Source organism: Rutidosis leptorrhynchoides, chromosome 6 (assembly GCF_046630445.1).
Source record: "Rutidosis leptorrhynchoides isolate AG116_Rl617_1_P2 chromosome 6, CSIRO_AGI_Rlap_v1, whole genome shotgun sequence".
Taxonomy (NCBI): domain Eukaryota; kingdom Viridiplantae; phylum Streptophyta; class Magnoliopsida; order Asterales; family Asteraceae; genus Rutidosis; species Rutidosis leptorrhynchoides.
In genome coordinates, this window is record NC_092338.1 from 317,250,252 (window position 1) to 317,322,340 (window position 72,089).

The following is a 72,089-nucleotide window of genomic DNA, read 5'->3' on the forward strand; positions in this document are numbered from 1 at the left end:
GGCTGTCTCCCTACGTTTTGGCTGAGGGGCCGAAGAACTGGATGTCGGGATAGAACTAATAGGAATAGTAGGAATATGGGTGGAAGTGTCTGGTGGAGTTGGTGCCACAACATCCTCACTAAACTCGGGATTTGGATTTTTCAATTCAGTAGCCTTTCGTTTCTTTCCTCGTTCGAACTTGTCTTTCGTAATTTCCTGTATTTCTTCCTCCTCGGGATCACTTTCCGGTTCCTCTTCAATTGATTCATTCGGAAATTGTGAGTCTTCCCCAAAGGTGTCGTTTTCATCATCGGATAGGTTAATGACTGGAACACTATCTGAGAATTCTGGTTCGGAGTCGCTGAATGTGATAACAAGTTCTAAGCCAGACATCTATCACACAACAACTAGCACGTTAGTACCACATATTATTTACATATTAATTTTTAACCAACAAGGATAAGCAATAGTTTTCGAAATCAAACACGGTCAAAGTCCAGACTCACTAATGCATCCTAACAAACTCGATAAGACACACTAATGCAAATTTTCTGGTTCTCTAAGCCCAACGCTCTGATACCACCTGAAGCGTCCCGTTCATATCGAATATAAACGTCACGTACTCATTGGTGTCATTGCGAGGTATTGACCTCTATATGTGACATTTTTCAAAATCTGCATACGTTTTTATAATACAAACCATAACCTTTATTATAATCAAAGGTTCAAACAACATAATAATGATTATCGTTTAGCGATAATCTTATTTTTACAAACTTTACATTTGATAATAACAATACGATTTCCAACATATTTCACATTACAAATCTTCCGATATGCAGTTTTATTTTTGACACAAATATGCATACTCCAAATCCTGCTTAAATTCTGCATAATGCAGCGGAAGCTTTTAATTATCACCTGAGAATAAACATGCTTAAAACGTCAACATAAAGTTGGTGAGATATAGGTTTAATGCTAGCAGCGTTATAAATATAGACCACAAGATTTAATATACATAAACGTTTTAATAAAAATATTCTAAGTGGTTGAGCACTTGATAACCATACTTAACATTTAATCAACGTCGCATATTCCCTTTATTATGAAATCTCACTACACCGTACCAAGTGTAGTCACCAAAAAGAAGTAATGTGCAATCGTTGAATACTGGTCGTCCAGTCCGGTTGGGGTTGTCAGGCCCGATAGATCTATCAACAGGATTTGCATTTACAATACCTCATGTAAATAGTAGTTACCAAGTTACAGGGAAGTATGCCAGTGGTACAACTCAACATAGAATATATATTTTTAATCACTTGTGTCCATAACGTAAATCATAAAATGCATGTATTCTCATCCCGAAATATTTAGAGTTTAAAAGTGGGACTATATACTCACTTTTGCTTTGAAGATATTTAACACGACTTGGTCTCCGATGGATATCACGAACCTAACCATATATATAATATATTAACATATTTTCTTTTCAAATAATCGTTACATATATACTTATAATACTTATAATATCTATTAGTCCGTAATTAGCAGTCCGATGTTAGTGGTCCACAATTAGTTGCTCAATAAAATAAATAATGACCCCATCGTATTCGTATTGATCAGAATTAATCTCGACCCATGGTACCATGTTGTCAAATGACGTGTTGCGTACATAAAGTACTGTGTTGTCAAATGACGTGTTGCATACAATCATGAGGTCTTATAATTAATCTTCTCGTGTTGTTTACGGGTGGTCCTGAAATAAAATCAAATCATAAGTAAATATATATATAAAATATCATATTAATTAGCAAAAATATGATTAGTTTAGTTTTACTCCAATTAATTTCGTAGCTAAACTAGCTTCGGATACCCAATTTTGTTTTAGCCGTAGTTTCTTCAATATAACTCCGTTTTTGTTGGTTCAACTTGCCACTTCCTTAGATCGAGTCATTATTTATGAATATGAAATGTAAATACCTTAGTTTGCATTCGAAATTACAGGTTATAGGTCAAACTTTGGTAAATCTTATGAAAGTGATCATTTCCGTTGTAAAAACAACATCTAGATGATCATTTTTACAAAAATACTTACACTTTGAGTTTGTAACAACCCAACCCGTATTAAAACCGGCCCATAAAATTTTTTTCCTTTTAATACGCATTAAATAACACCTTAGGTCCCAATTGTGTTTCCATAAACATCTTTAATGCAATAGAAGGTTTAATAAACCTTAAAACATTTAATACCTTGATTAATTGTCCAAACGGACATACACGGCCCGACTAGTTTAATTTCCAACCAAAACCGAGCATGGTGATTTGGGACTACGCTACCCAAATTCTAATCGAATACAAAAGTAAGATCTTCTAAGCAACCTAGCCAAGATCTCTAATCCCCAAGCTTACCCGAGCCGCCAAGCATGCGAACCTATAAAAATAGCAACAACGAGAGGGTAAGCTAACGCTTAGTGAATGATAACATACTACATACATATATATGTATAAAATGGACACGCCACACAAAACCAAATACCGCATACCGGAGCATCCAAGCATAAAGGCAAGCTAGTCTAAGCATACCGTAAGATCACTAAGCAACGAGCTAAAGATACATCAACAAAATATAAGTTCACCAACAACGATGTGAACAATGCCAATAAGCTACACCCGGAGGGTTAGCTACATCACACAATATAACATTATATGTATACAATATATACATATACATATATATATATATATATATATATATATATATATATATATATATATATATATATATATATATATATATATATATATATATATATCTCAAATAACATAATTTGCTTACGCTTACAACACAATAACCATGGTTAACCAAGTATAAGGGAATGGTACTTCAAATTTCCCATCGGTGTTCCCAACAACCGTCAGTGTACAACGAAATATATCACTAACCCCTGGGTGGTATCGATCGCCCGAACTTAAAACCCACCCGTCACGTGTAATGTGGTATCGAACGCCCGAACTTTAACCTACACTACACTCCCACACACACACCTATATGACATGGTATCGAACGCCCGAACTTTAAACCCATATCATATATTGACCCGATGTGGTATCGATCGCCCGAACTTAAACCCACATCGAACCTCGTATAAGTAAATACATTATATACACACGTGTATAATCATTCCACTCACTATATTAACCCTTCGTCATTGGGGTTACATAAGTCCACATCGCACGCCCATGTGATAACGTACACAGAAAGTGTGCACCTATCCAAAGTGGTCAACCAAAACGCACAACCGTGCCAATTGGACCTATACACAAGTCCAACAATTCCACCTATACGAGAAGCGAGCTCTACAAGCGAGAACCCCTTCACCCGACCCGCACCCATCCTACACATACATATGCATATAGGATATTAACACTCACCTTGTCGCCTTGAAGAATGCTTCCAAGTAATCCGCAACTCGTCAACGAAAAGTACCTAATCCATTATCACAAATTCAAAAACACACTTAGATTGGATCTACAAACCAACCCAATTCGACACTTAGTGCAAATTCGACACAAATGCACTTCCAAGGACAAACCGCTCCCAAACTAACCAATAATCACTAACACAAGTGATAATGGTCCTAATATGCCAATTAAACCCGAACACAAGTGTTAAACACTTATCGTTCTCAAAATCGCCCATAAACCCTAATTTTGACCCATAAAGTCAAAATCTCACCATTTACAAGTTTTGACACCAAAACATGTTTAACTCAGTTTTATACTTCAACTTAATCCATTTTAAGTTTACAAACCTCATCGAATCGACATTCGGGTCATAATCCTCAACAAACCCTAATTTTGACTCTAGTCAAAATTAGTCAACCACGAAAACCCTAAAAGTCTCCAAAACACCAATAATCACTAATGCTAGTGATTGTACACCATTTACAAGTCTTAAACATGGTAAAATCATTAACCAACCCAAAACCCGCCTTTAACAACAATAAACCCGAATATTGGTGTTAATCTCCAATTAACAACTAAATGGGTTTCACCTATGAATCATACAATCAAAAGCCCCAAATTTGAATGATGAACACGAAAATGAAATTCGGAGTTAGAGCTTACCACTAGTATCACCGTGTAGCTAGGAACGAGGAGAACAACCTAGTCAACTATGCCAAAGATCAAATCCCGCTTCTTCCTTTCCAAAAATCCCTTTGAAATCAAATGGGTGTTTGAGTTTGAGAGGAAAAATGAAAAGAAAAGGGAAATTAAAATGAGAAATGAAATGAATGGATGAGGTTAAATCCTCAAATCTGGCTCAAACGCAAAAAGACTAAATTGCCCTTGAACTTCATTTAAAATTACAAGAATCTGGTACCAGTTTGCCCGTATCGCCGGGCCGCGGCCTCAAATGTCGCGCCGTGACATTTGCCTATTTCTTGGATCATTTTTAATCAAACTTCTGATCTGGATTTCAGTTAAATGCTGCGTCGTGGCCTCCTTTATCGCGCCGCGACGTTCAACGTGGTCTGACACCTTTCCTTGCATACAAGACCTCAACACCCAAACATGTCCCGAACCCTTCATACGCCTATCGTACATACACAATACACCTATAAATCATGTACGGGGAAAAACGGGGTGTTACAACTCTCCCCCACTTAGATTCGATCACGTCCTCGTGATCCGCATCACTTAACCAAACGGACCACACTTCACGGTCCTCAAACATAATTCCCAACCGACTTTTCTAGACAACTCTTCCCAGTGAATCGCCTTAACGACTAAAGTCGTCACTCGTAAATTATCAAATCCACCAATTCGAGCACTAAAACCATGCTCATTCCCTAACATCGGGAAAACTCAACCAATCTCGTACCGAGATATCAACCCCTTAGCGTACCATTACCAAGTACAATGCTAAAAGCAACCAAGTCTCAACCTAAGGTCAACAATCCGAGACGATGAAGACCGAACCAAACGAATCCTGACGGATAACACCAATCACTAAACATCTCTTGTAGTGCACAATACGACCAATACGCAACTACTGTAACATCACAAGCAACAGCTAAAACCGTTAGCTCCCAAAACGACCATGTCAACGCTAACCCAAGGTGTACAAAATCGACTATCGTCACACCCGTAGCAACAGGTGAGCGAAACACGGCTATCGCATCACTAATCATACAACATGGTCCTCACGACCCCACCATTGGCGTATAAAACACCCAATAGATCACACATCAACAACAATACGCAATGTCGACATTCGACCCGATGTTGGTCGACGAAGAGCGGTAGGTCAAATACGTTAACCACTCACCAACCATCGCAACGCGCACGTGACCGACGAGGCCGACGAAAAGTGCCACCGAGACGTTAACACTTACCTCAATCACACATGTGGCCGACGAAGAGCGATAGGTCAAACGTTAATCACTTGCCACATAACCAACTACCTACATGTGAGCGACGAAGAGCGATAAGTCAAGCATTAATCACTCGTCACATGCCTCACACATGGCCAAACCAAAGCGATTCCTAACGGAAAACGCATTCCACATACCAACAAGTAGCCAACGAAAATCGAATCCTAACGGATAACACTTACTACTTATCACATTCCAACCGTGGTCAACGAAAAGTGAATCCTCACCATTGGATAGCACCTGCCACAATACAACAAGTAAACTAAGTATATACGCATACATAGAATCATTCCACTCAACTTGGAATCTCCCGCACACGAACCATAAGTAGGCATAAAACATTGCTAACAAGATCGAGCATGAACCACCTTTCACGCCCATAGGCACAAAACAATAATTCTCTAAAAGAGAATCTGACACACACCTTCCTTAACCGAAGGATTTCACCTTGCTCACCAAACACGTCCATTATCTCTCAACGAGATTTACCACATTACCACCTCGGTGATAATTCAAATCCAAACCATAAGTACAATTTATCCGAAATTGTAATCTACCACAAATTGACCAAAACTAGGTCCCAACAAAATTTTCAGATTTTACTAAAACGTCATCCGAAATCTCACACTAGAACTTCCTCGGGTGGGAGGGTAACTCCCCCACTTGGAACTACGTCTCATAACCGCATCTCGTACAACCGTACCATGCTACCAAAGGTAGACTTTACCAACAATTGGGTTCACACGACCCATCACCATATTTTGCTCCCACCTTGAGCATACGAAGGATTTCAACCAATCCTTAAACACTTCGAACGAAAAGTGTACCACGATTACACAAACCACACCCTCGCAATCATCCAATTGCTCTAGTTTGTCAATTTCCACCTAGTCACTCATGTACCTAAGGGTTTCACTCCGGTACCCTAAGTACAATGTAACCACAACACAATCGGAGTTCAACCCCACGCTAGTAGGTATAAAAGAGGCACCTAATGTCGCGTTACGTAGACTCCTTTACCAACATGCATCGAGATCAACACTCGATTTCTCGGGTTTCATCCCACACGTCGAACCTCACGGTTCATCAACCTCCACCCAAAAGCGAACACGCGCTTAACAACCGAACACCAAAACCCATTTCCATGGCTTGGTAGAAACATTACCCAGATACTAAGGAATGCTTGGTTGCACCAAGTCTTACACCCTTCGCCCGACAATTAAACGTCACCATAGGGTACTTCCATTAGGAACGTCACCCAAAACAACAATATGCACAACACAAGGCATTGAATCAACTCTAATTCAAACGGCACTTAATAAATAATCAAAGGGCATATTTATTAAAATGAAACGTACCTTAACGTCTCCTTGCCGCACCCGTCCCCGCTAACTTGGGACATTCCGACTTACGATCTCCTTCTTCTTGGCAGTTGAAGCACACCATGCCATCACCCTTTGGTACCGAACATTCCCAAGACTTGTGACCCCTCATGCCACAATTGTAACATCTAGATGCACTAGAATCCGGTATACCCATTCGCGTACCACCCGTGCTCACACTCGGACCCTTAGTCCTCTTACTCGGAGCACCATACGAAACAACCCTTCTCTCACTTGAAGGTTCACCAATCTTTGATCGCGTATACGATTCGAAACCTCTAGCCACGGTGAATAATTCTGCAAACGATTTCGCGTGACCCCGGCTAATCTTATTCTTCAAGTCATCATTCAAGGTTCGATAGAAATCTTGCATCAACAAATTATCATTCCCCAAATACTCCCGGCAAAAACGAGCCTTCGCCATAAAGGTCATCTTGAGAGTATTCAAATCCATAGAACCCTGTTGCAAATTTCGCAACTCATTACGCATTTCTGACAAATCGGCTGAAGTCCGGAACTCCTCGAAAAATTCCTTCTTAAACCCGTCCCACGATAACACCATACACGGTTCACCACCGACAAGATCAATCTTACCATCCAACCAATCCTTTGCCCTACCCCGCAACAAACTAGTAGCGAGTCTTGTCCTCTTCTCAGGAGGGCATTCAATAGTACGAAAACACCCTTCGACATCTGAGATCCAAGCTGTGCTTATCAAAGGATCCAGCTTCCCATCATACATCGGGGGTTTAGTCCTCATGAAGCTCTTAAGACAACGCTCCATTTCACTACTACCCCGAAATTTGGAATACTTCCTATCCATTTCTTCTCGAAACGCACTCATTTGCTCCGCAACGGCGGCCGCAACTCTAGAGTTAAACTCCAAATCGTTCGTCTTGATCCCGTTTCCCGTCGCCATTCTAAGGAATGCAAAGGGATTAGATCACGAATGTATAAAACAACACGCATAATACCGCTCCATCTTGCTCAACACTCGTCGTACATCACTTGTTAGACACGATTTGCACCTATAATAATGTTTGCAAGTCCTTATTATGCACACACGTCATCTCAACTCGTTAGTACAATGACCGCCTCGCTCGATGATATAAACAAACACAAACAAAATTCTACGCGATATACACATACGCGAGAATTATTATCACAACACAATTACTATATTAATAATATCCGCATTACCAATATCGACGTTAGTCCACCTACAACAAGGCACTAACTATAACCTATTCCGACCCGTTCACCTACAAGTCCAACAAATAAGCACACACAAAATTCTAAGTCTAGGCACCTATCTCAAGTCGCCTAAATCCCTTAGACTATGCTCTGATACCACTTGTAACAACCCAACCCATATTAAAACCGGCCCATAAAATTTTTTTCCTTTTAATACGCATTAAATAACACCTTAGGTCCCAATTGTGTTTCCATAAACATCTTTAATGCAATAGAAGGTTTAATAAACCTTAAAACATTTAATACATTGATTAATTGTCCAAACGGACATACACGGCCCGACTAGTTTAGTTTCCAACCAAAACCGAGCATGGTGATTTGGGACTACGCTACCCAAATCCTAATCGAATACAAAATCAAGCATGCGAACCTATAAAAATAGCAACAACGAGAGGGTAAGCTAACGCTTAGTGAATGATAACATACTACATACATATATATGTATAAAATGGACACGCCACACAAAACCAAATACCGCATACCGGAGCATCCAAGCATAAAGGCAAGCTAGTCTAAGCATACCGTAAGATCACTAAGCAACGAGCTAAAGATACATCAATAAAATATAAGTTCAACAACAACGATGTGAACAATGCCAATAAGCTACACCCGGAGGGTTAGCTACATCACGACAATACAACATTATATGTATACAATATATACATATATACATATATATATATATATATATATATATATATATATATATATATATATATATATATATACATATATATATATATACATATATATATATATATATATATATATATATATATATATATATATATATATATATATATATATATATATATATATATATATATATATATCTCAAATAACATAATTTGCTTACGCTTACAACACAATAACCATGGTTAACCAAGTACACGGGAATGGTACTTCGAATTTCCCATCGGTGTTCCCAACAACCGTCAGTGTACAACGAAATATATCACTAACCCCTGGGTGATATCGATCGCCCGAACTTAAAACCCACCCGTCACGTGTAATGTGGTATCGAACGCCCGAACTTTAACCCACACTACACGCCCACACACATACCTATATGACATGGTATCGAACGCCCGAACTTTAAACTCATATCATATATTGACCCGATGTGGTATCGATTGCCCGAACTTAAACCCACATCGAACCTCGTACAAGTAAATACATTATATACACACATGTATAATCATTCCACTCACTATATTAACCCTTCGTCATTGGGGTTACATAAGTCCACATCGCACGCCCATGTGATAACGTACACAAAAAGTGTGCACCTCGCCAAAGTGGTCAACCAAAACATACAACCATGCCAATTGGACCTATACACAAGTCCAACAATTCCACCTATACGAGAAGAGAGCTCTACAAGCGAGAACCCCTTCACCCGACCCGCACCCATCCTACACATACATATGCATATAGGATATTAACACTCACCTTGTCGCCTTGATGAATGCTTCCAAGTAATCCACAACTCGTCAACGGAAAGTACCTAATCCATTATTACAAATTCAACAACACACTTAGATTGGATCTACAAACCAACCCAATTCGACACTTAGTGCAAATTCGACCCAAATGCACTTCCAAGGACAAACCGCGCCCAAACTAACCAATAATCACTAACACAAGTGATAATGGTCCTAATATGCCAATTAAACCCGAACACAAGTGTTAAACACTTATCGTTCTCAAAATCGCCCATAAACCCTAATTTTGACCCATAAAGTCAAAATCTCACCATTTACAAGTTTTGACACCAAAACATGTTTAACTCAGTTTTATACTTCAACTTAATCCATTTTAAGTTTACAAACCTCATCGAATCAACATTCGGGTCATAATCCTCAACAAACCCTAATTTTGACTCTAGTCAAAATTAGTCAACCACGAAAACCCTAAAAGTCTCCAAAACACCAATAATCACTAATGCTAGTGATTGTACACCATTTACAAGTCTTAAACATGGTTAAATCATTAACCAACCCAAAACCCGCCTTTAACAACAATAAACTCGAATATTGGTGTTAATCTCCAATTAACAACTAAATGGGTTTCACCTATGAATCATACAATCAAAAGCCCCAAATTTGAATGATGAACACGAAAATGAAATTCGGAGTTAGAGCTTACCACTAGTATCACCGTGTAGCTAGGAACGAGGAGAACAACCTAGTCAACTACGCCAAAGATCAAATCCCGCTTCTTCCTTTCCAAAAATCCCTTTGAAATCAAATGGGTGTTTGAGTTTGAGAGGAAAAATGAAAAGAAAAGGGAAATTAAAATAAGAAATGAAATGAATGGATGAGGTTAAATCCTCAAATCTGGCTCAAATGCGAAAAGACTAAATTGCCCTTGAACTTCATTTAAAATTACAAGAATCTGGTACTAGTTTTCCCGTATCGCCGTGCCGCGGCCTCAAATGTCGCCCCGCGACATTTGCCTATTTCTGGGATCATTTTTAATTAAGCTTCTGATCTGGATTTCAGTTAAATGCCGCGCCGCAGCCTCCTTTGTCGCGCCGCGACGTTCAACGTGGTCTGACACCTTTCCTTGCATACAAGACCTCAGCACCCAAACATGTCCCGAACCCTTCATACGCCTATCGTACATACACAATACACCTATAAATCATGTACGGGGAAAAACGGGGTGTTACAGAGTTACACCGTGAGATTTTTATATATTAACATATTCATAAAAATATCATTTTTCCAGAATATAAACTTCCAATTCATAGTTTAAGATGGTTTTTAATTATCCAACCCAAAACAGCCCCCGGTTGCACTCCAACGATGTAGATTCAGTTTTAAGGTGTTCTTTGTAAAATCAAGTTGTATCTTGTTAAGTTAGCATATCATTATGATATATTACAGGTCTTGACGTGTTTTAAAAGTCAATTTAGAAGGATCTATTTAGTTTGCGAACAAGTTTGAAATCATTCAAACTATGTTCTTGTTGTTATAATTTGTATATTCTTAGAAAGATAGTTATAATTGAACATGATGATGAACAAAGGTTATACCTCAAGTATGATGAAGAAAGTTACTGAATAAACAAGATATGAACTTGTTCTTGATGACTTGGAAGATTAAGAAGTGAAATCATGAAAGAAACAAAGGTTGTAAGTAAGTTTATATCTTGATTTAAGATAATTAACTTACATGAATTGAATCAAAGTTTAAATATAGTTTTACCTTGATTGTGAAGCTAGAAACTTATGAAGACCTTGAAGAACACTTGAAGGTTGAAGATGAGAGAGTTTAGAAGATCATTTATCTTAAAATAAAGTTGATATGGAAGTATATGTATGTATATAAAAAACGTGTATATGTATGTATATATATAGATTTTAAGTTTTGATTTTTAGCTCATAAGTCTTCCTAATTGATCCCACATGTTGTTGACTAACAATGGCTAATAAGAGCAGATAATTGAGGTCTAATAATTGGTATTTATCAATAGTAAATACATCTAGAATTTGCATATAATACGAGTACATATACCCTAGGTATACGTGTAGAAATCTTGAGAAAAAGGAACGCGAATTCAAATATAACTATCTTTTGTGAATATACTTATATTGTTTTATGTATTTAAGTCCTTTAAAGTAATTAAGTACGTATTTATACGATACTTGTATAAGCATTATAGATTATAGGTATATATGTCAAAGAACGTTACGTATAGTTACCGTTTTGAAAACTTAAGTTAGTAGTCTCAAAGTATACTTATAACTCATTGTTATTAGTACACAATGATATGTTAAACCATCCTTAGATCATGTAAATATGTATAAATACCTATATGTACACAATCGTATAATTATCGTATGTTATATAGTTCGTGATATCATCGGTCAAATTGGACGGTCAAACGTTGTGTAAAACTCTTTTCAAAAACACAAGACTCAACAATTTGGATTGCTTATCATGTTGGTAATGTTTAATTTATGTAAATATTAATCTCATATGTATAAAACGGTCGGAAAAATCTGGGTCGTTACATAACATAACAATTTAACATCTCATTTAAGTGTAATAACAATGGATCAATTACATTTAACAAGATCGTTAACTAAAAGGTTCCGAAACAACACTTACATATAACGACTAAAGATGACTTAACGACTCAGTTAAATGTATATACATGTAGTGTATTAAGATGTATTAATACACTTTTGGAAGACTTCATGACATATATCAAAGTACTTCTACTTAACAAAAATGATTAAAATTACATCCTCATTCATTTTCATCAACAATTCTACTCGTATGCACCTGTATTCGTACTCGTACAATACACAGCTTCTAAGATGTATATACTATTGGTATATACACTCAATCATCAGCTCCTTAGCAGCCCATGTGAGTCATTAAACATGTGGGAACCATCATTTGGCAACTAGCATGAAATATCTCACAAAATTACAAAAAATATTATAAATCATTCATGAATTATTTTCATGAAAACAAACTTACACATCCTTTATATCTAACCCATATACCAATGCCCAAAAACACCTACAAACACTTTCATTCTTCAGTTTTCTTCATCTAATTGATCTCTCTCAAGTTCTATCTTCAAGTTCTAAGTGTTCTTCATAAATTCTATCAGTTTTAGTTTCATAAAATCAAGAATACTATCAAGTTTGCAAGATTACTTCCAAGCTTTCTAATCCAATCCAATTAATCATCTAAGCTCAAGAAATCTTTCTTATTTATAGTAAGATATCTTTCTAATACAAGGTAATACTCATATTCAAACTTTGATTCAATTTCTATAACTATATATATCTTATTTCGAGTGGAAATCTTACTTGAACTTGTTTTCGTGTCATGATTCTACTCCAAGAACTTTCAAGCCATCCAAGAATCCTTTGAAGCTAGATCAATTTTTGTCACTTCTAGTAGGTTTACCTACTAAACTTGAGGTAGTAATGATGTTCATAACATCATTCGATTTATATATATATAACTATCTTATTCGATGATTTGAACATTTAATCACTAGAACATAGTTTAGTGAATTCTAAACTTGTTCGCAAACAAAGTAAATCCTTCTAACTTGACTTTTAAAATCAACTAAACACATATTCTATATCTATATGATATGCTAACTTAATGATTTAAAACCTGGAAACACGAAGAACACCGTAAAACCGGACATACGCCGTCATAGTGAAATCGGGGGCTGTTTTGGGTTTAAAAAAAAAGTATCTTAATCTTTGAATTGGAAGTTTGTTTTCTGGAAAAATGATATTACATATGAACATGATACTATATCTAAAAATCATGGTTAAACACAAAGTGAAAGTATGTTTTTCAAAATGGTCATCAAGATGTCGTTTTTCGACGGAAATGACTACCTCTTTAAAAAATGACTTGTAACATGTATTTCTGACTATAAACTTATACTTTTTCTGTTTAGATTCTTAAACTTAAGTTCAATATGAAACCATAGCAACTTGAATCACTCAAAACGGATTTGAAACGAAGAAATGACGCGTAAAACAAAATTGGATAAATTTGCTAGTTTTAGCTACGAAAATTTTGTAAAAAATCTATACTAAACATATCCTAACTAATTTATATTGTATTATACATATTATGAAATCTTGGGATACCCTAGACACGTATACAATGTTTTGACATATCATATCGACCCATCTATATATATATTTCAGAACAACCATAGACACTCTATATGCAGTAATATTTGAGTTAGCTATATAGGGTTGAGGTTGATTTCAAAATAATATATATACTTTGAGTTGTAATCTAGCCTGAGATGTGTATGCACTGGTTCGTGGATTGATTCAAGATATATATATTGATTTATTTCTGTACATCTAACTGTGGATAACTAGTTGTAGGTTACTAACGAGGACTGCTAACTTAACAAACTTAAATCATAAAAACGTAATAAAAAATATTGTGAATATATTCCGATCATAAATTGATATATATGTACATATTTGTTATAGGTTCGTGAATCGATCAGTGGCCAAGTCTTACTTCCCGACGAAGTAAAAAATCTGTGAAAGTGAGTTATAGTCCAACTTTTTAAATCTAACATTTTTGGGATGAGAATACATACAGTTTTATAAATGTTTTACAAAATAGACACAAGTACGTGAAACTACATTCTATGATTGAATTATTAAACCGAATATGCCCTTTTTAGTCTGGTAATCTAAGAATTAGGGAACATACACCCTAATTGACGCGAATCCTAAAGATAGATCTATTGGGCCCAACAAACCCCATCCAAAGTATCGGATGCTTTAGTACTTCGAATTCATCATGTCCGAAGGGAGTCCCGGAATGATAGGGGATATTCTATATGCATCTTGTTAAGTTCGGTTACCAGGTGTTCACCATATGAATGATTTTTATCTCTATGCAGTTTGCGAAATGCTTGATACGAGATGTGTATTTATGAGAAATGAAATCTTGTGGTCTATTATTATAATTTGATAAATATATAGGTTAAACCCATAACTTACCAACATTTTTTGTTGACGTTTTAAGCATGTTTAATCTCAGGTGATTGTTAAGAGCTTCCGCTGTTGCATACTAAATTAAGGACAAGATTTGGAGACCATGCTTATATAATATTGTTTAAAAACTGCATTCGAAGGCATATATTAATGTGTAATATTATTGTAAACTATTATGTAATGGTCGTGTGAAAACGCTATATTTTAGATTATCATTATTTGATAATCTTCGTAATATTTTAAAAGTTATGGTTTGTTTTAAAATCGAATGCAGCCTTTGAAAAACGTCTCATATAGAGGTTAAAACCTCGCAACGAAATCAATTAATATGGAACGTTTATAATCAATATGAATGGGACATTTCAATTTACATATGCATATATAATACTAAAATCCCATAAGTTACGGAGGAATCAACGGAATATGTCAGGCAAAGTTTACAGTAACCGATAAGCTAAGGTATGAAATAGCAGATACGCTAAGATATGAATTTTTGTCTATACACTATTCATGCAATCAATGCAGTAAGATGTGTCTAGACTAAGGATGGTAAGCAGATAATTTTTGACAAGAATGATAAGAAAAACTTTTGACATGCAGACACGGTCGAAGTGTGATGACCCGGGAATTTCCGACCAAATTTAAACCTAATCTAATTATGTTTCCGACACGATAAGCAAAAATCTGTAATGTTGAGTCTCGAAAGTTTTGAAATCTATATTCATGTAATCAGTTACCCTTTAATCGTGCTCGACGATTCACGAACAATTAATTTTAAATAGAAATGTATATATAAATACTTATACATGTAAATAACTATAAATAATAAATTAAACTATCATGTGATTTAGTTGTTATGAAAGATAACTTAAGATAATTTGAAACAGGTTACTTCAACTATTAATTAGTTAATTGAGAGCATATTTAATGTAAATAATTTTTAACATAACTGGTCAACGTTACCAAAATATTAAATGTGTACTTTGAGTTATTTATATATAATTAATATAGTTATTTACTTAATATCTAAAACATAAATGTCTAGTAGTTAAGATATATATATATATATATATATATATATATATATATATATATATATATATATATATATATATATATATATATAATTAGATATGTATATGTTGTTATATTAATATTATTATTAATATCATTAATAATAACTAATATTAATAGCGGTATCATTAATAATATTATTATTATTTTCATTATTGTTATGATCATTAATAATAATAATATTATTATTTTCATTATTGTTATGATCATTGATAATAATAATATTATTATTTTCATTATTTTTATGATCATTAATAATAATAATATTATTATTTTCATTATTGTTATGATTATTATTAATGATTGTTATTAATATTAAATAAAGGTTTCAAACAAAAATGTTAAGAATTATTAAAATTATAAACTAGTTGTATTAGTTATTATAATTAATACTAGTATTATTAATATTATTACTTCTATGATTTTAATATAATTATTATTATTATTATTAGTATTTTTTTATATTATTAATATTATTAAGTACTTTTATTATTCTTAATAATATTAAAAGTTTTATTATTATTAATTAATATTATTAATTATTATTATTTAATTTAAATACAACTACTGGATTTAACCGAATCAAAACTCCCTTTAACTTTATTCTTCTTTATTTTACTTTGCTGTACGAACGAGCTGTTTAATCCCTTGTTTTTATTCCAAATTTGTTACAAGTCTTAGTCTAAACCTGTACACAAGATTCGATTTTTAGCAGATAAGGTTAAATCAATTGAAGGTCCCTTTCTGTTTTATATTTTTTTATTTTTTTTTACTGAACGGGAATTCCTGTCTAATACTGGTTGATCACATTTTCATATAAATCGATACATTACAGCTGTTAAAGAGAGCATTCAACTTTTCCATTATCAATTATCAATTATATTAACAATTAAATCGATTTAATTTAAACAGAAAAGAGAAGTGACCGTCGGTTCTCTGTTCTTAAAACCAAAACTTCAAAAGCTCTTTATCAAACGAAATTTCAAAATGTAAAACTGCTATTGTGTTAGGAATCGTTCATTAAATCTTTCTGCAAAATACCAAGTCCCAATTCCTCTTATTGATTTCTAATTTTCGAGTCAAAGACAAATCCTAAAAAGTCAAATATATGAACAACGATTAAATTCGAGTTCAGGTTTACGTTTTAAGTCAAATTGATGCATCAGAAAGTTTCAAGGAATTAGTTAGAGTATATTTTATGTTATAAATTTTGTCTGAAACGATCTAGAAATGGAAAAGTGATTTCTAGTTCATCTTGTTCAAAGAAAACGGGTCTGCTACTGTTTTAATTTTTTTTTTTTATTTCTGTTCTGCTATTTAATCATTTTCAGTTGATGTCGATTTCATATAAAGGCTTAAACGAAACCAGTAAATTGTTGTCTTGATTGATATGAGATCTCTGGTCGTTTGAAACTATGAAGAAGATGATGAATATTAAAATTGGGTTAAATAAATTCGGGTGGGAACTAAATCAGGAAAGACAGAGGCAGAAGGGTGGTTGTGGGTGCTGTCGGGTATACGAGAGGTCATGGGTTCGAGCCCGTTCCAGGGCATTTATTTTTAGATCAGCTTTCAAAAGGGTATACCTACTTATATTTTTCATTTTCATTATTATCAATATTATTATTGTGATTATTATTGTTATTATTAGTTATAATGATTAAGTTTGTAATTGTTTTAACTATTGTTAATGTTTGCATTAATATTATGAATATTATTATTATAAATAAAAAATGAGTAAAATTATTATTATCATGATTATAAGTATTATTAAAGTATTTATTATTGTAAAGATTGTCACTTAAGTATTATTATTATTATAATTACCTTTAACAAGGTTAATAAAAGTAATATTATTTAGTATTATTATTATTATCATTAATATTAATATCATTAAACCTTCCTAGCACTAGTTTTATCATTGAATATTATTATTAGCATGATTATTATCAATATAAGTATTACTATTACTATTATGATTAGGATTACAAATCAATGTTATACAAGCTTTAATTATTGATTTAGAAATTTAACATAAAGATTTTGATTATGATTAACATAAGTATTGTTATTAATATTATCACAAGTAATGAAATTGCTATAGTAATTATTATTATTAAGTATTATGAAATGATATCAAAACTATTAATTTTATTGCCATTATTATTAAATTATCAATCTTATTAAAACTACTAATGTTATCATTATATTTAATATTAGTATTATCATTATATTACTTCAAATATTATCTTAGTATTATTAAAATACTGTCTTAACAAACAAATGATTTACATATATATATAAATATAATTAATATATACAACATAACAAACTTAATATCTTATTTAATTAATTTATATATATATAATAAATACATAGAACATATAGATTATTAACATAAAAATGATATAACTAAGAAAGTTATATATATTTATTCGATTACGATTATGTGTATTAATATATATACACAAATGATATAGGTTCGTGAATCCGAGACCAACCCTATACTTGTTCAATGTCGTCATATGTATTTTTACTATAAAATACATTATGTGAGTTTCATTACTCCCTTTTTAAATGCTTTTGCAATATATAATTTTGGGACTGAGAATGCATGCGCTTTTATAAATGTTTTACGAAATAGACACAAGTAATCGAAACAACATTATATGGTTAAATGATTGAAATCGAATATGCCCCTTTTTATTAAGTCTGGTAATCTAAGAATTAGGGAACAGACACCCTAATTGACGCGAACTCTAAAGATAGATCTATCGAGCCCAACAAGCCAAAGTACCGGATGCTTTAGTACTTCGAAATTTATATCATGTCCGAAGGAGGATCCCGGAATGATGGGGATATTCTTATATACATATTGTGAATGTCGGTTACCAGGTGTTCAATCCATATGAATGATATTTTGTCTCTAGGCATGGGACGTATGTTTATGGGAAATGGAAATATGAAATCTTGTGGTCTATTAAAATTATGAAATGATTATTTACGTTAAACTAATGAACTCACCAACCTTTTGGTTGACACTTGAAAGCATGTTTATTCTCAGGTATGAAAGAAATCTTCCGCTGTGCATTTGCTCATTTTAGAGATATTACTTAGAATCATTCATGACATATTTCAAAAGACGTTGCATTCAAGTCGTCGCGTTCATCAAGATTATTATTAAGTAAATTATAGTTAGATATATTATGAAATTGGTATGCATGCCGTCAACTTTCGATGTAATGAAAGATTGTCTTTTCAAAAACGAATGCAATGTTTGTAAAATGTATCATATAGAGGTCAAGTACCTCGCGATGTAATCAACTGTTGTGAATCATTTAAAATTGATATGGACTTCATCCGGATGGATTAGGACGGGTCTTCACAGTTGGTATCAGAGCGGTGGTCTTAGAGAACCAGGTCTTGCATTAGTGTGTCTAACTAATAGTTGTTTAGATGTATTAGTTAGTCTGGACTTTGACCGTGTCTGCATGTCAAAAGTTTTGCTTATCATTTTTGTCAGAAATCACCTACTTATCATCCTTAGGAAATTACCTACTCATTATTCTTAGTCTAGACACGTTTTACTGCATTGACTGCATGAATAGTGTATAGACAAAATTCATATCTTAGCGTATCTGACAATTCATATCTTAGCGTATCTGACAATTCATATCTTGGCGTATCTGTTACTGTAGACCTTGCCTGATATCTCTCGTAAATTTCTCCTTAATTTAAGGGATCCTGGTACTATATATATCTATGTAAATTATGCATTGAGAATACCATCCAACTATCAATTACTGTCACTAAACTCTTCATATCAAAAATCTTTCCTGAGATCGCGTAAGGTGGCTTCTACGAATCGACCAAGTTCCTCTGACTCCGAAGACAGCGTGACAGGAGCACATCAATCAATCAATTATCGTGATTACTGGAGAAAATGGGGGTGGGTTCGTGACATACTCACCCTATGGAGAAGGGAAGAAGGTACTCCATATCATGAATCGAATCTACCACCAAACCTTGGAGTACTCGACCCGCTCACCGGTGAACCTGTTCGCAACACCGTTTATACCCTTTTTGCCAGAATCTTTTGCCTTGAGACTACCATTAACGGAACTAGAGAAGATATCCAATCTCTACCTCACACTGATAACCAACCAGGGTTAGTAGAAGAAGTTAAAGAACTCCGAGCTCGAGTGTTAACTTTAGAGAGCACGGTACACAGTTTGCAAGCACCAGCAGCATCACCAACACCAGTCACATCACCAACCTTCGCACCAAAAGCACTAGTACCACCAACAACAACATTCGCATCACCAGCTTTGACATCTCATTCTGTACCTCGAGTATAATCATCGTTCTACGTATCGTTCTATCTATTTTATTTTCATTTGACATGGCGATTATGTAATCTCTAATGTTTTAGAGATTATATATTCTTGTTCTAATGGTAAATCAAATGAGATTAATATCACATTAACTCATTAAATTCATGATTACATCTGAAGAAAATATATACGTATATATGTTTTCATAAAGATTGTAATTAAAAATTCTTTTGTACAAACTGTTAATGGTGAAAATATTTTAACGGGTAGGTAATACCCGAGGAGTATTTAGATTTCACATTAATAAGTTACACTGTACATTCTTCGGATTTGATTCAACGATCATTTACTATTCTATTTACAACCACCGATTTACGTATCTGTTCACCAAAGAATAACTATTTTCATTCAAATTCAATTTCATATTTGGATTTTGATCTAGCAGAATCCAACAAGTGGCATAATAAAGAAATATTGGACACAATAAAAATTAATTAGAAACAGACTAATTAACAATATGAAATTTTGTTAAGAATCCACGCTAACAAAATCCTAGCTAACTGTTCCTAGCTAACTGTTAATTATGTATTACATTTTAATTATCGCAATTTATATATCGCAATTTATATTCTCGAAATTTTATTTATCGTCATTTAATTTGTGTTATTTACTTTACGCATTTAATTTATCATCATTTAATTTCTGTTATTTATTTTACGCACTTTAAATATCGGGACACGTATACAAGGTTTTAACATATCATATCGACACATCTATATATATTATTTGGAATCACCATAGACACTCTATATGCAGTAATGATCGAGTTCTCTATACAGGGTTGAGGTTGATTCTATAATAATATATATACTTTGAGTTGTGATCGAGTCTGAGACATGTACATGGGTCACGATACGTATTAATTAATTCGAATATTATATAGTAAACTATATATGAATTATTATTTATACACTGCTAACTGTGGACTATCAACTGAGGACTATCAACATTGGACAATTAAAATGAATTAAAATATTGATTATAACATATGAAACTAAACAATTCTTCAAGTTTGCCACTTGATTTCATTCTAAACTTCATTAGTATCTTGACGATTACAATCTGCGTTCAAACCTTTCATGATTCTTGAAAACACCTTAATCGATAGGATGAATCAACCGCACTTCATTTACGGAAGAAAAGATTGATGCATATAGTTATGCACTTGAAAACATTCGGAACCTGAGTAAACGTTTAACACGTATCTGTGCTAGCTCCTTTGGCATGTTATCACTGAAAATAACTTTGCAATTCCTTTCCAAATTAGCCAATTTTGTCACAGCTTCAGCAATTCAACTTCAACTTTTCATTCGAAGTAACCTTACTATAAATCCTGATATATACGATTACCCTTTTAATACTAGAGAATTCTTTTATATTCCACCATATTACCAGCAGAAGTACCAGCAACCTCGTTGCTTCTTGACTTAAATCTCTCTGACAAATTATTATATTTATTCATTGAAACCCTATCATATACTCATCCACATCTTGTAACGAGAACTGCCATACCAATTACCGAGAATCAGCAATCAGTACTTTGAAAACTCACAGCATATCTACATCAACATTTATACGTATGACATTTATAGCTTAGAATTATGATCTCTCATTTTGAAATTCTGAAAAGCACTCAGTCACAAATCAATACTCTGAATGTTGAAAAAGCTGAATGAAGCAGCAGAAACCATAGACAACTATAAACGCCCTTAATCATCGGAAGTTTGATGATAAAGAATAGTATGTTGAAAAAGCTCAGAAAGGTTGGAACTGGAAAACGGATTGAGCTAACCACGAAGGAGACCAAGGACAAATACAAGGACCATACCATATATTCAAAGAATTCAGATAATTCTGGATCCGATGAAACCTTCAATGAATATTTTGCTCCGTACTCATGTTAAAATCTTGCGGAAAAATTTTTCTCATCAACCATCGAACTTAGAAATTCGAAAATATCATCATCAATATCTTCGATATTTCTGAGGATATTTTCAAAAATATTCTCGTCCAAAATTATATACCTCTTCGTGCTTCCTGTGTATTATATATTGGAAACATTCAATAGAAAAATTTAGTATCGAAAAGCAGATTATGCGAAACTATGAAGAAAGCCGTGGACAAATCACAAAGGATAAGTTTGACTTCAAAGAATCCAAATAATTCAATGCCTAATGAAGTATTTAGCGAATATCTCGCTCCTTACTCTAAACCCTTGAGGACAATAGTCTCCATCATCCTCTGATCTTAGATATTCAAAGATATTATCGTATCTTTCATTATAAATATCCTCCATATTTCTGAAGATATTTTCATAACTATTCTTATCTGAAATCATTAATCTCTTCGTGCTATCAGTGTTACATCATATAGAAACTGTTAGTTTCTATATTCTGTAAACTTTCGAGCTTAAAATATGAATGTTATTGAAGTAGTGTTGGTAACTAATGCATGAGTTAGTATAATATAATGACACTTGATCAACGTGATTATATTACAGTAAGTCATGCTGAGTTCTAATGGGACATGATGGTTCACAGTAGATCATACCACCATCATGTGTCATGTTACATAACTCTCTCATTCTAATTAACTTCTGAACATATCAAGAAAGTATATTCTTGATAGCTCTATCCTCAATGATTCTGGTAATTTGACGAATGAAATCATGCTATTACGTTCTTTCTTGATTATAACATTAAATTCATTCGAAACTCCATACTTACAAATTCTAGACCATTACTCGTTTTACTAGAGATCGAGAGGAGATTAAAAAGATGAAGAGCTTCAAAACATAAAGGAAGATATAAAACTCGACAACAACACTGAAATTACAATAATTAAAAATTAAAACATCACGACAATTAAAAATTAAAAGATTACAATCAAACTACTCGTCGTCGTCAATTGTCATCTGCAAAGTAGCGTTCACCAGTCATTTCACCATCCGTGAGGTACTCTAGAAACATCGGTATTTCTCTTGATGTCTCAAATGCTGCTTCAGCTGATTCATCGAGGTAACAATAACCCAACGTCTCTTCATCTTCAAGAACCGCATATAAAGAAATGCGTTTACCGCGATCTTCAATGGTATCTTTTATAAAGTACCATTGATCATCGGTACACAGAAAACTTGCCCTACAATCCGCATCATAATCGTCTTTATAAAAGAACACAGACGTGAATTCACACGGAACTTTTTCCTTCAGAAAGGATAGCAAGTCTTGTAAATCAACATCACGAATGTCGATATCTTCAAACGAAATACTGTCGCCCCACTTATATTCCTTCATTTGATTACGAAAATCATCTCTGTAATGAACATCGAATGAAACAATCATTGGGGGAAGTGTTAACATTTTGCAGTTTGGGAGTGTTTGACTTTGATTTTGAGAAAAGTGGAAATATAAAAGAAATATATGTTTGAGTGTATAAAATGAAGTATATGGTTGGTGTTTTTATAGTGTAAAAGTGACCGTTGGGATAGCCGTTGAAATTTTTTTATTTTATTTTACTAACTGCTAAAAATTTGGCCAAGTTTTTGGGCGAAGGTGGACGATGCCCGTTGGGATCTCTCTCATGATAGTTTCATTCGTGCTCTTCGAATAATCGAATTATTTTATCTGTATTATTCTGTAATGATGAAAACTCTATTTATCAGCTCATATTCGTCAAGAAAAACATATTTAGTGTTAGCCATGACAACCTCGCTCAAATTTCAGGACGAAATTTCTTTAACGCGTAGGTACTGTGATGACCCGGGAATTTCCGACCAAATTTAAACCTAATCTAATTATGTTTCTGACACGATAAGCAAAAATCTGTAATGTTGAGTCTCGAAAGTTTTGAAATCTATATTCATGTAATCAGTTACCCTTTAACCGTGCTCGACGATTCACGAACAATTAATTTTAAATAGAAATGTATATATAAATACTTATACATGTAAATAACTATAAATAATAAATTAAACTATCATGTGATTTAGTTGTTATGAAAGATAACTTAAGATAATTTGAAACAGGTTACTTCAACTATTAATTAGTTAATTGAGAGCATATTTAATGTAAATAATTTTTAACATAACTGGTCAACGTTACCAAAATATTAAATGTGTACTTTGAGTTATTTATATATAATTAATATAGTTATTTACTTAATATCTAAAACATAAATATCTAGTAGTTAAGATATATATATATATATATATATATATATATATATATATATATATATATATATATATATATATATATATATATATATATATATATATATATATATATATATATATATATATATATAATTGGATATGTATATGTTGTTATATTAATATTATTATTAATATCATTAATAATAACTAATATTAATAGAGGTATCGTTAATAATATTATTATTATTTTCATTATTGTTATGATCATTAATAATAATAATATTATTATTTTCATTATTGTTATGATCATTAATAATAATAATATTATTATTTTCATTATTGTTATGATCATAAATAATAATAATATTATTATTTTCATTATTGTTATGATTATTATTAATGATTGTTATTAATATTAAATAAAGGTTTCAAATAAAAATGTTAAGAATTATTAAAATTATAAACTAGTTGTATTAGTTATTATAATTAATACTAGTATTATTAATATTATTACTTCTATGATTTTAATATAATTATTATTATTATTATTAGTATTTTTTTTATATTATTAATATTATTAAGTACTTTTATTATTCTTAATAATATTAAAAGTTTTATTATTATTAATTAATATTATTAATTATTATTATTTAGTTTAAATACAACTACTGGATTTAACCAAATCAAAACTCCCTTTAACTTTATTCTTCTTTATTTTGCTTTGTTGTACGAACGAGCTGTTTAATCCCTTGTTTTTATTCCAAATTTGTTACAAGTCTTAGTCTAAACCTGTACACAAGATTCGATTTTTAGCAAATAAGGTTAAATCAATTGAAGGTCCCTTTCTGTTTTATATTTTTTTATTTTTTTTACTGAACGGGAATTCCTGTCTAATACTGGTTGATCACATTTTCATATAAATCGATACATTACAGCTGTTAAAGAGAGCATTCAACTTTTCCATTATCAATTATCAATTATATTAACAATTAAATCGATTTAATTTAAACAGAAAAGATAAGAGACCGTCGGTTCTCTGTTCTTAAAACCAAAACTTCAAAAGCTCTTTATCAAACGAAATTTCAAAATGTAAAACTGCTATTGTGTTAGGAATCGTTCATTAAATCTTTCTGTAAAATACCAAGTCCCAATTCCTCTTATTGATTTCTAATTTTCGAGTCAAAGATAAATCCTAAAAAGTCAAATATATGAACAACGATTAAATTCGAGTTCAGGTTTACTTTTCAAGTCAAATTGATGCATCAGAAAGTTTCAAGGAATTAGTTAGAGTATATTTTATGTTATAAATTTTGTCTGAAACGATCTAGAAATGGAAAAGTGATTTCTAGTTCATCTTGTTCAAAGAAAACAGGTCTGCTACTGTTTCAATTTTTTTTTTATTATTTCTGTTCTGCTATTTAATCATTTTTAGTTGATGTCGATTTCATATAAAGGCTTAAACCAAACCAGAAAATTCTTGTCTTGATTGATATGAGATCTCTGGTCGTTTGAAACTATGAAGAAGATGATGAATATTTAAATTGGGTTAAATAAATTCGGGTGGGAACTAAATCATGAAAGACAGAGGCAGAAGGGTGGTTGTGGGTGTTGTCGGGTATACGAGAGGTCATGGGTTCGAGCCCGTTCTAGGGCATTTGTTTTTAGATCAGCTTTCAAAAGGGTATACCTACTTATATTTTTCATTTTCATTATTATCAATAATATTATTGTGATTATTATTGTTATTATTAGTTATTATGATTAAGTTTGTAATTGTTTTAACTATTGTTAATGTTAGCATTAATATTATGAATATTATTATTATAAATAAAAAATGAGTAAAATTATTATTATCATGATTATAAGTATTATTAAAGTATTTATTATTGTAAAGATTGTCACTTAAGTATTATTATTTTTATAATTACCTTTAACAAGGTTAATAAAAGTAATATTATTTAGTATTATTATTATTATCATTAATATTAATATCATTAAACCTTCCTAGCACTAGTTTTATCATTGAATATTATTATTAGCATGATTATTATCAATATAAGTATTACTATTACTATTATGATTAGGATTAGGATTACAAATCAATGTTATACAAGCTTTAATTATTGATTTAGAAATTTAACGTAAAGATTTTGATTATGATTAACATAAGTATTGTTATTAATATTATCACAAGTAATGAAATTGCTATAGTAATTATTATTATTAAGTATTATGAAATGATATCAAAACTATTAATTTTATTGCCATTATTATTAAATTATCAATCTTATTAAAACTACTAATGTTATCATTATATTTAATATTAGTATTATCATTATATTACTTCAAATATTATCTTAGTATTATTAAAATACTGTCTTAACAAACAAATGATTTACATATATATATAAATATATAAATATAATTAATATATACAACATAACAAACTTAATATCTTATTTAATTAATTTATATATATAATAAATACATAGAACATATAGATTATTAACATAAAAATGATATAACTAAGAAAGTTATATATATTTATTCGATTACGATTATGTGTATTAATATATATACACAAATGATATAGGTTCGTGAATCCGAGGCCAACCCTATACTTGTTCAATGTCATCATATGTATTTTTACTATAAAATACATTATGTGAGTTTCATTACTCCCTTTTTAAATGCTTTTGCAATATATAATTTTGGGACTGAGAATGCATGCGCTTTTATAAATGCTTTACGAAATAGACACAAGTAATTGAAACTACATTATATGGTTGAATGATCGAAATCGAATATGCCCCTTTTTATTAAGTCTGGTAATCTAAGAATTAGGGAACAGACACCCTAATTGACGCGAACTCTAAAGATAGATCTATCGGGCCCAACAAGCCCCATCCAAAGTACCGGATGATTTAGTACTTCGAAATTTATATCATGTCCGAAGGAGGATCCCGGAATGATGGGGATATTCTTATATACATATTGTGAATGTCAGTTACCAGGTGTTCAATCCATATGAATGATATTTTGTCTCTAGGCATGGGACGTATGTTTATGGGAAATGGAAATATGAAATCTTGTGGTCTATTAAAATTATGAAATGATTATTTACGTTAAACTAATGAACTCACCAACCTTTTGGTTGACACTTGAAAGCATGTTTATTCTCAGGTATGAAAGAAATCTTTCGCTGTGCATTTGCTCATTTTAGAGATATTACTTGGAATCATTTATGACATATTTCAAAAGACGTTGCATTCAAGTCGTTGCGTTCATCAAGATAATTATTAAGTAAATTATAGTTAGATATATTATGAAATTGGTATGCATGCCGTCAACTTTCGATGTAATGAAAGATTGTCTTTTCAAAAACGAATGCAATGTTTGTAAAATGTATCATATAGAGGTCAAGTACCTCGCGATGTAATCAACTGTTGTGAATCATTTATAATCGATATGGACTTCGTCCGGATGGATTAGGACGGGTCTTCACACGAAGTCCAGACTCACTAATGTATCTTAACAACTATCAGGTAGACACACTAATGCAAGACCTGGTTCGCTAAGACCACTGCTCTGATACCAACTCTAATGACCCATACTAATCCATCTGGATGAATACATTACATTTGGTTACATCGCGAGGTACTTGACCTCTATATGATACATTTTACAAATATTGCATTCGTTTTTCGAAAGACAAACTTTCTTTACATCGAAAGTTGACGATAAGCATGCCATTTCATAATACATCCAACTATAATTGACTTAATAATAATCTTGATGAACTCGATGACTCGAATGCAACGTCTTTTAAAATATGTCATGAATGACTCCAAGTAATATCTCTGAAATGAGAAAATGCACAGCGGAAGATTTCTTTCATACCTGAGAATAAACATGCTTTAAAGTGTCAACTAAAAGGTTGGTGAGTTCATTAGTTTATCATAATCGATCATTTTCATCATTTTAATAGACCACAAGATTTTCATTTCCATTCCTCATAAATATACGTCCCATGCATAGAGACAAAAATAATCATTCATATAGATTGAACACCTGGTAACCAACATTAACAAGATGCATATAAGAATATCCCCTATCATTCCGGGACATCCATCGGACATGATAAAACAATTTCGAAATACTAAAGCATCCGGTACTTTGGATGGGTTTTGTTAGGCCCAATAGATCTATCTTTAGGATTCGGTCAATTAGTAGATCGGTTTACTAATTCTTAGGCTACCAAGCAAAAGAGGCATATTCGGCTTCGATCATTCAACCATATAATATAGTTTCGATTACTTGTGTCTATTTCGTAAAATATTTATAAAAGCGCATGTATTCTCAGTCCCAAAATATATATATTGCAAAAGCATTTAAAAAGGGAGTAATGAAACTCACTATAGAATATTTTGTAGTAAAAATATTCATACGACGATACTGAACAATGCAGGGTTGGCCTCGGATTCACGAACCTATATCAGATATATATATTTTAATAACATAATGAACTTATAATAGTAATAAAACAACTTTTAATTGTATAATATTCTTATTAGTACTATATATATATATATATATATATATATATATATATATATATATATATATATATATATATATATAGCAGTTGAAATATATATATATATATATATATATATATATATATATATATATATATTTCAACTGCTATATATATATATATATATATATATATATATATATATATATATATATATATATATATATATATACTTTCATATCAGTTTTAATATTTTAATAATTTATATGTTCTGTTAGTAATTAAATAGATTTATATTATCAATTTTAAATCATACATATTTATTATCATAGTAATTTATTAATGTTAATTTCTTATTAAAAATATTTTAATCAATAGTTAATATTAATATGTTTAATTATTTATAATTATTAGTATATTAGTAAGAATTGAATTAGATTTAATCATAATTAAACAAAATGTATTATAATAAGTTTTTAGCAATATTCATATATCTTTAATATTTTAATGGTAAAAAAAATTAATTATATATGTTAAACACTAATTAATATATATTTAAGCTTATATAAGTTTAATTAGTATTTAAAAACAAAAATGGTTTTATGATTATTAATTTTTATATAACTTATAAATATAACTTATTAATAAGAATTACTTATAATTATTTTCATAATATACTTTTCATATTTTCTATCTTTCCTTATTATGTGTATAATGATGATAATAATAATAATAATAATAATAATAATAATAATAATAATAATAATAATAAGAATAATTAATAATAATAATAATAATAATAATAATAATAATAATAATAATAATAATAATAATAATAATAAAGTAAATAAAAAGTTATAAAATAAAGAAAGAAGATATACGGAGCATCCATCCATCTGACCTAAATCGTTTGCTCGTTCGTTCAAGGTTTTTCACAGGAAATGGAGACAAATCTTAGGTACGTTCCTTCAATTCATTCTAATCAAACAACACCGGATTAAAATACTAAAAAGATTTCGGTTTCTTTGACTCAATTGAAAATTCGTTAGTTGATCGAAAGAGGTTTAATTTATTATTCATTGTATGTACGAAATGATTGAGTGTTTGTATCAGAAAAGAAAAATTGTGGTGTGTTGGAGCAATGGTTAAATCAATAATAGTAGTTGTGCGAAGGAGTAGCAGAAGTGGCACTCGATTTGTTCTTGTTGGGTTTCGATTGTTTAAGTGGATTTGTGGATGATGGGGTTCGAGTGCTGATTAAAACAGAAAAGTTCAAGCATCCGGTGGTGTTTAGTTAATATAGCAGCAACAAGAGGTGTTCACGAAGGAGATGGTTATTTGATCTCTGTAATAGAAACTAGAAACAGTCCAGTAATAGTAACGAATGGTATTGGATTGCCGGTGAAATTAGGGTTTTGAATTTGATACAATTCGAATTAAATAGTAATAAGGTATGAGTTTATAAATTTGTTCATAATTTAAATTTGTAGTTCTTGATTTGATTTCATTGAAATTGTTGACTCATATTATTAAGTTCTAGGTTTTAATATCTTCATAGTTACAATGAGGAAATCAGGTAAATAAATGATCATATACATAGGTTTAGAATTTTACCAGCTTTCTCTTGGTCTCCATTCTTGAACAGGTCATTTTCAATGACAGAAGTGTACTCGTGTTATTGTGAAGGAAAAATTCGCAGAGCTGGATCAGCAAGTTTTGCACTCTTCGGTGTAATGTTCTTCTCAATCTCTTTAATTAAGTTTGTAAATATTTTGCTCTTATTGACATGTGTTTTCTTTGATTGATTGTGAATATTCTTGATCTGGGTTTTGATGGTCATGGGTGGTGGTAATTAAATCGGTTTTTTTTTTATGATGAAAATCGAAAACAAATTAGGAAGTGGGTTGGTAATGGGTGGTGGTGGTTTTGTGACTGCTCATAGCAGCAGCAGTTTATCACACTGATTTTAGAGCTAAAAAAAATAGTCGTGCAGCAGGTATGATGTAAAACTGAAACAAGCAGCAGTAGAAACAATTGTAATAATAGAAATCGAACATGTAGGTACATCAGCAGTTGTAGTGACTGAAGAGAAGAGAACAAGAATGGGAGAAGGGTGATTCACAATTGTTTATGGTGGTTTAGCTTCGTTGAGCAGTAGTAAAGTAACGGGAATTGTGGCTGCAGAAACACTAGAGAGATGGGGTGGTGGTAATAAAGAAACAAGAACATATAAATGAGTTAGTAGGGAAGGTGATGGTGGTTGTGGAGTGGTGAATCAAAGGTGGTACGATAGTGGCTAGGGTGGTGTTGGTGTCGATGGTTGGGATACTATGGTGGTGGTCTCTTGTTGAAGAAAGAAACCGTGTATTAGCCAAAGTGATCGATGTCGTTTTCATTGGGTGATGGTTTAATCGTGGTGACGGTTAATCATAATGGTTGTTAGTGGTCTTTGTGCTTGACAAAAGAAGAAAGAAAGAGTTAACGGTGATGAAATTGGTTATGGCTTAGGTGTGATAATTCAATCTTCATGTAAATTCACATATATACAAATATAGATATAAAGGATTCTGTAAAAAAAAAAATTATAGAAAGGAGAGTATAGTGGGTGGTGATAGTTGCTATAAACATCTAACTATCTGCATATATATATATATATATATATATATATATATATATATATACAATATATATATTGAAACTTATTTACGATAAATTTAAATATTAAAGGATGTAAATGATCACACTTTTAGAATTGAATGATTGATTAGTTGTAATACAAGTGGGGCTTGATTAAGTGAGAAAAGGAAAGAAAACAGAATATAAATTCGAGTGGATTTGTTGGGATGGATAGATATCTATCCATATCACTCGTATGCATATAAATATGTATATGTTAGATGAGAAACAAAAGAAACAAACAAAGTTTACTTAATTATATTTCAATTAGGTATAGTAGTAAGTACAATAATCAGCATAGTATTCTAATAGTAATCCAGCCACATTTCTTAAATTTATGTGCCGACAGTTTTCGCGGACTGCTAAATCGTACTCCGTTGTTAAATCAGTGGCGGATAAAAAGGTCTCAAAAAAATCCCAAACTTTTAAATTAATTATATTTATTTATTTTGGTCATTATGGTATAAAATTCGATCATTACCTTATTAAATAAAAATTACATCAACTGTCCCTCTCAATTCTGAGTAAAATATAAAAAGTTCTAAAATTTAACAAACAGCTCCTAAATACATTTTTAATAAGTCTATAATTTATAGAACTCATTTTTGGATCACCGTTTATTTTAAAATCATATAAGTTTGGATTTAGTTTGTTTAATATCAATCGGAACATCAAACGAGTATTACAATCATTTAATATTTATTTTTACTATACTTTATTTTTATATATAGTTATGTTGTAAATAATAATTATTATAATATTCTATTTTTATTTTATTTTACATAATTCATTTTAATAACAACAACATATAATGTTTCGAATTATATTTCCAATTATATATATATATATATATATATATATATATATATATATATATATATATATATATATGTATTCACACATAACTATTTACAGATAGTGGTTCGTGAATCGTCGGGAATGGTCGAAGATCAATTGAATATATGAAACAGTTCAAAATTTTTGAGACTCAACCTTATAGACTTTGCTTATCGTGTCGGAAACATATAAAGATTAAGTTTAAATTTGGTCGAAAATTTCCGGGTCGTCACAGCTTTGCTGTTGTAGTTGGTGGCTGTGATGACGGTGGTTGACGGTGAAGTGGTGCTCCAGTTGTGGCAGCCGGTGGTGTGGGTGGTGTTGGAGCTCGATGGTTTAGCGGTGAGGTGATCGATTCATATATCATGTATGAATATGTAAATGCCTATGTATATGTATATATATATATATATATATATATATATATATATATATATATATATATACTATGATAATTAAAATAAACAAAAGTGGTGATTGATTGTAGTTGAAAAATAAACGGAAATAGATAGATAGTGGGTTTGTTAGTAGACTAAAAGTAGAAATAGATTAAAGAAATAAATATTTAGCAAGTGGTGGTGATGATTGTGGTTTAATGATTAAACAAATTGATCGAGCATGTGATATAGATAGGCATTTCATGTAGATGTGTATATATATTTGAGATTGTGGGAAAACAAACAAAAGAAGCAACAGTAATTAATAATTTAAAAATCACATGTTGATGAATTAAAAGGAAACAGGAAAGCCATCGAAAGATTTGGGTTATATTACCGATAGTTTTAATTACAGATATTATATCGTGATCTATTGTTAATCAGTGGCGGATAAAAGTCTTCGAAAAAATTCCATATTTTTAAAACTAAATCCATATATTTATTTTAGTCATTAATTGTGTAGGACGTGATCAAAAAGGTCCGTCTGTTATTAGAGATCAATCCCAACTAAAATGTACGAGGTATTAAAATTTAACAAATAGCTTCTAAATATATTTTATAAAACTATAGCTTATATAACTAAATTTCGGGTCAACGTTTATTTTTAAACTCACATAAGTTCGTATTTAACTTGATTAATATCCATCGAGATGACAAATGGTTATTACAATCATTCAATATTTATATTCTATATATATATTTAAATATATATATATATATATATATATATATATATATATATATATATATATATATATATATATATATATATATATATATATATATATATATATATATATATATATATATATATATATATATATATATATATATATATATATATATATATATATTAGTAAATTTTATTATATTTTATATTATTTTACATATTTAGTTCTAAAAATTAAATCGTATATTATTTTCAATTATATTTAAACTTATTATATATATATCTATATATTTAAATATATTTGTATCTATTTACAAATAGTTGTTCGTGAATCGTCGAGAATAGTCAAAGGTTAAATTAGAATTATGAAAACCGTTCAAAAATTTTGACACTCAACATTACAGACTTTGTTTATCGTGTCGGAATTATTAAATCATTTAAAGATTTTGGTTTAAAATAAGTCAAAAAATTTTGGGTCGTTACAGTACCTACCCGTTAAAGAAATTTCGTCCTGAAATTTGATAGAGGTCGTCATGGTTGACAACAAGAATATTTTCATGAAGAATATGAGTTGAAAAATAGAGTTTTATCTCTATTGAGTAATATGGATAAAACAATTCGATTACAGGAAGGGTATGAGTGAAGCTATCGCAAAAGAATGAAATGAAGAAAATAGAGGTTCGTCTTAACTATTGATGTAGTCATGATTGATTTCCGGGATTCAAGGGATTTAAAGAAAATCTTCATAGTCTGTATAAGATTTGATTCTTCGATAATTAAGGAAATTTTGATCCTCTTTCATTAAATGCGGTAATCTGCCTCGAGTGCCCCGTCTGATATTTCACTATAAATTTGCCTCTTCCGTTCCATTATTTTCACCACTCATATAATTTCTTCCTCAATTACTACTTCTAAAAGATCCGTTAAGATGATCAATCCTATATTGATCTTTGCTATTATATTGACCATATATACAGTCATTCTTCTTTTCAATCTTCCACCAGAAGAATATTTTTATTTCTACTATGCTCTAGGGATTATCGTATTTATCATTCTCCTGTGTCTTTATATTGCTATAAGCATTGATATACACTATTAGGACTCCGAAGTATGTATAGTGTTAATGTGAAATAAGCCTAAAGGAATGTTCCTTAGAAGAGGGCCATATAAGGAACCTAAGTAGTCCTAATTAGATAGGCATTGCATTGTAACTGAGTTCTAGAAGCTGTAGAAAGTATTTTTACCGATTCTCTCTAATACTGAATCTGTTCTTCACTTACCGAGTCTCACTCTAACTCATCACATCTTCTAATCTCACCATGATTTGACCTATCATTTGGTATCAGCGCTTCCAGGGAGTGATTCTACATCACTATATAGATCCAGAGATTGAAGATTACAGAATCTATACACTCTCGGTAAGATTGAATCAGATTCGGTATACTCAAATTTGATAATCTGACATTCAGATTCATGTGATAAGTTCAGCGAAGGTTTATTAGATTGATTAGAAAGAGTTTCGATCATCATTACAGCTTTTTAACAACAATTATGAAGAATCAAGTTGATTTTTAGAGTTCGTGGCTAAAACTCTCGGTATTGATCAATTACAGCTTGATTCTATGTTTTAGTGAAAGTTTGTGGATTCAGTTGTGTTCGTGAGGTGCTTAATCAAGTCTTTGATAGTTCCATTTCATCAATTCTTTAACTTTTGAAGATTCGATCAACACTCGATATTGTAACTGCCATACTGAGTCTGCTTCAAAGTTGATAATTCTTATTAAGTGTTGCAGATTGTAGTGTGTTAGTGATTCAATCACATTTGTCTTGATCATACGCAGCTAATTGGTGTGGTTTGAGAAAGGATTCGATTGAATTTCTAAGATTCTATACTTAGACACGGTTTGTCAACTGCTACAGTTGACATTCGGTATCCTTCACATTCGGTATCTTTGATATTCTGTAAATTTGATGTGTGCGAGGTGTAGTCCAAAATAGTTATATTTTTGTTACGAAATACTATTAAATACGATACAATTTTACACAAGTTATTTATTTATTTATAGAGTGGATATACCTAAACCTTGCTACAATACTATAGGCAGTGTACCTAATCGTAAAGTAGTGTAGTTTTTAGTAAGTCCGGTTCGTTCCGCAGGGAGCTAGCCAAGTTTAAAGCTATATTTTTTAAAAACTATATTTGTATATATATATATATATATATATATATATATATATATATATATATATATATATATATATATATATATATATATATATAAGTATTATTATTATTATTATTATTATTATAAAAAGGGAGGTTTTTACCATTTAGTGACCGGTTTGTCGATTTTATGTCTTAAGTCACAATTAAAACCTAATGTAAAATATTAAATATAAATACAGCTTAATTTAAAGCGTAAAGTAAATAACGATAAATAAAAGTGCGATAATTAAAAGTATGAAAATTAAAAGTGCAATAAATAAAATGACAGTAAATAAAAGTACGATGAGATATAAAATAAAGGAATTATGCTTATTTAAACTTTCGTAATCATGATGTTTGACGTGTTGATTTTAATTTATTACCATGGGTTAATTGTCCTTTGTCCTAGATTATTCGATATGTCCATACGGTTTTGTCCATAATAGTCCATCGGTCATAATTATAAAGTGCGAGGATCTTCGTCAAATTAACCTTATATCCGAAGTCAAATATTCCAACTAATTGGGGATTCGAACTGTAACAAGGTCTTAATACTTTGTTTAATGAATACACCAGGTTATCGACTGCGTGTAATCCAAGGTTTTACTACTTTGTTAACAATTACACCAATTACCCTTGAATGTAATCCACCCCTGTTTTAATGAGTCCATTAACTATTAATCCATCCCCGTGTCCGGTCAAATGAACAATAATTTGTATTTATAAATATCCCGCCCACCGTACCCGATTAAGCGTATGTGGTTGTATATAGATACGTCAAATTGTAACCTTTATATTAAATTAACAAGGTATCGTTTAGTTAATATAAAGCCCTTTAATAGCCCATAGTCTAATTTCCACAAGTGTCGTTCTTTTGTCCAAACCCCAATTATGGTCCAAAACCCAATTACCTAATCTTAATATTTAGCCCAACATCACGATTACTTAGGCTTAAATAAGCATAATAATAACTTAGCTACGAGACATTAATTTAAAAAGGTTGAACATAACTTACAATGAGTATTAATAGCGTAGCGTTACACGGACAGAGTTTCGACTTACAAACTTAAAACATTTGCTAACATAACCTTATTATTATTAAACTTAAATTAAAATTATAATTAAAATATAAATATAAATATATATTTGAGAGATATAGAGTAGATGCATATATATTGGTATATTAAATTCGTTCGAAATCGTGGTATTTATAGAACCTGACCAGCTACAGTGAGCCATGCGATCGCATGGGTGTAAGGCTACCAGGCCATGCGATCACATGGCAGCCATCTCCTGGTCACATTGCATTTTAAACGTGGGCTGCTCGTATTTATTTAATATATAATTTTATATAATTATATATATATTATATTATATTCTTGTACATCGTTGACTTGTAATTTTAGGCCCATTGCGTCGCGCGTTGATAGTTTGTTCATGTCTCGGTTCCGGATTTTCGAACGTCCTTGCGTACTATTTAATATCTTGTACTTTGCATTTTGCGGCTTGTACTCTTGTAATTTTGAGACGTTTCTCATCAATAAATTGAACATCTTGGATTGTACTTTGTACTTTTTAGCATTTTGGTCATTTGCGTCTTCAATTCGTCGAATCTATCTTTTGTCTTCACCTTTTATTATTTAAACAAATATCACTTGTAAATAGAACAATTGCAAATAAAAGTTTGTCTTTTTTGAAGGATAATGCTATGAAATATATGTTCGTTTTTAGCATTATCAAATATTCCCACACTTGAGCGTTGCTTGTCCTCAAGCAATATAGAACTTGAATATAACTTTACTAGAATCACTTCTTTATTCTTCACACTTTGTACATCAGTGATTTTAATACGGCGGTATGAACAATGGTAGTAACGAGTGGTTTACAGTCCCACATGACTATAAAAATTTAGATCCTTTAGGAAATTGGATCTTTATGAAAATATTTGATCTTTTGAAAATTCAATCTAGCTTTTACCCTAGATAAGTTTTCCGGAATAACCCTTCACCGGTGTTTGCAAAATGTTTTTGTAGGTTTTGTGGGTTTCAGATTTGAAAATTTTAGCTCAAAACTTATGGTTTTGTGTCACCCACTTGCTAACCTTGTATTAGGAAAGCAACACACCCAGTATACTTGCTCCGTATATTACCTTTTGGTAAACTACCATCCGGTTGTAAAGGAAAGCGTTGAACAAGCAACTGTTAAGGCAATGTCCCGTGACATGCTTTTGATTATGGTCTATATCGTATCGGATGCAATTACTATCCTTTGTAGGAGCAATAGTAAAGATCACCCTATAGTTTTTCGGTCTGGCACAAGGTCCTGTCTTCGACCATGCTATGCAGCCACCGTTCTTACGGTTGACACCCGATTTGGTTCAGGTGACCTAATGAATTCCAGGTGAATTCCTAGGATTTTACGTTCAATGGTAATGAACGCATTGAAAATAGGGTTTCAGAAAACAAATCGGTTTTTAATTTGATCAAAATATTTTCTCGTTCAAGCTCGAGTTTAGATATCATCGAATTCCATTAGTTTGTAATTCTCAATCTTTAAGGTCAATCCCAAGGATTGAGTCATATCAGGCTTAAAAGCTATTTTTTGATCTTTAAGGAGATTATCTATGACGACCCGAAAATTTCCAACCAAATTTAAACTTAATCTTTATATGATTTAGACACGATAAGCAATGTCTGTTAAACCGGGTCTCATAATTTTCGAACCGCTTACATGGATTCAGTTAACTTCGGCTATTTCTGACGATTCACGAACTATTATTTGTAAATAAATAAGTATATATAAATAAGAAAGTATAAATAATTATATATATAAGAATATTAATAACCTGATGTATACAATAATATATATATATATATATATATATATATATATATATATATATATATATATATATATATATATATATATATATATATATATACACACACACATATGGATATTACTTGTAAATATATAATGATATTAAATTTATTGGTTTAAAAATATACTTAATGTATTCAACTAAGTAACAAAGCTTGATATACTTATAGATATTGTAATATCATTAAATATTACAAATTATAAATTGTAATATAAATAAATGTAATAACAAGTTAAAATATAGTTATTATGATCATTACCATCATTAGGATTAAAAATAAATATTAATATTAATATTAATATCAGTATTATTAATATTATTATATGACATATAAATATAAAGTTTGATGCATGTAATTTATTATATAATTATTAGTGTCATTGTTATTAGTAAAATTATAATTTTAATTAATATGATTATCAAAAATATTATCACTAACTTGATTACTAAAATTATTTTTTTTCTAAAGTTATTATTTTCATCATTTTTATTAGTATTATTATGATATAAATATCATTATTAATTCTATTATAATTATTATTAGTTTCATTATTCTTATTAATATAAATATTAAGTATTTATGTTTGTATTATTAATATAGGTATAGTTAGTTACATATATACATACAAATATATTATACTAATAATACAGTTATATGAAAATCAAAATGAAGATTTATATAATAATACATATATAAATACAATATAATAATATATTATATACAAATATGATTTCAGAAAATCTACACGCGTAATTTTGTTTTCTTTTTACATCTGATATATATTTTTTTTTATTTCCTTTGACTGCTTTCCATTTTTTTCTTCTGATCGACAATTGGTAGCCAACAAATGCATATCCGTGATTTAACAGTGCACCTACTTCAATTATCAATTCAATTCAATTTATATATTACATTACAATTACAGAAATTAAACCAAAAATATGAGAAGCCTACTGCTCCCTCTGTTCGTGACCCAATTTTTAACAAAAACTCGATTTTCTAATCTTTCTTCAAAATCTTGGCTTTCAATTCCAAGTATTCAATTCGAATTTCTAAGTCAAAGATTTTGACCAAAAAAAGTCAACAAGTGTTCTTCAAGCGAATTCAAAAATTCTGTTATGTTTTCAGTCAAATTGGTTATACGGAAAGTTTCAAATCAAGATTTAAAACCTTTCCCATGTTGGATTCATGAGCTAAAACGTTCCCAAATTCATAATCAATTTTTTTTAAACCGTGACGAACAGCAGCTTTTTAATTTTTTTTTTTTTTTTTTTTTGTTTTCTAGATATTACAAAAACTAAATATTAATGTTTTCTAGTTTGTTTGATGAACCAAAAATCGTTTTGAAACTGATTCGTTGATATGATGAATCTTGGTCGATTGAATTATTTTGGAAGAAGATGAAGGAGAAAATAGAATAGAAGAGGGTTTAATAAGATTTAAATGGGTTGTAAATCAGTAAAATTAAAATGGACGAGTGGTGTGGAGTGTTGAAGGGTATTCAAGAGGTCTCTGGTTCGAGCCCCGTCGTGGGCAGTTTTTTTTTAGAAAAGCTTTCAGAAGGGTATACATTTTTAAATTTTCATTTTTATTATTATTATTATTACTATTATTATTAATGTTATTATTATGTATTAATATTATTATTATTGTTGTTAGTACGATTATTGTTAATTATTAAGAATGTTATGATTATTAATATTAGTATCAAGTATTATTATTTGTACTATTATTATTATTATTAATTATTATTATTATTATTATTATTATTATTATTATTATTGTTAAGAATTAGTAATATTTTTATTGTCGTTATTATTATTATTAAGTATTATAAGTATTATGATTATCATTATTAATATCTATATTATTATTATTTTCATAAATATTATTATTACCATCGTTTTATAATTTATAGTATTATTATCATCATTAACATAGACATTGTTATTAGTATTATCATTACTAATATTATAAAGTATCATTAACAGATTTATCATTTAAATATTAGTATTAGTGTTATTGTATGTTTATTGAAATTTCTATTAAAACTATTAAAAGTTACCCTCATTATTAAAAGTATTATTTTACTAAAACTATCATTATTAATAATATTATCATCATTACTAGTATTATTATTTAAGTAATATTATTATTAATATTATCATAGGTATTATTATAAGTAATACTGATATTATTAATATTACCATTTTAGTACTTTATTATCATTTTACAATTTATTAATACTTTCATAACTATTAATATTATTATCATTTTATAAATAGTAAAATTATTATTATTAACATAAGTATATTATTAATATTATTATCATTATTTTTATTAATATTAATATTAATTGAGTATAACTAGGATTATTGTTTTGATAAACAAATGAGATATATATATATATATATATATATATATATATATATATATATATATATATATATATATATATATATATATATATATATATATATATATATAATACACATAACCTAACAAAATTTATATTTTTATATATAAAATGAATATATAATGATAATAAGATATATAAGTTACTAATATAAAAGTTATATCACTAATAATAATGTATACATAATTGTTCGATTACAAGTATATGTATTAATGTATATACAAATGATATAGGTTCGTGAATCCAAAGCCAACCCTACATTTGTTCCATGACGTCATATGTATTTTTACTACAAAATACAGTACTGTGAGTTTCATTTGCTCCCTTTTTAAATGCTTTTGTAATATATATTTTTGGGACTGAGAATACATGCACTGCTTTTATAAATGTTTTACGAAATAGACACAAGTAATCAAAACTACATTCTATGGTTGGATTATCGAATATGCCCCTTGTTAGCTTGGTAGCCTAAGAATTAGGGAAATGGCCCATAATTGACGCGAATCCTAAAGATAGATCTATGGACCTTGACACGTCTCATTCGGGTTACGAATGCTTTAGTACTTCGATTATCATGTCCGATGAGAGTCCCGGAATGATGGGGATATTCTATATGCATCCTGTTAGTTCGGTTATCAAGTGTTCACCATATGAATGATTTTTATCTCTATGCCGTGCGAAATTCCTGATATGAGATTATGTTTATGAGAAATGGAAATGAAAATATTGTGGTCTATTATACTATTGAAAAATGAATGATTATGATAAACTAATGAACTCACCAACCTTTTGGTTGACACTTTAAAGCATGTTTATTCTCATGTTTGAAAGATATCTTCCACTGTGCATTTGCTCATATTAGAGATATTACTTGGAGTCATTCATGACATATTTCAAAAGACGTTGCATTCGAGTCATCGAGTTCATCAAGATTATTATTAAGTCAATTATAGTTGGATGTATTATGAAATGGCATGCTTATCGTCAACTTTCGATGTAAAGAAAGTTTGTCTTTCGAAAAACGAATGCAATATTTGTAAAATGTATCATATAGAGGTCATGAACCTCACGATGTAATAAACTATTGTGAATCATTTATAATTGATATGGACTTCATCCAGATGGATTAGGACGGGTTATGAAATTATCCTTTCTGGAGATCTGATTCATTAGTCTTATAAGCTAATTTGCGCGGTGCCCCCCATTGTACGAGACAGATCCTCTCATGGTTAGGATAAGTCTGACCACTTGGCGACCCTGTTTGATGCTGAGGTCCGTAGATTTCTAGCAGATTTTCGAGAAAACTTTTTAAGGTTTTTCGTAGACTCTACAACTGGTCTGGAAGACAACTTCCTGACCTAAATCAAGAAATGCGTGTCTTTTTCTCGGAAGACTTTACTTCCTTATATTACAATAAACTGGGTAAAACTGATTAATATCGTCCAAAACAAAAGTATCTTCAATTATTTGTACAAAAACATGTGATATATGTTCTAAATAACTTGGTAAATTTTTCCCACACTTGGCTTTTATTTTCCTTTCTTTGCCTTTTTATTCTCCTCTATTCCATTTTAAATGAATTCAAGCATTTTAGGTTGTTTCTCAATTTATGTCCTTTCCGAGGTAACAATAATTTCGGTATTAACACCTAGTTTTATCATTCATAAATGTGTATAAACATGATTTTGAGTTCATTTAGTTGAAAATTTTTTAAAAATTTTACTAGAAATGGGTAGTCAGTATATAAGACTAGGGCTGTTCTTTATTATCAGAGAGCACTAGATTCTAATACAACTACTGCGTTACTAGTATTTTTAATGGTAACCATGTGTTTAAATTAAAATTTTAAAAATCCGAAAGAATTTAACCCCTATCCACACTTAAGATCTTGCAATGCCCTCATTTGCAAGAAATCAATAGCAATTAAAATTATTGAGGGTGATTAGCGTAGAAAAATGATTAAATTTTACCAAAGTTTCCAAACATATTGTTGTTTGTGTTGAATGATAAATGGTGCACATCATTTGTTCATTCATGCAGTTGATATTTCACATTTATTTTGCATCTTGTCGTTAAAATTAGTTGCTTTTGCTGAACTTAATGCCAGTCTTTGAAAATGCGCTATTTTTCTCTGTTGTGTACATGAGATAAAATACATACAATACAAATATAAACATGCATGATAATTTGAAATGGGACTTAATATCCCACTTTCAAATTACAAAAATGAAATATTAGTACAAAATAATAAAAATATTAAACATTACATTAAAGTATCAAAATGTTAAATGTTTAGCATAAATAGATAATAATAAAAGAGAAGACATCACCAATGGAACACTATTGATTTGGATAAGGGTTCCAGTTCATATCATCGTTCGGGTTCCATGGTTGGTGATAGGTGTTCTGGTAGGCTTGATTGGGCTCATACAGGTTAAAGGGTAGTCGAATGTCGGGCTGATGTGGTAGATAGTAAGCAGGTCGAGTCGGGATGTAGTTTTTTGGTACCTGATATGATAGCTAGCTCATGATTTGGTGCTGATGAACTTGCCAGCTATCGTGTTACCGTCGCCTAGAGTGCTCATACTCATCCGCGGCTCTCCACTGCTCATACCGATGATGCCTAGCCTCGTTAGTCATTTCTACCTCATCTATACGCTGGAAAACGTCAGTAGCACTATCCCTAATGACATCCCTAATGTCATCCGCTTGCTCCATCTCCTCATCCGAACCCCTCTCTACCTGTGGATGACGGCCCTGATATTGTATTGCATGATTGCGTCTCATAGTCAATACCTTTACACCTTGATAGACTTGCAAACCTAAAGTATCGTCCTGTTCCCTACATTCCATCATCGGACCCCCTTGTTCCCTATCTAAACCTAAATACTCTCCAATGAAAGTAACAAAAATACCTCCTCCTATTATTCCCCCTTCCTGTATACCTTCCACCATTTTGGACAGATAAAAACCAACACAGTAGGGGATATTAACAAAGCCTCTAGTGTCTCGAATGCACTTAAGGTAAAATAAATCGTGTAAGGTCATTTTCTCCTTGTTGTTACCTCTTTGTGTAATCGAGTTTACTAAGAATCTATGTATTATACGAAGCTCGACTCTATTAATATCTAAATAGGAGTGTCTTCCTCCCCGCGTAAAAACATTATAATTTAACATACGCCTCCAGATGGCATTAGCGTCAAAATTTCTATCTACCCTCTCACCATGATAAATCAAATTTGTACAATCAGGTGATAGTAATTCAGCGGGAGTGTAAATCTGTAAAGCCCTTGCCATGTCCAGCATTGACATCCTGTACATCCTACGGCCAAGTAAAAATCTAAGAAAACTCTTATCGTCTAACCAATCTACATCCTTATTAAAAGCTATAGTACTCATTAGTTCAACACACCACTCCTTATATACAGGCCTACGAGTGGTAAATAAACGTTCCCAATCGGAAAAAGAAGAGCTGTCATACCTTTGGATTAGATGCTGCCTAACTGGGTTAGTTAGGTGGACCCTTTCCAAAGGCTCCCAATCTATTATCCTTGGTACTTCTACATTTTTGGTCCAAAGCTTAAATTTGTTACTTTGGTACGTCGGGTAATCTCTCCAACTTCTATCAAATCTTAAATTGGGATGCAACTGTTCTTCATGAATTGTTAGGTGTTCTATTATATGGTGAACGGGAAATACTACATAGGTAATAAAATATTGTGGCTCCGGCTCATAGTATGGTACTTGTTGATCATAATGTTATTGTTGTTCAGGTTGTTGTTCCGGTTCGTGATATTGCATCTCTGGCTGTGGTTCCGGATCAGGTTGCCTAGACGATGATGCACCGTCCGTATCTGTATTTCTCTGCAAAACACATTAAACACAAAATTTGTGCATCCAAATATGCATTAGTGTTAGCAAAATACAAATTAAAACAATTACAATAACATGTTTAATCCATATTAAACTTATACTCATTTTTCTATTTTTATCAATACTACACATTTTCAAATAATCATATATGAAAATGTTTACAAAGTTCATAAGCTTTTATCTCAAATAACATGTCAAAATAATCATTACTAGCAATTAAACAAGTTTCAAATGGCATTTATATCAAATTAATCAAGTTCATGAATTTTAGACTTAAAAAGTCTAATTTAATTCGCAAAAATCATGTTTAGGATCAAAGTTTGGATCACTTAGCTACCTAAACATGTTACTTTACTTAATTTCGCAATAATTCATGAAAAAAATCGGCCATAACCTGTTTATATCAAAAAGCCCCAAATTGCTCAAGAACACAAACCCTAGATTTCTAAAAAATTTTAAGTTTTTGGCTTCAAATCATGTTAAATAGCATCAATCTAGGTTATACATGCATAATATACTAACAATTTAACTCTAATTACACTAGAAATTAACAAAATTAAATTAGGTAAAATAGTTGTAATTATCACTAAAACTGAGAAATTTAAGAGTTTATGGGTGAAATTTTTACCTTTTTGCTTTCCCATCTGAAGAAAGGCATGATTATAGCTAACTATAGTGACAAATTTCGATGATTTTGGTGAAAAATGAAGATTTAGAGAGTGTTTTGTGTGTGTTTTCGTGTTTGAGTGTGTGTGAAAGTGGAGACAGAACAAGCGACTGGAAATTTTGTACCTGCCCAGCATTCTGCTTCCATGCGATCGCATGGTATTGAAGCACAAACCTCATGCGATCGCATGGGGTGTATTTTCCCTTTTTTTTTTATAAAACCTTTTACTTATAAAACAATTAATTAATTTTAAAAATTTGTTTTCTTTTAGAATGAGGGCACTTCGGTACGTTCACCTAGTTCGTCCCTCGACAAAATTTTAAAAATTTGTCATTTTAAAGCGTTGTTTTAAAAGCAAAGATTTTTTAATTTTTTTTAATGTTTTTGGCATACTTTAATTCAATAAGATTAAAAATAAAGATAATAAAATTTCTCGTCCGGCCCTCGGGTAAAGCAATTTCGGTTCCATAACCTAGTTTTTAACTCACGACGAATTTTAAATATCAAATTTTTAACTTAATGAAATAAAGTAAATTTTGTTTTTAAATTCACACCAAACTTAAACTTAAAATGCATAAGATTTCATATAAATATTATTAATATTTATATATATTAGTTTAACAAACTTATATTAAAAATATTACTTTTTAAAATATTTACAAACTTAAATATATTGATTTAAAAATTTACAATAATAATTTAATATTAATATATTAATTTTAAAAACAATGTAGAAATAAAATTAAAAATATTTTTGGTCTTTTATCCCACTTTAATAAATCAAATATTATCAAAAATATACGCCCCTCTTTTGGGTAAAGTAATTTCGGCTATTTTACCTAGTTTTACTCCTGACGAATTTTTGAAATATTTTGGATTGATTGATTAAAGATATTTATACCTTATGAATAAACGGTAAATTTCGCAGTGATGCATTAAATTTTTGTATGATATCAATAATTTCGGTTTCGCATACCTAATTTTATTGAATATCAATTTAATACTTTATAGCGAACAATTCAGCGTTTATTATCAAAAGGTTAAAAGAATAAAAATAAAATAAAAACTGTACATACTTACCTGTGAGATAGAATTCTCAGAGACCTGCTTTAGCCGACTCATAGGAGAGTCGTGTGATTTGGTTTTCCATAGCTACATAAACGTAACCTCGATTCTTCAATAACTTTTCTTCTAAACATATGAACGGTCCTTCTCTGCATAGAGTAACAAATTCGGTATTTGAATATGTTTGATTGTTTGAACATTTACCTTCGTGTGACCATTTTCCACATTTATGACATCTTTCAAGGTGTCGTGCTCTTCGTTTTGTTGCGGATTTTGATTTTCCTTTACCAAAATGTGTTTTATGATGATCTTTCCTGAGTTCTTTCCTTACTTCGTCCATTTTTCCTCTTATGAATGATACCAGTTCACTCGGGAAGATGTTATTATTACATTTAGTAATCATAGCGTGTAGTAGTAGACCATGGTTCAGATCAAAGGAATTCTTCATCTCGTAAAACCTAAAAGAAATAAAAATTCAGAATAGGGGGAAAAGACTAGTTCTTTAGGGTCTGCTAGGAAAAGACCATTCGGATTCCATTTTCGAAAACTACACGAAAACAGAAAATCTAACTCTGACATAAATATATATTATCCTTAAAAAGACTTGATTCTCCCCACACTTAGTTAGCTGTGGTGTCGAAATTGTGATTAACTTCATCTTTAACTTCCATTAGACCATGTATGTAATGTTTAACTCTGTGACCATTAACCTTAAATTCAATCCCATTTGAATTTATTAACTCCATTGTTCCGTATGGGAAAACTCTTTTGACTATGAATGGTCCAGACCATCTTGATTTCAATTTTCCAGGAAATAGCTTGAATTGTGAATTAAAAAGAAGAACTCTATCTCCTTCCTTAAATTCTTTTGAACTTCTAATTCTTTTATCATGCCATTTCTTTGTTCTTTCCTTATAGATTAATGAATTTTCGTATGCTTCATGTCTTAATTCTTCTAATTCGTCTAGTTGACTTAACCGTAGACGCCCAGCTTCATGCAAATCAAGATTACATGTCTTCAAAGCCCAAAATGCTTTGTTCTCAATTTCTACTGGAAGATGACATGCTTTTCCGTAAACGAGTTTAAAAGGTGTGGTTCCAATTGGAGTTTTGTAGGCTGTTCTAAAAGCCCAGAGTGCATCCTCCAATTTCATGGACCATTCCTTCGGATTTGATCCTACGGTTTTCTCTAGAATACGTTTTAAAGCTCGGTTGGTATTTTCAACTTGTCCACTTGTTTGTGGATGATAAGCGGTTGAGATTTTATGAGTTACTCCATATCTTTTGAGAACTTTCTGAAGTTGATTATTACAAAAATGAGTACCCCGATCACTTATTAAAGCTTTCGGTGTTCCGAACCTTGCAAAAAGACGTTTTAAGAAATTGACTACAACTCGTGCATCATTAGTCGGGAGAGATTGTGCTTCCGCCCATTTAGATACATAATCAATGGCAACGAGAATGTAGAGATTATTATGAGATTTTGGAAATGGACCCATAAAGTCAATACCCTAAACGTCAAATACTTCACATACTTGAATGACATTTTGTGGCATTTCATCACGTTGACTTATTTTTCCGGCCCTTTGACAAGCATCACAGGATTTATAGAGAATGTGTGTGTCTTTGAAAATTGTTGGCCAATAGAATCAGCGTCGTAAACTTTTCTTGCTGTGAGTTGAGGCCCATAATGCCCTCCTGTTGATCCTGTGTGACAATGGTTTAAGATTTGACTAGCTTCATCCCCGAATACACATCGGCGTATTATTACATCAGGACAACTTTTAAACAAATGTGGATCTTCCCAGAAATAGTGTTTTATATCACTAAAGAATTTCTTTCATTTTTGGTACGAATATCCTTTTTCAAGGAATCCACATACTAAGTAGTTTGCATAGTCTGCAAATTGTGGAATTTCATTATAATCTATCTTCAATAGATATTCATCAGGAAAGTTATCTTTTATAGCCGATTCATTTAGAACTTCTAATTCAGAATTTTCAAGACGAGAAAGATGATCAGCGGCGAGATTTTATGCTCCCTTTTTATCTCAGATTTCAATATCGAACTCTTGTAAGAGTAAGATCCAACGGATTAATCGTGGTTTGGCATCTTGTTTTGAAAATAGGTATCTAAGAGCAGAATGGTCAGTATAGACCACCGTTTTTGATAGAACGAGATATGAACGAAATTTGTCAAAAGCAAAGACAATAGCAAGGAGTTCTTTTTCAATAGTTGTGTAATTCGTTTGTGCTCTTTGTAACGTCTTACTAGCGTAATAAATAGGTTGAAATCGTTTTTCAATCCTTTGTCCTAAAACGGCTCCCATTACAAAATTACTTGCATCGCACATGAGTTCAAATGGTAGATTCCAATTTGGAATTATCATGATCGGTGCATTAGTGAGTTTTCCTTTAAGAATATTAAAGGATTTGATGCATTCATCTGAAAATATAAATGGAGCATCCTTTTCTAGAAGTTTATTCATAGGAGTGGCAATTTTAGAAAAATCTTTTATGAAACGTCAGTAAAAACCGGCATGCCCTAGAAAACTCCTAACTCCTCTAACTTTGGTGGGATGTGGAAGTTTAGCAATTACATCTACTTTAGCTCTATCCACTTCAATTCCTTCCTTTGAAATTTTATGACCAAGAACGATGCCTTCTTTAACCATGAAATGGCATTTCTCCCAATTAAGAACTAGATTTGATTGTTCGCATCTAATAAGCATTCGTTCAAGATTAACTAGACATGATTCAAATGTATCACCGAAGACTGAAAAGTCATCCATGAAAACTTCCATGCATTCTTCTATCATATCGTGAAAAATCGCCATCATACACCTTTGAAAGGTTGCAGGGGCGTTGCAAAGTCCAAATGGCATGCGTTTGTAAGCAAAAGTACCATAAGGGCACGTAAACGTGGTTTTCTCTTGATCCTCGGGTGCTATTGGAATTTGAAAATATCTGAAAAACCCGTCAAGAAAACAATAGTAACTATTCTCGGCTAATCTTTCCAACATTTGATCAATGAAAGGTAAGGGAAAGTGATCTTTTCTGGTGGCTTCATTTAATTTTTTATAATCAATACAGACACGCCATCCTGTTACAGTCCTAGTAGGAATAAGCTCATTTTTTTCATTTGTGATGACAGTCATGCCACCCTTCTTAGGTATGCATTGAACTGGGCTTACCCATGGACTATCAGAGATTGGATAAATTAAACCTGTATCAAGCAGTTTAATAATTTCTTTCTTAACAACATCTTGCATATTAGGATTTAGTCTTCGTTGGCGTTGTACATAGGTTTTATGGCCTTCTTCCATAAGGATTTTATGTGTGCAATACGAAGGACTTATTCCTTTAATATCATGAATCTTCCATGCAATAGCTGATTTATGAGCTTTTAGCACAGAAATAAGTTGAGATTTTTCATTTTTCGTAAGAGAAGACGATATTATTACAGGTAATTCAGATTCACCATGTAAATAAGCGTATTTCAAATGGTTTAGAAGTGGCTTTAACTCTAATGTCGGTGGTTCTTCTATCGATGATTTGTATCAATATATGTCTTCTTCTTTTAGCATTTGAAGTTCTTCTGTTGTTGGTTCGTAATCATTAGCCATGAGTGTGGCTAACATTTCAGCTTCATCAATTGGTTCAGTTCCTTCTCCTAAAGAACATTCTCCTGTTCCTTGTAATTCTGGAAATTCTTCTAACAATTCTGCATGTGAATCTATAGTTTGAATATAATAACATGTATCATCTGCAGATTGCGGTTGTTGCATGGCTTTATCAACAGAAAAGGTAACACTCTCGTCCTCTATACTTAGGGTCAATTTCTTACCAAACACGTCTATTATTGCTTTAGCCGTGTTTAAGAATGGTCTTCCTAATATGAGAGGAACTCAAGAATCTTCTTCCATGTCCAGAATAACAAAATCTACTGGAAATACTAAAGTACCAACTTTAACTAGCATGTTTTCCATTATCCCTCTAGGATATTTTACTGATCGATCGGCTAGTTGTATGCTTATTCGTGTTGGTTTCAATTCTCCGAGGTCTAGTTTAGCGTATAGTGAATACGGCATTAAATTTATACTAGCACCTAAATCTGCCAATGCTTCTATTGAACTAAGACTACCCAAAAAACATGGAATTGTGAAATTTCCTGGATCTGATAATTTTTCTGGTATCTTATTCAACAACACTACAGAACAATTAGCATTCATAGTAACAGTCGAAAGTTCTTCCATTTTCTTTCTATTATTAGATCTTTCAAAAATTTAGCATATCTTGGCATTCCTGATATCACATCAATGAAAGGAAGATTGACATTTATTTGTTTAAACATATCCAAGAATTTGGATTGCTCGGCTTCAAGTCTTTCTTTTCTCATTTTACTCGGGTAAGGAAGCGGTGGTTAGTATGGTTTAACTTAAGGCTTTGCATTAACTTTGTTATCTTCATTAACCTTTTCAACTACCGGTTCTGTTTCCTTATCTTGCTCAGATTGTGGTTCCTGTAGAGTAGGAATAGAGTCATCAGAAATTACAGGCATTTCAGGTAGTTTAAGTGTAATACCACTTCTCGTGGTAATGGCTTTAGCTATTTCATTTCGGGGGTTAGCATTTATATCGCTAGGTAGACTTCCTGGTTTTCTTTCACCTATCAACTTTGCTAGGTTGCTTACTTCTTGTTCCGGATTTTGAATAGAAGCTTGTTGATTTCTAAATGCTTGAGCATTTTGTTCATTAGTTTTTTTCTGAGATGTGAAAAATTGAGTTTGAGATTCAACTAGCTTCGACATCATGTCTTCTAAATTTGTCTTTTTATCATCATTTTTTGATGGTTTATTTGAAAAAATACGTCTTTGCTGATTGTAAGTATTGTTAGATACTTGTTGATTGCTACGACCTTGTTGGTTGTTGTATGGAACATTTCCGTTATAATTCTGATTGTAGTTTGATCTTGGCGGTTGATAATTATTCTGATAATTATTTCCAGGCCTTTGGTTAATGTATGAAACATTCTCTCTTTGTTCCATTGTTTGTTCAATACTGAGACAATCTTTTGTCAAATGTGGTCCTCCACACTTCTCACAACTAATGCGTATTGCATGAATATCTTTAGTCATCTTTTCCATTCGTCTCTCGAAAGCATCTATCTTTGCAGAAATGGAATCAAAGTCATGGCTAGAATCAGCTCTAGCTGCTTTAGATGATCTAAAGACTTTTTTTTACTTGATGCCACTCATGTGAGTGGGAAGCAGTGTTATCAATAATTTTGTAAGCTTCAGTTGCAGTTTTCTTCATAATGGAACCACCAGCTGCTATGTCGATGTCTTTTCGTGTAGTAATGTCGCATCCTTGGTAGAATATTTGTACTATTTGATAAGTGTCTAAACCATGTTGAGGACATCCTCTCAACAACTTTCCGAATCTTGTCCACGCCTCATATAGAGTTTCATTTGGCTTTTGTGTGAACGTAACTATTTCTCCTTGAAGTCTCACGGCTTTAGATGCCGGAAAGAATTGTTTAAGAAAATTTTCAACTAAGACATCCCATGTATCAATCGCCCCTTCAGGTAATTATTCTAACCAATCTTTGGCTTCTCCCTTTAAAGTTCAGGGAAATAACATGAGATAGATTTGTTCATCCTCAACTTCTCAGATTTTATATAGAGTACAAATCCTATTAAAAGTTCAAAGATGTTCGTTTGGATCTTCCTTCGGCGCACCACTAAATTGGCATTGATTAGTTACCATGTGTAGGATTTGTCCTTTGATTTCATAATCTGGCGCATTAATGTCTGGTTGAGTAATTGCATGACCTTGGTCAGTGCGTTTAGCCCTCATTCGGTCTTCCATACTTAGAGGTTTCAGATTCTCCATGATTGAATTTGTTGAATCTGAATCACTAGAGGATTCTGATTTAATGGTTTCTTCCTCAACAATCTCTGGATGAGTGATTCGTGGTTCAGGAGGAATGATTAGTGGTTCAGGATCTCTGAATTGTCCCTGAATATCCTCCGGATTCTCAATTGTGAGGTCGGGTTCAAAAAATGGATTATCCAAAATTTGAATTGGAGTACTTGGTCGACTAGATGACGATTCTAATGAAAAATCAACGGCGACAATATTGGCTATATGTCTTGATCGAGTTACAGGTGGTGATCGTATGAATGGTAGTGAACGTTTTGCTCGGTGCATTCACTGAATATCCTATTAGTTATAAAAATAAAAATTATATAAAGCTATCAAATTAATAGACTTTTCTGATTTTGCCCACGTTTCGAATAGCCAATAGATGCAGCAGGTAGCCAGGACCCTTTAAATCGGAAGCCTACAACTCACCACTAACAAATCCAACTATTACTACGAACCAGAAAATTTTGAATGTCTATCAATTTAACCGCTTAAAATAATTTTTCGTCGAAATTTAAAGAAAATAAAGAAAATTCTATGTCCTAAAAACTAGAGCGTCGAGAAATAAGAAAGAAAAAGAATGCGTCGAAAAACGTCGAAAAATAAAAGGTCGAAAAATAATAAAAAGAAAGAAAAACGTCGAAACTTAAAAGTCTAAAAACTAAAAATTAAAACTTACGTCTAAAGGTATTAAAGCTTAAAAAGAATTCTATATCCAAAACGGCAATTACTTAATAGGTACTAAAATCTATTAAATTTTAAAGCGATAAGCGACGTCGTAAAATTCTAAAGCACCTAAATCTTAATCTAAATAAAAAGTACTTAAGGGATTTTACGGCAAAGCCTAAAAATCTAGAGCTACTATGGCAAAATAATAAGTTTAAAACTAGTTACGAACGAAAAAAAATATAAATATTATGAATAAACGATTAAAAATATACGAAATATAGAAATAAAACTTAAAGTTATGAAAATAAAATTTTTATAAAAATATTATTTTTATATTATTTATATTATAAAAATATTAAGTTTATGTATTTAATAAAACTAGTTAAAACTTAAAATAGAAAATTAATTTAAAACTAAAAGTAATTATTATTTAAATAAACCCTAATAATAATAATTATTATAAAATCTAACCCTAAACTTAATTATAATTAATATTAATTACTAACCCTAATTCGACCAGACTAAGGTTTCAGGCCTGTCAAGTCATATCATGCAACCGCATGAAATTCCTTTGTGTGGGTCATGCGACCGCATGGATCCGAAAACCAGGCCAGAAGTTGGGCTACTACAGTACCTTGGCCCGATTACTTTGTATTATATTTTTTTCTGATTTTTAATAAAATATAAATAAAATAACTTAAATAAAACTTATAAATTAAAAAAATATAATTTACTTATTAGTTTTTATAACTTTTAACAATAAAAATATAAACTTTTTAATTTAAATACTTAAAAATATAGAAATATATTTTTCTTCTTTTTTTATGTTTTTATATTTTTATGTTTAAAACTTATATAAATATATTTTTACAAAACTAAATTTTTTTATAGCGTTTTGCTTCAGCGTTGTTGAAGATCCCCGGCAGCGGCGCCAAAAATACTTGATGTGTGCGAGGTGTAGTACGAAATAGTTATATTTTTGTTACGAAATACTATTAAATACGATACAATTTTACACAAGTTATTTATTTATTTATAGAGTGTATATACCTAAACCTTGCTACAACACTATAGGCAGTGTACCTAATCGTAAAGTAGTGTAGTTTTTAGTAAGTCATGTTCGTTCCGTATGGAGCTAGCCAAGTTTAATGCTATATTTTTTTAAAAACTATATTTGTATATATATATATATATATATATATATATATACGTATATATATATATATATATGTATATATATACGTATATATATACATATATATATGTATATATATATATGTATATATATATACATATATATATATATATATGTATATGTATATATATATATAAGTATTATTATTATTATTATTATTATTATTATTATTATTATTATTATTATTATTATTATAAAAAGGGGGTTTTTACCATTTAGTGACCGGTTTGTCGATTTTATGTCTTAAGTCACAATTAAAACCTAATGTAAAGTATTAAATATAAATACAGCTTAATTTAAAGCGTAAAGTAAATAACGATAAATAAAAGTGCGATAATTAAAAGTGCAATAAATAAAATGACAGTAAATAAAAGTGCGATGAGATATAAAATAAAGGAATTATGCTTATTTAAACTTCCGTAATCATGATGTTTGACGTGTTGATTTTATTTTATTACCATGGGTTAATTGTCCTTTGTCCTGGATTATTCGATATGTCCATACGGTTTTGTCCATAATAGTTCATCGGTCATAATTATAAAGTGCGAGGATCTTCGTCAAATTAACCTTATATCTGAAGTCAAATATTCCAACTAATTGGGGATTTGAACTTTAACAAGGTCTTAATACTTTGTTTAATGAATACACCAAGTTATCGACTGCGTGTAATCCAAGGTTTTACTACTTGGTTAACAATTACACTAATTACCCTTGAATGTAATCCATCCCTGTTTTAATGAGTCCATTAAATATTAATCCATCCCCGTGTCCTGTCAAATGAACAATAATTTGTATTTATAAATATCCCGCCCACCGTACCCGATTAAGCGTATGTGGTTATATATAGATACGTCAAATTGTAACCTTTATATTAAATTAACGAGGTATCGTTTAGTTAATATAAAGCCCATTAATAGCCCATAGTCTAATTTCCACAAGTGTCGTTCTTTTGTCCAAACCCCAATTATGGTCCAAAACCCAATTACCCAATCTTAATATTTAGCCTAACATCACGATTACTTCGGCTTAAATAAGCATAATAATAACTTAGCTACTAGACATTAATTTAAAAAGGTTGAACATAACTTACAATGAGTATTAATAGCTTAGCGTTACACGGACAGAGTTTCGACTTACAAACTTAAAACATTTGCTAACATAACCTTATTATTATTAAACTTAAATTAAAATTATAATTAAAATATAAATATAAATATATATTTGAGAGATAGAGAGTAGATGGATATATATTGGTATATTAAACTCGTCTGAAATCATGGTATTTATAGAATCTGACCAGCTACAGTGAGCCATGCGATCGCATGGGTTTAAGGCTACCAGGCCATGCAATCGCATGGCAGCCATCTCCTGGTCACATTGCATTTAAAACGTGGGCTGCTCGTATTTATTTAATATATAATATAATATATATAATTTTATATAATTATATATATTATATTATATTCTTGTGCATCGTTGACTTATAATTTTAGGCCCGTTGCGTCGCGCATTGATAGTTGGTTCATGTCTCGGTTCCAGATTTTCGAACGTCCTTGCGTACTATTTAATATCTTGTACTTTGCATTTTGCGGCTTGTACTCTTGTAATTTTTAGACGTTTCTCATCAATAAATTGAACCTCTTGGATTGTACTTTGTACTTTTTAGCGTTTTGGTCATTTGCATCTTCAATTCGTCGAATCTGTCTTTTGTCTTCACCTTTTATTATTTAAACGAATATCACTTGTAAATAGAACAATTGCAACTAAAAGCTTGTCTTTCTTGAAGGATAATGCTATGAAATATATGTTCGTTTTTAGCATTATCAATATTACTAACTTGTTTCCTTGTGCAGCAAGGTTACCGAATCTAATTCAAAGGAATTGGAGTGTGTTTGAGTTCAAAGTTTTACAGAATACCGAACTAGAGTCTCGGTATCACTAAATACATTGATTTTAAGTGTTCTAAGGCTTCAAGTCTTATGGTTACCGAATCTGGGTGTGTTACATGTGTTACTGATTAGTTTCTGATACAGAATCTGGTTTACCGAATCTGCTACAATACCGAACCAAATACCGAATCTGACATTTTTGTTAGATTTTTGTGAACCCTCATCTTAGATTTGTGTAATATCGAATATTTACCGAATCTACATCAACTTCAAGATGTCTACCCAAGATACTTTGATCATTGGATCAGATTCCCGACCTCCAGTGTTGTTTGATGGCAAGCACACTCAGTGGCTCCATCATATCACTTAGTACATAGACTACAAGGGTGAGAAAGCAAAATACATATGGGCTTCTCTGAGAGATGGTCCAATTGTTGAGTATCATCCAGATACTGGTATGCCAATTCCAGTCTATGAACTTTCTACAAATAGACGAGAGAGAGCTCAGGGTGACATAGAGGCAAAGAACATTGTTATGCAAGCCATCCCGTATGAGTTGTTTGAAAATGTTGATAGCAACACCACAGCAAAAGATATATGGGATGAGATCAAACAAAATTAAGAAGGTTATGACATGTCCAATGTTACTAAACTGAATAAGACTCTGGGATTTTATGAAGATTTCAAGAAGGAACCAGAAGAACCACTCAAGGATACCTATCGTCATTTCAATGGTGTTCTCAATGAGTTGAATAGGTGCAAGATAACAAAAGTACATGCTGAAATCAACATGAAGTTCCTCAAAAAGCTCAATGTTGATTGGCTTCCTTATGGAACTATTGTTCGATCTACCAAAGAGATTGACAAGATGACTCTTCATGAGCTTGTTGGAGTTCTTATACATTATCAACCAGCGGTGTCTAAACTTCAAGAAGGAAGGAAAGAGTCTTCTCTGGGCGATCCACTTGCCCTAATTGCCAAAAAGAAGAGCAAATCATTTACTACTTCCAAAAGCTTATCCAAGAAAGTGCTTGTTGAAGAATCAACTGATTCTGAAGAGTTGAATCTTTCTGATGTTGATGATTCTCACCTTAAATTAGTTAAGATGGCAGCTATGTTCACCAAAGCCTTGAACAAACACAAATTCAAAGGCAAATCAAGCAATCAACGCAAGAACTCATCTTCTTCCTCCTACTACAAGAAACCTAAACAATCAAAAAATTAACGTGATGATGATACTTGGTTCAGCTTACTACAAGGAGAAAAATTAACGTCATTACTCTCGTGAGTGCAAGATGCCTAAGAAGAAGGACGCAGCTTACTACAAGAAGAAAATGTTGATGGCAAAGATTGTGGAAACTGGAGGAGAGCTAAAACCGGTTGATGATACTTGGTTCAACTGGACTGATGATTCAGATTCAGAGGTGGAACATGCAAATGTTTGCAAGGTGACTAAGCTCATCAAAGCAAAGGAAGCAATGGAGAATTCTGACTCAGCATCTGATGATGATGAGGTACAATCAACTAAAATCCCAAGTAATTTTATCAAAATGCAAAATGGCCTGATGAAGAACTTGGTCTCAATGTCAAAAGAAGTTAAAGGTTTAAAATCTGAAAACAAAGTTTTGAAAGATAAAATCAAACTAAATGAGACCAAACCTTCATCATCCAAAACACAATCGGAGATGAATAGATTAAAAGTCCAACTCAGCTTTACGAAAACTGAGTTGGAAGCACTTAAAAAGTCAATTCATCCGATTAAAGTCGAAAGAACTAATTATCGTCTAAAATCGGAACGTCTTGAGGAAAAATTTCAATTCTTAGAAAATGATCTTTCTGATTTGAAAAACCAATATGGACCCACACTTACAAAGCTAATTCAATTAGAAAACACCATAATTGAAAAGAACACTGAAATTTCTACATTAACAAAAGAGTCTTTTCAAATGAAAGCTTAACTTGCTCGATATGAGGATAAACTCTATCGAACAGAGCAATCTAAAGCTATCATTAATATGAAACTTTCAAAACAAACAATTTTCATGAATAGACCAAAAACGATTCATGGTGATAAGTAGGGGTTGGGTTATGAAGATCTTAAGATCTTAGACGATGCTTCCAAAAAGATTCTAGGATTATATCATTCTGATTACTTTCAAGCTGGTTTACCTTCTCACTTTGTGCATGCATCTGATGCTGATTTTGATGAGTTATTGTTAATCGCAAATTTAAAAAATATCACCAAATTAGCTTAATGTATGAAAAAGTCAATGCTAAAATGGGTAAATCAAATCCTGATTTCTTGAAGGAACTTGTTGAAACTGAAAAAAATATGCAACATGATAATTATGTGCCTAAGCGTAGACTGGTTTATATTCCTACACTCATGCTAGAGAATTACATTTCAATGCTTGAGAATGCAGTGTTTAACAAACCTAGTTCTAGCATTATTGCCATAGATGAGGTGTGTGATGAACCAATATTTTGATGTAAAACCAATGCTACCGGCCTTACCTGCATGTTCTGTTTCTGATGATTCTATCTGTGAAGATCTAGCACATGAACTTACTATCTTGTTTGACTCAGTATCACTAGGTCAAACAGCTTATGATGTTAAGGTAGAACCAAAAGTTGAACCTAATGTAGAACCTAAAGAGGAAAAGCCTGCAGAATTAGATTTGTTTCATCTAGTTGACAAACTTGAAAAAGAGAACATAGAATTGCAACTTAGATGCAAACACTTGAAACAAATGCTTGAATTAAGTGAACAATTGCCTAAACTTCCTAAGAAAGAATGTTCTTATGATTTTAAAGAAGGTGAAGTTTTAGTATCTGCTGAAGATTTATGTCTTGAGATTAAATGCTTAAATCGAAAGATAGTTCAACTAAAACAGGCAACAACACAACAGATTGCTATGCAAACACATACATCACAAATGATTACTAACTGTATGAATACTATTTCTGAGTGTGCTGGCGGGATTGATAAGACGGTTTAGGGTAAATCACAATCAAATGTTTCTAAAGTTTCAACACCCATTACCATTCTTAAAAATCCTTTACAATCTCAATTTGAGAAAAGAGTTTCAAAGGTTACACCTTCACCACCATTCATTGTGAAGAAGGTACATCATCCAGATGGTTCATGTTCAAGTGAAAAACTTCCTCTGATGTTAATGCCAAAACATTCAAAGGAAAGTCTTTTAGCAAAACCAAAGAAGTCTTCAAAACAAACAACGAGTCCAAAACATGATTTGAGTGAGTATGATGCAAAGGAACGTAAAATAAAATTGGAAATTTTGCAAAATTAAAATACTCAAGTGTCAACTGAAAAGTTTGGATGTCTAACTAACAAAGGTGTTTTTCGTGTCACATGTTATAATCCTAACTTGAATTACAAGTCTGTATGGGTTCCTAAGTCCATGACTAAGAAAGTAGAAAACCAAACCAAGAAATTTGCTAGTCGACCTAGGAAGTCATTGCATGTTTTTCAATTCTCTTGTGTGAACAAAACATCTACTTGCAATAAATTGTGTGTAAAGACATCTGATAATGATGTAAAACTTGATATCACTTATGATGCTTCATGTGATGTGGTTTTAAATGATACTTTAATGTCTAAATTGCATGCTGCATTACGTGATACATTGATTTGTGATCCAAAGTTTTTTTTTGGTACTATTCGTAGAGGACCCAAGAAACTTTGGGTACCTAAACTATAGGAAAATTAACTTTGACAGGGTTTCGACATATGTGTGTGGTACATCGTCTCCAGTTGTTCTCGACACATGACGGGCGATAAATCCTTGCTTGTCAATTTTGTTGACCAATTCCTAGGAACGGTTATATTTGGAAATGACGAGATTGCAGCGATAACGGGTTATGGAGATTATGTGAAAAATGGCATAACAATTAAACGGGTCTCATATGTTGAGGGTTTGGGGTACATTTTGTTTAGTGTCAGCCAATTTTGTGACGGAGATCTCAAAGTTCTATTTAAACGTCGTCAATGCTCGGTGCAATCCACCGATGGAAATGATCTCCTTGTTGGTAATTGTTGTGCTTCACTATACACTATTGACCTCAATGATGCATCATCACATGGGAACATGTGTTTGGCTACCCATTCTACAAAAGAAAATTCGTGGTTATGGCATCACCGGATGTCACACCTGAATTACAAGGGTATCAATCAACTAGTCTTTCAAGACTTAATTGATGGTATACCTAGCTTCCAGTATGATAAGCATCATGTGTGTCCATCATGTGCGATGGGTAAGCTGAAATGGACTAATCATCCACTTAAGCAAAACCCTAGTACTTCATCGTCTTTGCAATTATTGCATATGGACTTATGTGGACCCATGAGGGTTTCTAGCCTCGGTGGCCGGAAACATGTGCTTGTCATTGTAGATGATTATACACGATTTACATGGATTTTTCTTTTGAGGAATAAATCTGAAACCCCCGCAATTATCATTGAGTTCATCAAAAAAGACTCAACGCTCTTTTAACAAACATGTTAAGAGCATCCGAACTGATAATGGGACGGAATTTAAGAATGACCTGCTTAATAGTTATTTGAAAGACCAAGGCATTGAACATCAGTTCTCTCCTGCACGAACCCCTCAACCGAATGGAATAGTTGAACAACGTATTCGTACATTGTGCGAGATAGCTTGAACGATGCTTGCTTACTCCAAACTACCTCCAAAAATATGGGGGAGGCCATTTCAACTGCATGTTATACCCAGAATCATTGTATCATTAATAAACATTTTGACAAAGCTCCTTATGAGTTATTATATGGTAGACGCTCGAATGTCAAATATTTCCGTGTCTTTAGTTGTATATGCTATGTGCTTAACGATTTTGACAGCCTCGGAAAGTGTGATCCTCATGGCGATCAGGCCATATTTCTAGGTTATTCTTCGAACAAAGTTGCTTATCGTGTCTATCACAAATGGACAAAGACGATCAAGGAAAGCATTAATGTCAAATTCGATGAATTTTCGGGAATGGTTTTTGAACAACTCGGTTCAAAACCCGATCCTAACCTGGCTACTACTTCTTCCATGCAAAATTCAATTTTCTTGAAGAAGGGTGTTCCTACGGTTACAACATAGGAACTGAATATCTTGTTTGATAGTCTTTATGCTCCTCAACGGAATTCAAATGTTCAAGCAGTACCGGTTACGCCATCTATAACACCCCGTCAAAATTCCCTTTAACGGAATGTTAACTCTGGTCCCAGGGCTTGGCTTGACTTCTATGTAACAACAATATTCTATAGAGGAAGCAATTAATACCTGAGAATAAAACACGCAAAACGGATCAACAATAATGTTGAGTGAATCTACAAGTTTTAGGTAAACGATACAGTATGTTTAAGAAATAATATTCCAAAAACGTTTATTAGTGGAAGACCACCAAGGTTTAATGTCAAAAGTTTGTAGACAACACCGTGTCTCGTTTCAAAAAGTTGGTTGACACTACCATGCCAAGTTTCAATTATTTGTATACAAAACCATGTCAAGTTTCAAATATTTGTAGATAATACCATGTCAAATTTCAAATATTTGTAGGTAATACCATGTCAAGTTTCAAATATTTATAGGTAATACCATGTCAGGTTTTATCTCATTTGTTCGTAAACCACAGTTTTAAGTAATGTTGTATAGTATCTGAAAAACAGTATTCAGAAAATAGTCCAAGTTCATTGACCACGAGATTTTACAAGTACAACTCCAAGTTGCGAAACGTTTGCATAATATATGAGCACCTGAATACTAGCAATGACCCGAGTATAGAATCCACTATACCCGCCTTTACCTCATAAAATGGTATACACTTGTTCGAGTGTATCTAATGTTCAAAGTAAATGCACCACAGTTAATAATGTAGGGTGAGGTTGTCAACCTAACGGATCCGTCCATCTAAATTGTGCTTACACCGATGGTATTAAAAGTATTCAAGCTAGAGGCTTTGTGAACAAACTCAATATGCATATATAGTACTCATGTCAATACAAAAAGCATTTGATAATGTAAGTATAACAGCGTGATAATGTAAGTATATCGAGTATTTAATGATCAACAGAAGAAAGAATAAAAAAAATTAAAAAAAAAGAGTGCTGCTGCTGTATGCCGTCGGTAAAAAAAAATTGATTATGACTTTGAGAACGTTTTTGCTCATGAATCCTACATGAAATAGGTTGAAAATCTTTTATAGAAACTATCTGAATCATTAATTTAACTTAATACTTCAAAACGAACTCGAATTTTATGATGAACACATTAGTTGACTTTTTGAAAACTTAACTTTGACTTCGAAATTAGGATTCGATAGTTGAAATTGGAGGTTGAAACTTTGCAGATATTTTAAAGACACGATTCCTAACCAAACTGCATTTCCAGATTTTGAAATAAGATTCGTTTTCGAATTATGAATAAAAAGCACCAAGAACTTGTAAACGAGAAAGAAAAAAAAATTAAATTTTTGTTTTGATTTCAATGCAGATATAATAGATATAGATGATGAATACTGAATGATTGTTTTATAACAAAAATGAGTTGATATAAATACAAATTAAGAACCAGTAGGAATGTATAAAAAAATTAATCAGTGATAAATAAATTAAAAAGATACTAGATCATGATTTAATAAAAAATTTAAAAGCTGATAATAAAAAATAAAAACGCATAAGTCAAATACAGAATGAAAAAAATATAAAAATAAAAAGCAGATAAAATATATATATATATATATGTATATATATATATATATATATATATATATATATATATATATATATATATATATATATATATATATATATATATATATATATATATGAGTAGTGCACTGTTTTTGACTTCCCTTCTTTTTTTAATTGATATTATTATTAAATATATTAATAAATATATATTAATAATAATAATTTCATAATATTATTAATAATAATAAAAGTAATAATAATGATAGTAATAATAGAAATAATGATAATAAATAATTATAAGGATAATAATTTGTTGTTGTTGTATAATAATAATAATTTTTAATGATAATGGTAAAAAATAATGCTAATTATCAATAATAATGATATTTATAATAATCATTAAAAATGATAATACTGATAATGATAATGATTGCAAGTAATGTATATATACTCACATATATATTTACATATCTTTTTATAACCTGTTGTTCGTGAATCGTCAGAATTAGTCGAGGTTAGTTTTAAATTTAGTCGAAAATTTTCGGGTTGTTATAATTGATATCATATTTAAAGGGGGAGTTATTAAGTTTTCTTATGGAAGGTCAAAAAGGTGATTCACTTAATTGTATATCACATTTTGAGGGGGAGAAAGGGAGAAAATTAAAAAGAAAATTGATTTTCAAAAAGTGAATTCAAAAAAACTCATGTTTTAAATTGAAAATATTCACTTTGGCTTGTATACATCTCAGTATGTAACCTGTTTTAAATTGGTATCATTGAAGATTTGTACTTTGTACATATTTCAAATTTTTCTAAGTACAAATCTTGTTTTTTAAAAAATTCTTAAAAATTTGAAAATTTAAAATCCAAAAAGAATTGTTTTCACTGAATAAATACTATTTTTAGCATTGTACCGAATCTGACAACCAATGGTGCAGATTCAGTAAGTTCTAAAACTTTTAAAAGTGTCTCAGAAATGTTTTTCATTGAAAATTTGATAAAACTTGAAAATCCTTGTTAAAGATTTGTCAAATTTGAAATCAAATTGATTAAATGTTGAAAATGGACTGCATTTGGTAAAATAGGTCCATTCGGTAAGGCCCAATTTTAAACATCTTCGGTATCTATAAAAGGATGGTCAAAGTCAAACTTTCTCTCTCACTATTCTAATTGCATACCGAGTCTGATAATACTTACCGAATCTGCTTAATCTACCTAGTCCGTTCTTCACTTTCTTCAAATATTTGGTATTTCTTCATTTTAATCAAGTTTAAAATGCACATCTTGTAGATCTGAGATAATTAAATGATTATAAATCAGAAAAGATCAAAAACAACAGGATTATGACACTCAATTTTGAAATATTGTTGATTATACCGAATCTGAGTCTGAAACATTTAATGTTATATTAAACTCGATTGACTAGGTTGATTGACATTAAATCTTGTCTAATCTTTGTTGAATTGATTTATCTATCAGTTGACCGAGTCTGATTGCATGTTTAATTGATTGTTTGATGGATTCTGTACATCCCGAATGTGTTCATGCTACAGTACCGAGCCTGTTCATACAACTAACATGTTTTCCTGATTCAATTGAGTTGTTAATTGATTATGGTTATGATTTTGCATGATATAAGACTGAGTATGCATGTTTGAGTGATTATCTGTGAATTTTGAAGTTACCGAATCTGTTCTTGGTTTGTTACCGAGTCTGGTGTTTGGTACTTTGAAATAATTTGAGTTTTAATTTGAAAAACTTGCATGCTTATTCGAAATTGTAAAAATGAAAGAACAAGCAATTTTGGTTACCGAATCTGGAATATATCATGAATACCGAATCTGCTTGTCAAATGTTCAAAATTGACTAAGTGTTATTCTGATTCTTTATGTTACATATTTTATTATGCATGATGATTTTGTAATGTGTTGAATATCATATGAATATCATGTTTCTCAAATGTTTGTACATATTCGGAATAAAAGATCTTTATAACTTAGAAAATCCATAAAAATCATAAACTCTGAAAAATACAAAGGACTTCAAAGGAAATAAGGATAGAGATATGTGCTTTATGATAACATCTTGTGGTCTTCTATATCTTATTTATACAGCTAAATGGCGAACAATCACTTCATCAATTCTGAAACCAACATTCCATGCAATTACTGGATTACAATTTTGAAGAGGCATACTTTACGGCCTGCACTAAGCTCAACAGTTAGTTTTCCAGTCACAGACTTGGAGCTTCTGAATAGAATAATCAGGTTTGTGGAGGCTACACAACCTACAGCTGCCAATCTACAGGGAGAACCAGCTAGATTTGAATTTGAGCTGAGAGGGGTACAAGGAATGAGGAGAATTACTAAAGCTGACTTCAGGAGGATCTTTCAGCTTCCTCTTGTACAGAATGCTCCGGATTTTCCAGCTACTCAGCAAATGATGAGCTCGATCTTTCAGCTTGGTTATAGTAGAGCTACCAATGTTCCACCGGCTAAGTTTCAAAAGAAGTACTTGCACTCCCGATGGTATGTGATCTTCTCAATCATCAACAGATGCTTGCTGATGACAAGGAGTAGATCTGATAGTTTGACTGTGCTGATGCTCAAGCTTTTCTACTCATTCACAATAGTGGAAACTTCAGACTTTGCAGAACTCTTGTGGGATCTAGTTCAAGTACAAGTGGATAAACCAAGGAGTTCCTACATTTCTTGTGAGAGGTTTTTCTTTATCTTTATCCATGATGCTATTAATGCTTGCAGATATGCAAATATTTTTGTACCAGGTACACATGGATTACACATGATGAGATTTGGGGAGTTAAAGATGAATACCCCGGTGATTTCCGACAATAGATTCACTGCACCAATTCTAAATTGGTTAGTGAGACTAGCGAACCCGAAGATGCTCGAATGCGTTCTTACTTTAAGGAGGTAGGAATACCTCTTCCGAACCCGGTACAACAAATACAAGTTGAACCAGCCGCGGTTCCAGCCCCAGAGGTTATAGAGGAACCAATAGTTCAACCACCTGGGCCAGCTAATCCTCCACTCAGGATAAACCTTAAACGTTCTAGGGTACCTCAACAAGCTCAACCCGTGAGGATCAGGGAACCTAGTTCACTTAGGATTGAACCAACCCTTTCCACAACACCTGAGAGTAGTGACACCGATTCATCAGCAACTGAATCATCTCTCGAATTACCGAAGAAGAGGACACGTTATATCCCAGATGAGATGATTCAGACTCCACCAAATCAACGCGTAACTAGATCTAGGACTTCGACACTGATCGTCCGCCAAACAGTTACTCAAACCATTGGTGATACGGACCAAGACCTAGAGCCTGTTAGGTCACCATCACCCATCTCCGTATCACATCCAATAATAACAGTAAGCCCTACGCTAAATGAAGCTCAAGCTTCGGTAGGCAAGAGAGCTGAAAGTGGGGATGGTAAAAATACCAATCAGCCCATCCAACCTAATCAGGATTTAACAATAAATTCTACCCAGCAAGATGCTTCAGCATTTAAGGAAGTAAAGTCTTCCTCTGCAGTAAAGTCTGCGATGACTCAATCGATTGAGGAAACTCAATCATTGAAGTCCAGAACGGCCGAAGGGGAGACAAAAAATCTCTAAAAAGGCACCTTGCGTATCGGATGAAAATCCTCTTGTGCCTCAACGTACAACAGGGTCTGGAGGTCCGACTTATCTTGATGATGGAGATCTGCCGCGTCCCATGGAAACGAATCAACCTGACAATCCTTTGGGATATTTATCAGACTTCCAGCAGACTGTTTCTTTGGTTCAAGAAATTGATCCATTGGTTCAAACCACTTCTCTACCAGATTTTGAATCTCAGGGTCTAGAGGATGAGTCTTTAACTGAAAGAGATGTGTCACCTCATGGTAAATCAGTGACTTCAGGAGTCGGAGATAGCAATATCTCTGCGAGATCTAAACCGACGGGTAGTTCTGCTACTCTGTCAGAGTCCCATGAGACTAAGTCATGGAGGCGGGTGATTCGAAAGAATCTTCGCCAGCGACAACTCCAGTTGTTGCCCAACCTCCATCAGAAGGTGATAACATGAATTTGACTAGTAGTATGTATAGCCCTACATATAAGAATAATACCGCATGTTTATCCTTACCAGCCCTCATGACAACTCAAATAATTTCACCGACATCACCTTCAACGGTTGCTGCTGATGCTGATGCTGTTCCTATTGTTACTTTTCCACCATCACCCCAATGTTCAACAAATTATTATGATGCTTTGGAGCAAGAATATTTTATTCGTATGTTTTCGCGTGTTAATCTTGATATTCTTTGACATACTTCGCTCCAAGCAATGTTTCGTGCTAGGGCACGACATCCACTTACTTCCTGCTCTTCTCTACTAAGTCATCACCGTGATGATGAACATGACGATTCTGATCCTCAGAACAGTCATGAGGGGGAGATAGGAGTAGATGGAGAATTTCTAGCGTTGGATATTTCAACAAGGGGTGGTGGTGCGAGGTCTGCTTCAACTTCACAAGTTCAACAGGTTCATACTGAATTAGAAATGGTTTATTCTCAAGATGATGATGATGTTGAAAATGTGGAACCTGAGCAAGTAATCATTCATATCTTTCAATCAACATAAGCTGAGGTTGAAGGTGGACAAGTAAATGAGGATTTGAATTTAAATGATTTTTTTCTTGAGGAGACAGATGATGATGGATTTGTTATCTTGAGTACACTATCTTCTTTATCTGCTATTCCTGATGATGTAGAGATAGTTGATGAAGGGAATCCTGAACCAGAAATACAAAGTGATGATGAAGAGGATTCTACTGATGAAGATGGTGGTGGTCAATATGAAACTCCAAACGTAGATGATATCTTTGATCATATTGAAGATGACAATGCTCCAACAGATGAAACAAAAAATCCAACAAATGAAAATGAGAGTTCGACTTCTAGTTCAACAACATCAAGTTCTACTGTGAATTCCTGGTTTAAATACAATAACGGTTTATTCTTCAAAAATCGGGAACATCCACTGCAACGGGGAGTTAAACATGATTTCATGACGTTAAGGAACACATTCATCGAAGAAAATGCGTATAAGATCTTCTGCATAAATGAGACACCAAGAAGTAAAAGGTTTACCTATATTGGCTCACGATTGCTTCCAGCGAATGAACGAAACTGGTATGAGTTTATGTGGAGGAAACATATCAATTGAAATGAAGATGATTTGTAGCTTCAGAGAAAGTATCGATTGACTTAAGTACTGGATATTACTCGAGTCAGAGTTGAAATTAGTGTAAAGAAAGACGTCATCAGTCAGTTCCATGTTATCAGAGAAGATGAGAAAAAGTACAAGTTCACAGAGGCTAATTTTCAGAATCTAGACATGCTTGACATGATTCACATCTACAACTACCTCAGTATTCTCACAATTCGACCATATGCAAAGTCGCTAGTTTTGGAAGCTGTGAAGAGATACATGATGGAGACAATAGAACTTATGAGATGTGAGGACTTTCAAATTGGTCTCGAAGCTAAAAGGAAAAGGATTCGAATCACGTGTACGAATCAATTCACAAAGGGACTGGAGGATATGAAAATGTTTCAAATGCAATTCGAACCCGAAGGGTTTGTATTTGTAAATTCACAAAAAGAAAAGGTGTTCATCCAAACAAATGAGCTACACAAATATTCAGATGGGACACTAAAGGCCGCACTGAAGTATCTCAAGTTCCATCAAAGTAAGTTTGATGACATTGACATGAAAATGGATCTTGGAGAATTTATTAAACACATAAGAGATCGTCTCAAAATTCGGATCCGAACCAGACAATTTGAGAATTCTTCGTGGTTAAAGAAAAAGACGTTATTTCAAAGAAATGGATGAATATCCCATTACATGAGGGAGATCCAAGAAAGGTATGGGGTGTCTGTAAGCCTTCAAAGAAGATTTCAGATAATCAAGTTGAATTTTCTGACCCCACTGGCAAGAGATGGAAAGCTACCTTTGGACCTCTCAAGATATCTCAATAGGATTACATTGTAATTTTCACATTTAACACTAAGGGGGAGATTGTTAGGACCCCGAAGTATGTATAGTGTTAATGTGAAATAAGCCTAAATGAAGGTTCCTTAGAAGAGGGCTATATAAGGAACCTAAGTAGTCCTAATTAGATAGCCATTACATTGTAACCGAGTTCTAGAAGCTGTGGAATGTAATTTTACCGATTCTCTCTAATACCGAATCTGTTCTTCACTTACCGAGTCTCACTCTAACTCATCACATCTTCTAATCTCTCCTTGATTTGACCTATCATACACGGTTTGTAATTTTCATGCTGTTGTCGTGCTTATATTTTCCCTTATATTTCGAAGTTCCATGCTTTTGTTCTTTCTTCCCGACCTTAAGTAAAGCGATCAAGACGTCTCAGATTCGTAGTTTAAATCTTTGAATTTTGAATGAACATGACTAATGTTCTAAGCAGAAAGGAATTGTAACAACACGATTTGATTTGGTAAATTACCAGAAATCATGGAAAAGATAGAGTTATCAAGAAAACATTTTCTTGATTATTTAGAGGTTAAGTAGAATGATAGAGTTATGTAACATGGCACATGATGAGCGTAAGATCTGTGAATCATCACGTTCCATTAGAATTTCAGCATGACTTACTGTAATATAACCATGTTGGCCAGACGTCATTATATTATACTAACTCATGCTTTTATTCCCAACACTACTCCAGAAACATTCATAATTTAAACTCGAAGGTTACAGAAGTATAGAAACTAAAACAGTTTCCTTTATGATGTAACACAGATAGCGCGAAGAGATAAATAATTTCGGACAAGAATAGTTATGAAGATATCTTCAGAAATATTGAGGATATTTATAACGAAAGATACGATGATATCTTAGAATTTCTAAAAATATTTAAAATCGAGGAATAATGAGGAAATTCTTCGGTAAGGATTTAGAATGCGTAAAGCGATTACATGTCTTCTGTAATTTCCATCAGAAATCTAATCATCTAGATTCTTTGGGTATATGTTTAATCCTTGTGATTTGTCAACAGCCTCCTTCATGGTTTGCTCAATCTGTTTTTCAGTTCCAAATTTTCTCTTTTTCCAAGATTTTCCAACACATCATTCCTTTTTATCAAGCTTTTGGCCATTAAGACCATCTACAGCTTTTGCTGCTTCATCAGCATTCTCCATGTTAACGTATCTGAATTATTGGTTATCAATCTGAGGTGTTTTCAAGAATTTTGAAGGGTTTGAACGCAGATTGTAATTGTCAATATACATATGATGTTTAAGATGAAATCATCATGAATCTTGAATGATACAAATATTTTTCTGGGTTTTATGAATAAAAGTAATGTTCTAGTACAGTTTGAATTCAAAGTATGATTTTGAAAGATGTAAGAATTTAAGAGTGATGCCACCTATTAAACCTTGGCTTGGATTCTGATCTGTCAAATATATGTAATTTCATTTGTATGAAAATGGTTGTTCTTTGTTGAACGGATACATATATCTGTAGATGTAAGTAGGATAGTTAATGACTGTTGAATCAGAATTGTACAGTGTAACATATTAATGTGAAATTTAAATATTTCTCGGGTATTACCTACCCGTTAAAATATTTTCACAATTAACAGTTTGTACAAAAGAATTTTTATTTCAATCATTATGAAGATATACGTACATATATATCTTCTTCAGATGTAACATGGATTTAATGAATTAATATGGTATTAATCTCATCTGATTTACGATTAGAACTAGAATAAATAATCTCTAAAACATTAGAGATTACATAATCATCGCGGAATATTTCTCTAATCTAAATGAAGTATGAATCAATACTTCATCATTCATTATTGTCGGTACTCCTTGGTGTCTATGGTGCTTATGATGTTGATGCTCGAGGTACATATTGTGATGTTGAGGCTTGTGATGTGGATGTTGTTGTTGGTGGTACTGGTGTTGTTGGTGCTGATACTGGTGCTGTTGGTGTTGGTGCTGGTGTTGGTGATGCATGTGATGCTTTCAAATTGTGCATCATATTCTCCAAAGCCATTACTCGAGCATGAAGCTTGTTGACTTCTTCCATTACTCCGGGATGATTGGCGGTTAGAACGAGGGGATGAATGAGATTTAGAATTTGTGATATTATATAATCGTGGCAAGATATTCTGGAAATGAGAGAGAAAATGGTGTTTTGAACTTGTTCGCCAGTAAGTGCTTTAGGTTCTTCGCCAAGAGGGCAATTTGGTGGATGGAAGGGATCGCCTTCTTCTTGTCTCCATCGATTAAGTCAACTACGAACCCATCCCCAATCCATTCAGAAAATATGATAACTAATTGGTTGGTTCATTCCGGTTACGCTGCCTTTGGAGTTCGAGGAACTCGAGGAATCAAGTGAGAAATCCATATCAGAATAGCTGTCAGAATTTGAGGAACTCGAACTAGTTGCAGGATCCATCTTATACAATCAGGGAAATAATTTTTGATATGAAATAGATTATAGGACTTAAATTGATATCCTTCAATACATAAGTTACATATGTATATATAATACCAAAATCCCATGAATTACGGAGGAATTTTCGAAAGATGTCAGGCAGAGTTTTACTGTAATAGATATGTTAAGATATGAATTTTTCTATACACCATCTATGCAATAAATGCAGTAAGACGTGTCTAGACTATGAATAATACGCATGTAATTTCCGACAAGAAATGATAAGCAAAACTTTTAACATGCAGATACGGTCAAAGTCCAGACTCACTAATGTATCCTAACAAAGACCTGTTAGACACACTAATGCAACATCTGGTTTGCTAAGACCAATGCTCTGATACCAACTGAAGCGACCCGTCCAAATCCATATAGACGAATACATCAACATCTGGACCCATTGCGAGGTACTGACCTCTATATGATACATTTTACAAACATTGCATTCGTTTAAAAGACACATCGTATATAAATCCAAGGTTATTAACAACTAATGACTTCTATGTATAGACAATCATCATAAATAATATTTTACAACATAACCACTATAATGCTTTCCAAATATGGTACTCGATGGTGATTTTGAATGCAACATCTTTTGAAATAAGCCATGAACGACTCCATGTACTATCTTTAAAATGAGCAAATACACAGCGGAAGATTTCTTTAATACCTGAGAATAAACACGCTTA